General features: G+C 35.4%; 3 protein-coding genes across 3 annotated transcripts; all 3 read left to right on the forward strand.

Moving 5' to 3' along the window:
* The first annotated feature begins 13,378 nt into the window (after positions 1-13,378).
* Positions 13,379-13,921, forward strand: LOC145064483 (uncharacterized). Its single transcript, XM_079011926.1, has one exon. The coding sequence runs from the start codon at positions 13,379-13,381 to the stop codon at positions 13,919-13,921; it is 543 nt and encodes a 180-aa protein (XP_078868052.1).
* An 11,176-nt stretch (positions 13,922-25,097) lies between these two features.
* On the forward strand, positions 25,098-33,527 carry LOC145061527 (kinesin-like protein KIN-12D). The gene is made up of 25 exons (XM_079009035.1): positions 25,098-25,907; positions 25,980-26,135; positions 26,223-26,306; positions 26,399-26,518; positions 26,608-26,721; positions 26,810-26,902; positions 26,988-27,148; positions 27,248-27,322; positions 27,428-27,515; positions 27,729-27,787; positions 27,875-27,938; positions 28,051-28,116; positions 28,208-28,348; positions 28,438-28,542; positions 28,625-28,860; positions 28,946-29,060; positions 29,133-29,177; positions 29,261-29,374; positions 29,444-31,759; positions 31,845-31,951; positions 32,033-32,120; positions 32,204-32,254; positions 32,342-32,632; positions 32,703-32,798; positions 33,108-33,527. The coding sequence occupies exons 1-25, from the start codon at positions 25,293-25,295 to the stop codon at positions 33,237-33,239; spliced, it is 5,532 nt and encodes a 1,843-aa protein (XP_078865161.1). The 5' UTR covers positions 25,098-25,292; the 3' UTR covers positions 33,240-33,527.
* Positions 33,528-55,331: 21,804 nt separating this feature from the next.
* Positions 55,332-56,410, forward strand: MEE14 (maternal effect embryo arrest 14). Its single transcript, XM_079010801.1, has 3 exons — positions 55,332-55,568; positions 55,731-55,804; positions 55,908-56,410. The coding sequence occupies exons 1-3, from the start codon at positions 55,403-55,405 to the stop codon at positions 56,244-56,246; spliced, it is 579 nt and encodes a 192-aa protein (XP_078866927.1). The 5' UTR covers positions 55,332-55,402; the 3' UTR covers positions 56,247-56,410.
* Positions 56,411-72,089: the final 15,679 nt, after the last annotated feature.

The following is a 72,089-nucleotide window of genomic DNA, read 5'->3' on the forward strand; positions in this document are numbered from 1 at the left end:
GCGAGTAGCTTGAAGATTGCCTTGGACCGGCCAGTGAGTGGTCCATTCGAGTCATGGGTTGACTCAGTGAGTCAGGGCGAGTTAGAGAGGGTTGTCAAGTGGACCGAGTCGAGCTGGGACTCGCCGAGTCGTTCTTGAGACTCGGCGAGTTGAGTCGGGGTGGCCCCGCGATTCTGCCAGGTGAAACTCGTCGAGTCAGGGGGGAGTACTCGACGTGTAGAAAGGGAATCCTAGAGAGTTGGTGGAGAACGTCTAGACTCGCCGAGTTGCCTTGTGCACTCGCCGAGTCCGGTCAAAGTTGAGCGTTGACCGTTGACCTGTGTTGACTTCTTAGGGATAGTCAACCTTAGAGATATAAAGTGTTAATTAGAGTCATGTGATGTTATAAGAGGATTAGAGCTCGGAGGATCGAGCACGAGGGATTTCCAGGATTCGTGAGATACCGAGATACGCGAGGTGAGTCTTCTCACTATACTTTACCTTGAGTAGGTAATCAGATCTATGTGTTAGTGTATGTATGTTATGTGTATGCTATGTGTTGTGCTGCATTATTTCTATGTGATTTATGCTGTGCATGTTACAGAGTTGGAACCGGAAGGTTCCTAGAGTTAGAACCTGAAGGTTCACAGAGCTTGGGTGCACGGACCCATAGAGTTATAGCCTCGAGTGGCTAATATGTGTTTATGTGTGGTATTTTGGGGAACTCACTAAGCTTCGTGCTTACAGTGTTAGTGTTGTTGTTTCAGGTACTAGCGAGGACCGTGGGAAGGCGCCGGCTTGATCTGTACACACGCAGGGGACTTTTGATATTTTTGTGTGATCTTGGGATTTGTATGATGCAGATTGGAATTTTAAACTTAATATTTTTATGATAAAAATACATATATATAAGAACCTTCACAAAAAAACATATTATTTATACCATATGTGGGTAAAACCTAACTTAATATTTTTAATATTTTTTGTGATCTTGGTGATATGATGTTTTTAGAGGTGATCTGTACACACGCAAAGGGACTGTTGGTATTAGTTTTTACGTTGTTGACGGAATACATATGTTCAAAACATGTAAGACCACTAATATGTGATAAAAGTTTGTGAAGGTAGTATCGCTCCTCTTCAACGAGATTAGAATAAACCAAACGACCTTGCATTAATCATTGTTTTCAAGTATTCAAAATGACTTGAGCTCAGATTATACGTAGCTTTTTTTGGAAAATATGTGTATCTATATTGTCTCGCAGATATCTTCTTTATTTTTAAGGGAAAAAAAACAATCAAATTATTTATTTTTATAAAAAAAATTATGCAAAATAAGCATACTAATTATGTTGTTTGTTTTTCATCAATAAAATGCTTAAAATTTGGAAAGCCAATGGATGTAGATTTATAGTTATTGCAGTTAGCACCTTAATATGTTAAATATAATAATAATAATAATAATAATAATAATAATAATAATAATAATGTACGTTTTTAATCTCATACCTCAAATATAATTCCTAATAGTTTATACTTTATGCATTTGAGAAAACCATGATGTTTTATTTTTTTTTATATGTAGGTAGTGATAAATGGTGATTTACATCTCTACTTTTTTTTTAACTTAAAAAAACCCGTCTTTATTTAATTTCAACCAAAATGATTATAAAAAATTAAATATCGAATTTTCATATCCAGCCTAAGTAATTATAAAAAATTGTAAATTGGTTTTGTATTGCTGCTACTAAACATTAAAAAAAATTTATATCAATTTAACTTTTTATTAAATAATTCTAATCTTTTTTCTTCATTTAGAGACACAATGAATTTGTTCTAAAACAAATAAAAAACATTTTTTGACTTTGCTTATTACATCATCGTGTGTGTATGATTACACTTATATAATTTACTACTATTGCATTTTTGTTCCTAGTGTTGATATATATTCACTCTTATTATATATAGCTCTAATAACAAAAAAAAAATCGAAATCTTGGATTAGATTTGATATATCTAAGTTAAAAAGTTTTCAAATAAGATAGATACGTTGTCATATGAGAGTGTATAGTTTTTGTAGTATTAGAATCAATTATTATTCCTTTCATATATCATCAATGAGTCGTAGCTTATTCAGTATTCGAATGAATATTGTCCCAAAGAATAACCACTTATTACTCCACAGTTTGACTCAATTCCTTCCACATATTATGATGATCACTCCTAAAACGGGAACCACTTATCCATCCAAGGGTGTTATGGATGCAATTACTTGCATTGCAGTAAATTAGAGGTTGGTGTTGTGCTGGAATTTTGAAATATTCCTACCTTCTTCATTTTGCACTTGAAAGTTTGACAAATCTCCATCATCAACAAACCTTTATATCTATAACATCCCAAATTTCAAAAGTCGAGTTAAGGGCTAAAAGTGTAAATTGAAGAAGGGACTCGACGAGTAGGTATACTTACTCGTCGAGTCGGAGCGGGTTTGGGTCACGAATTAAGTGACCAACTCGCCGAGTCGGAAGCTGGACTCGACGAGTTGGTGCTGGAATGAGAAAAACCTTAATCTTCGGGGTTGCACCCTATTTAAAGGACTCAATGTCCTCCCCTCGGCTCCCTTAGCCCCCTTTGAGATCCAGTAAACCTTAGCTCATGTGTATAAGGCTATTGGAGGGAGATTGAAGCTTTGAGAGGTGTTCAAGTGGAAGAAACTTGAAGATCAAAAGAGTTTGCATCAAGAAAGTAGTGTAGATCTGGGATCTACTGCAGTTTTGGGCACATCGTGGAGGTAATGAGCCGTTACCTTTCCTTTGTTGCTTCTAGACCTATTCTTGAATGAGATTTGGGGCCATTTTGGTATGATTGAGATCCATTTCGGGTTTGGAGTTCAGATCTGAGGTTGCTACTCCAGATCTACACTTATGATGGCCTAGAATGTCATAAAGTATTAGTCTTTGGTGTGTTGGTGAAGCATGTTTGCCCCAAACCCTAGCCCTAGAGTGTTTTAAGCCTATAGCTCCTTGGTTTCACATAAAGTTTGCAACTTTACGTGAGGATTAGGCCTTAGAAGTGTGGATCTACAGTTTGGAGCCCTTGCATGGCTCGAAAAGTCACTGTATGGATTAAGAACTGAAGCTACTCGACGAGTTACATGGGTGGACTCAGCGAGTTGTATGAAGATAGGCAAGAACTCGACGAGTTGGAAGAACAACTTGGCGAGTCTGTTAGAGATTGCTTTGGACTCGGCGAGTCTGTTCTCGGACTCGACGAGTTGGATCGTAGAACCCCAATCCTTCTAGTTAAGACTTAGATTAGTGAGTTGAGCGTTGACTCAGTGAGATGGACAGGATGGGACTCAGAAATCATTGAACTCGATGAGTCGTCTGGGTGACTTGGCGATTTGAGGTGTGTTATGATAGTTTCAGAGTATAAGGACTCGACGAGTCAACGGGTTGACTCAACGAGTAGAGTCAGTCAGGAAGTTTGACTTTGACCAGGACTTTGACTTTGACAAGAGTGGACTTAGTTGACTTCTAGAGTTCAGTTTGGATCTAAGTGATATATATATATATATATATATATATATATATATATATATATATATATATATATATATTGGTAGCTCGGGGTGCTAGTGGAGCAGCAGTTCATAGAGTTTTCGGATAGCAGCCAGAGAGTTATCAGCATAGTTCAGCAGTGCAGGTGAGTTTCCTTCCAGTAGGAACGGTTCTACGGCCATAATGCCGACCCGTTTAGTTAGTAGTAGTTCTGGACTTCGGTCTGATGCAGTAGTAGTGTGCTTGATATCTTTGTGATTCAAGCATGTTTGTGTTATGTGTTCCGGACCCTGGTCCGATGCAATATGCAGTATATGTGTTCATGCTAGTTGATATGTTTATGCTATGTTATGTACAGTTAGTTCCGGACCTCAGTCCGATGAAGTTAGTTCCGGACTCGGTCCGATGCAGGGGACAAGATCCCAGTTAGTTCCGGATTTCAATCCGATGCAGTTTTCGGACTTCGGTCCGATGCAGAGGGCATGGCCTTGGTTAGTTCCGGACTTCGATCTGATGCAGTTTCCAAACTTCGGTCTAATGCAGAGGGTAAGGCCATGGTTAGTTTCCGGACTTCAGTTCGATGCAGTTTCCGGACTTCGGTCCGATGCAGTGGGCAAGACCCAATATGTGCTTTATATGTTATTGTATGGTATGTGGTAGATTGGGGGAGCTCACTAAGCTTCGTGCTTACAGTTTTCAGTTTTGGTTTCAGGTACTTAGTTTTCAAAAGAGGAGCTCGGGAAGATTGGAGTGCACACACCATAGTTAGCCAGCCTGGGATGTTTACTCTGATAACAAGAATATGTTTTGAATTAATACTCTGAACTTATGTTATGACTTATGATATGGTTTTTATAAACATGGTTTTAGCAATGTTTTAAAGGAAATTTTTGGACTGTATTTTGGGACGTTACAAGTTGGTATCAGAGCCTTGGTTTGAGGGATTCGGGCACACTTCGGGCGTGTCTGAACTCAAACTAAGGAAATGGTATGAGGTTTTCAAAAGAAAAACACGTTCGAAAGGAATTTTTAAAAAAGAAACTTAAAAATAAAGGAGTTTTAGCATAAGCGAAAAGAATGTTTAGAAAGAAATAACTTTGAAAAGGGAAAAGGGTGTGGTGCATGCAATCAACCGAGCTCGAGTAAGTACTCCCAAATTACCCATACAAGTTTATATTATGATTATCTGTTTCAGTTTCAGTAGAACAACATACTAGAATAGGACTAAGGATCTAGGAGGATGACTTATGTGGCTGCTATATGTGTTTCAGCTTTATGAGAATTGCATGCTAGTATTGGGTAGACAGCAGTAGGATAGCCTGCTTAGGTTATGCCTGATAGTATGAGCTTAGCATTGTATGCTAGTACAGTTTCTCGTTATAAGGATAGAATTGTTTGAGTAGTTTCCTGTGTCTGAATGCTGCTTGCTTTGTGCTTTGTGGGACTCCGAATGATGGGAGTTAGCCATTAGGTGAATACGACACATCACATGTGATCAGGGTTGAATAATCTCAGAGTGTTAAATTTGGCCCTATTGTGCAGCTCTCGTCTGAGTCTAACCGTTGTAGGGACGAGTCTTTTACTCGAAGGATTATCTGAGCCTCGTCACATGTGATGGTATTCAGGTGATGGCTAATGGACATTACAAGGAGGCCTTCAGTAGTTGATGATTAGTTGGGGTGGAATCAGAGATTTTCCCTAGGGCAAGCCTAGGATGAGAGTAGCAGAGATCAATAGCAGTAAAAGGGACTTGGTAGAGTCAAGGCAGTTCTCGAGGAAAGTACGGATAGTTGTGGAAGGTAGTATGAGCCTGTACTACTGAAAGCAGAGGATCTGTACTCGATTCAAGAGGAGCCAAGACAAAGCCAGGGAACTTGTAGTGTGTATGTGTAATCCCTCAGCAGTGAAGTGTATTTTGATAGTTATTGTGATGTGTTTTCAGCATGGTGACATTGCGTGAGAGACCAGTGGGCGGGTCAGGCGCCAGAGAGGGATCAGGCTCAGGTTTAGGGACCGAGCAGCTCGAGGAGCATATGAGAGAGTTTGTATCAGTAGAGATTACGCGCAACATACTAGACCAGACTTATGTGATCTTTGGCACAGTCTAGGAGGGTATACTGGAGATCTTGGATGAGAGGCTGGGAGCCTTCCGTATCGAGATGGTGGCTTTGATGGGAGTGCGTACGTTAACATTTCGAGATTTTAGAGCTTGTGGAGCACCAGATTATCATGGGGGTAGGGACCCCATTGCTAGCAACAGATGGTTGGCAGATGTTGCCAACGTTTTCCGCGCAAGCCAGTGTCCCGGGGGGGGGACAAGGTCAGACTCGCCTCTTGTCTTCTGAAGGGCAGAGCGCGGGATTGGTGGGAGGAGGTTGTTCATGCCTTGGGGGATGATGTCGTGTTGGACGCGATGCCATGGATTGATTTCTTGGCTAGGTTCATGATTGAGTTTGCACCAGCTATTGAGGTGCAGCAGTTGGCATGAGAGTTCCAGGATCTTCAGCAGACCACTAAGACGGTGGCGGAGATCACCACCAAGTTCAGGAAGAGGGCTCTTTTGATTTCGCAGTATGTGGTGGACGAGGAGATGAAGAAAGCTCGATATCATGAAATACTGAGATATGACATCAGGCAGTTTGTGAGCAGGTCCAACTGAAAAAACGTTGGAGGACATGATTGCTCGGGCCAGAGAGAAGGAGATTGATCTGGAGCAGATCAAGAAGATGAAGCAGGAAGAAACACTCTCTTATGGGGTTAGGTTTATAAGAACGACCCAAGGGATTGGAGGCTGAAATGATGAGATTAAATGATCCATAAAGATTTTTAAATACTCCTCAAACCCTAAAAATTAGGGTTTCACCTGGACATTTGTATGCCTAGCATACATATGTGTACGCCTGACGTACTAGGACGCGCCCTAGTATGGTTAGTGTACTCACATGTACGCCCAACGTACAACTCCTGCTCTAAAAATTACCATTTTGCCACTAGGGCTACAGCTCTATAATCCAAGGACCAAAATGACATACTTTAAAACCAAATGAGGGATTTGAAAATACCTGAAAACCCGGGATGTTACAAAATGAAGAAGAAAAATGGAACCTGGTGTTGGGTGCGACGGAGATGTGGTTATCGAATGCATTAGGTCGGTGTCTTTATAAGGGAGCAACGACGAGCAAGGGAGAGTCGACGTAAGGAGAGATAGCGAGAGGTGATGTTGTCAACAAAGGTATGTGTCTTTACGGTATAATATGGTGCATTGTATGATAGTATGCATTTCATGGTTACATAATGATAATTGAATGGATATACATGATATTAGGAAAAACATATAAAAAAATGTCTACATGTTACAATAGTATGCGTTTTATTAGGAAATGGTATCGGATAGTAATTGAATCAATCGATCAATACATTTAATGCATTAATTATAATTTTGTTATATAAATCGAAAAAACCAATTACATAAAAAACCAGAAAATTATATACGGTAAGAGTGACATGTGACAAAATTTATTTTTCTTTAGGATTGATTTTGGCAAAATTAAGAAATGGTCTATATAAGTTTCTAAAAGGTTACGTTTAAGAAATTTTACCTAATGATCCTTTTTTATTTTAAAATCTTGCATAGTTATTCCTTTTAATTATGTACCACTTTTAAAAATTAACCGTTAATTACATGTTAAAAAACATTCTACTCTTCCTCCTCTCATGCCCCGCGCGTCCACTTTTTTTTATCCACCTCTTGCACCTTTTTTTTTTGCTAAAAAGAAAGTCTTTTAGTCTAAAATTTCTTTTAACTTTGATTCTATCCAAATAAAATGACTAACTTTTCTTTTTAATATCCTTTTTACAATTTTCTTTTATTACGATTTAGTTTTAGCAAAATTAAAGAAATGGCTTATGGTTCCAGCAAAGTCATGTTTACGAAATTTTAAGATAATGGTATGTTAATTATGTGTTAAAAAACATTTCTACCCACCCCACCGCATGCACTTTTTTTTTCTTCTTATGTGACCCTTTTGCTAACACCATATTTTCTTCCTCCTAAGTCCTTTCCCACCTCCCACAACTCAGAAATGGTTTGATTTCTTTTTTGAATTAGCTCAATTCGTATATTTTCAATTTTTAAAATATAAACGTAAAACAATGTCTCTTCTTGTTTGCAAAGTTATATATGTATATATATAACCAGAAAAGTACAAAATAAAAAATAAAATAAACCGGTTCAATTCTGATAAAAACTTCAGTCAAATTCTCAAAAAAGCTACAAAATCATATATTTAGAAAAAAGTTCATCTATGCAACAATCTTGAACTGCAAAAATGGAATATGCTAAGAGTAATATACAATAGCATGAGGTTATAGACAGAAAGTCTCAACAAAAAGTCAAGGTAACGAAAGTTACAATACCGAAAGTCAAAACCAGAAGCCTCCACCCTCGACCGTTCTACCAAATTCTCGAAACCCTAAAGCTTCATTAGTGTAATAAGCCGCAAGACATGAGATTGAAGAATCGTCTCTAGGAGACACTAACAAAATCTAATAAAAGAATTACACAAATTTTGTTTAAAGAATAAGACTAATGTAAGGGGTTGAGGGGGTGAAAGAAATGCTTTTTGGGTTTGTTTGATGAATTGCAATCTTGAATGCTTCAAAGAACTCCATTATAAACTCAAACCCCACCTCCATTAGTTTCATCCATATTGCCATTTTCCCAGCCATCTCTTTGTTTTTGTTTGTATATATGTTGTATAAAACATGCATGTGTATATATAGTGTGTGTATAAATGAAGAAAGTGAAAGGAACGAAGTAGGTTTTATATGCCTATTGGAACCTTGAAGGGGCATACAAAATAAACTAATAACTCAATTATTGATATTGAATATGTGGTGCAGAATATGCATGGAATATGTACGGGAAAACAAAATTGACCCTAGCTAACACTTTATCAATATATTATGCATGCATTATCCTCTCATAATTTTATTAAAAACATATATTTCAAAACCACTAGACATTACACGTAGACGAATGCGTAAAAGTACCATTATTTATTGTTATGGGAAAGCAACAATGCATCCATAGGTATTAGTTTATTTCACACATTAATATAAAATGAAACGAGAATCAAACAAAATATAATCTGATATGAACGTTAATACATATAAAAACTTCACCCATGCATATATACGATCTGGTTTGGCTTAATCAAACGATTCTACCTTTTTAGACTAGCTAGGACCGAGTCACCGAGTCATATCCGCGATTTATACATAATCCATGAGGGGTCGATCAACCCTACCAATTCTGGTTATTATAAATAATAAAAGGTCACGTATAGGTAAGAAAAACATGTTTAACTGGAGTTGTAAGTACACATGTGGTAGTTAATTAAGTAGACATGTGGTAGTTAATTAAGATTAAAAAAAACGATTTTAAGCCACTAGGACAAATTTTGAAGAAAGATGTATAAAGGATCTTAGTATCCTGATTAGAAACATAAGATCATGCTATCTATCTCTTTAAATTAGTCTGTATCCTATAGTTAAGTCTCCAATATTTATAAATCTTTGGAAATTTGTTACTTTTGCTCAAAAATTACATGCAGTGATTCACCCATTTAACTCGATTAATCAGAATCAAAAACTGTTTGTCGCAGAAAACCTCCTAAAGATTTACGACTTCATTTATTCATCTCGAATTTAAAAGAATATATATCATAGACACAAGTTAGTACCTTCTGGTATTTGTGATTTTTGAATACTGGTGTGCTCAAATAATGGCATTTGTTTATTAAAATGGCAATGAGCCTACAATGGAATATTCTTTAGTAAAGTGGCTACTCTTGCACTTTCAACTTGCACTTTCAACTGTAGCGTACATTGTTTTATCATGTTTAAAGTAATTATTAGTGTTGATTGAAAATGACAAATAATTTATTTTAAGTTGTAAAAGTTATGCATAAAGCAAGTTGGTTGATGTTTATCTAGATTTGGAGATAAATATAAAGAAAAAATCTTTTAAGTTTGATCTAATGCCATTATATATATATATATATATATATATATATATATATATATATATATATATATATATATATATATATATATATATATATATAATTCTCAACCACTATTTATTATTTTCGCAAAAGTCTTTATCGTACCGGCGGAAATAAGAAAAAAATATGTGTTTTCCAACGAAACATGTTTTTTTAAATTATGTTAAACATTATCTTAATATATATTAATATATAAAAACATAGTTTTTTTTTCGTTTTTTAAATTTTTAAGGAACTATTTTTATCGAAAAATGATTTTAAATATATAAAAATTCATAATTTTTTATTCTCCATAAATAGACATCCATATTGATATAGTTTTAAGATAAACTAAAATTTTTATTTTTTTATAGTTTTAGCTATCGTTATTTATAAATAAATAAAAATGCATCAGATTTTTACTACAATACATTCGTTATTCACTTATGAATAAAAAGTATGATTAATTTTTTTTACAGTTTAAATATCATTCATATATGAATATAACATATAATAAATTCTTTATAGTTTACATCAACACTCGTCACATGTTATATTAACATATTAATAAGTAGTTCAAATTTTCAAAACACTACGTCTTTTATTAACATACTGCTTATTCATATATAAATAACAAATAAATTGTAACAAAAATCTTATAAATGTTTTATTTATATATAAATATAACATATGACGACTACTAATGCACGTTTTATTCATATATAAATATAATATGTGACGAAAGATGATGTAAAAATATATTTTACGTAAGAAAACTTTATTACGTGTTATATTCATATATGAACGATACTTAAATTGTAGAAAAATTAAACATACATTTTATTCATAAGTGAATAACGAATGTAGTGTAATAAAAATTTAATGTATTTTTATTCACTTATGAATAACGATAGTTGAAACTCTAAAAAAATTATTTTATTTTAAAACTATATCAATATAGATGTCTATTACAGAGAATAAAAAATTATAAATTTTGATATATATAAAATTATTTTTCGATAAAAATAGCTTTCGAAAAATAAAAAAAAATAAAAAAATATGTTTTTTTGTATATTAAAATAATGATCAACATAGTTTAAGGAAATATGTGTATTCGTTATCCATTTCCTACGGTATACCTAAGTGTTTTGCGGCAAAATAAATGTATGGCTAAGAATGATTCTCTCATTCTCAACTTACATATATATATATATATATATATATATATATATATATATATATATATATATATATATATATATATATATATAGGGAAAAGTGAATATACCCTTAAGGGTATATAAGCTTAGGTACCCAAACTCATAATAATACGTCGTTTTGTTTGATATATTCATTATAATATTGTTAAACTTCAATCCTTAACTTGATTTATATTCAATATTTTTAAATTTTCACTACTATCTTCCTCTTACACCACATCTTTTTGTCGAACACTTAATAGGCTATATATATTATTGTTGAAAATGACAATTATGTAAGAGGAAGATAAATATGAAATTTATAAAAATCTTTGAAGTAATTCAAGTTAGAAGTTGAATTATAGGAACATTAGACAATTACAATGTCTATATATGATACAAAACGATGTAGTATAGTGAGTTTGGGTACCTAAGCTTATATACCCTTAAGGGTATATTCACTTTTCCCATATATATATATATATATATATATATATATATATATATATATATATATATATATATATATATATAGGTTCAGGTTCATTTGAAACCATTCTAATTTTGTGAGACCGTGAGACCAAATCTAAAAATAATTTTAAAATGCAAAATAAATGGAACGATCCAAAAATTCTTTTTTTAAATATTATTTTCGGAACTTGAATTAACTAAAAAAAATAAAATAAAAATTCCATTATTTTTTGAAAAATACGTGAAATATTCTAATAGAATATTACACTGACATATTTTAAAAAATAATTTTAAAATGCAAAATAAATGGAAAAATCTAAAAATTCTTTTTGTAAATATTATTTTCGGAACTTGAATTAACTAAAAAAAATAAAAAAAAAATTCCATTTTTTATGAAAAATACGTGAAATATTCTAATAGAATATTACACTGTACATATTCTAAAAAATAATTTTAAAATGCAAAATAAATGGAAAAATCCAAAAATTCTTTTTTTAAATATTATTTTCGGAACTTGAATTAACTAAAAAATATAAAAAAATAAAAAAAATAAAAAAATGCGTCTCACAGTCTCACAAAATAAGGTCGTCTCACATGAACCTAACCCTATATATATATATATATATATATATATATATATATATATATATATAATTTTTACTATGTCTCTTAAAATGATTGTAAGTTTTTAAAGACAAAAAAGTTAGATACAAAATTTATCTTTTTGCTTAACTTTTATTTAGTTATCAATTTTTAAAAAGCTATAAAATGAATATTAATTTAAATTTTTTTTGATAAATTTTATCATTTCAATAGCCCACATCAATCCGTCTCAAGACACACATAGAATATCTGCACAACACTAAAATCACTAAGACTCCCAAGGGGCGGAATGAGTATTAACTTTAAGAAAGCTAATGTTTTGGTTTAAATACAGATATGAGATGTTGAAAATGTTATTTGTCTTTATTACAATCTCATATTTATTTTAAGAAAGTTGTGAAGGGTGTATTGTGTAAGTATGTATTCTATAAGGGTTAAGTGTATGCAGATTGTTGAAATCTCGCGGGTTGAATCTGGATCAAGTCTGGGTCGGATTATATTCGTGGGTTTTATCCAAGATATAAATAGAAGAAGAGAATGTTCTGGACTTCATTAGTTGATAAGGAAAAAGATCAGATCAAGGGTTTCTCTCATTTCGTATCTTGTTCTTATCTCTCAAGAGTTCTGAGTGATTAGCTGGTGTAATCAGTTCTCTTTTATTTTTGTTGATTAGAAGTAGATTAGATTGAGTGACGATCGGAGTGATTTTGTAGTGAGTTTTGATTTGTAAGTAAATTGAAAACCACCTGTTTCTTGATCCTAAAATGATATGAGAAATGGTGATGTTGGGAAATTTGTCTTGTGAGTTTTTTAACATGGTATCAGAGCTTAAGGCTCGTCTTCGTTGATCCTGACGGTCGCTTCTTGTTCGACTTTTCGTGCTTCTACTTTTGACGATCTGTGACGATTCGCTTCTTGTTCGTCTTCTCGTGCTTCTACTTTTGACAATCTGTGAAAGGTATACTTCCTTTCTTGTTTTTTTGTGATTGAACGAGTTCAATTTAGGGTTTTCTCTTTATTTCTTTCTTAAATCTAGAATCTATTTGTTGAGATCTTGGCACTGCGAGATTTTTTGGTTTAATCTTTCAGGGATGTTGTGATTCAAGATCTCACTGAGTGTTGCTGTAAAGAAGTTTAAAACTCTCCAACGTAATCGATCAATCTCTATTAATCTGAAATAATCCTCGAGGGGTCAGATTTCATCACTGATAAACCCTTGTAGGAAACGGATTTAGGGAGTCGATACAGTCAATCTTATTTGCCTATTGCACTGTGAGAGTTTCTCGTTCCCTTCTTTCTTTTTCCTAGCTGTAGATCTGGAGTTTTTGATGTTTTAAATACATCTGTTATTTGTTGGTTGCTTCTTGAAGCTATTTTTGTTTTTTTTCACACTGTGTTGATTGTCTTGGGCCCCGACATACTGTGGTGACCATCTGGACTTTAAGTCAACATTAGTGGTGTTTTTTGTTCTTGGTCTTTTTTTGTTATTTGAATCTTTGATTGTTTTTTGTGATTTACTATGGCTGGTGAAACTTCTGATGGGAGTGGTGTTCCTAAGGAAACTCCTGTAGATTTTGATGATCCATTATATGTCCATCCTTCTGATAATACTCTAACATCCATTATAACTGTTAAACTGACTGGTAATGAGAATTATCGATTGTGGCGTAGTGCTATGTCTAGAGGTCTTAAAGCTAGAAATAAATTGGGCTTTGTGGATGGTACTATTACTCTTGAAAGTACTGAGAAATCTAAAGCCTCTAAATGGGAACGTGTAAATGTTGTTGTCTGTAACTGGATTCTAGGGTTAATTTCTGAGACTATATATGCTAGTCATGTGTATTCAGATAATGCTAAAGATATTTGGGATGAATTGTTTGAAACGTATAATAAATCTGATGGATCTGTAATTTTTAACATCCATCAGCAGATTAACACATTAAAACAAAATGGTTCTTCTCTTTCTGATTATTTTAATAAACTAGATTCTTTGTGGAAGGAGTTTGATGGGTTGACTAGTTTAACTGAATGTGTACAAAACTTAATGATCATTCAAAATTGATGAAGCTAATGCAATTTCTTAGTGGACTTGATGATGTTTATAATCAAGTCAAGAGTCACATTCTTTTGATGGAACCTTTACCCAATGTTAAATCTGCCTTATCTATTCTTTCTAGAGAGGAGTCTCTTCAAAAGAATGGGTCTCTTGGGTCTACTGTTTCTTCTTCAAAACCACAAGTTTCTATGTTTAATAGCAAAATAAATGATTTTAAACGAGGGCAAAATCAAGTTAGGTTTAAAAACCAAGGATTACAATGCAAACATTGCAATCTTAAAGGTCACACGATAGAAAGATGTTATAAACTAATTGGTTATCCAAAGGATTTTAAATTTAAAAATGAAAATAATAATCAAAACAAATTTGTTTCTGTGAATTCTTCTTCTGCTAGTGCTAATAATAGCAAGTCTGTTTCTTCTGAGTCCGGTCTTGGGAGTGATGCTCATTTTCTCACTGGTGAGCAATATTCTAAGTTTTTGCGTCTTATTAGTGAGAATTCTGCTTGTGATGATGTGTCTGCTACTGCAAATATGGCAGGTATGTCTGTGTTTCAATGTTGTAATTCTTTTGTTAGTTCAAATGATTCTCAAAGCTGGATTGTTGATTCAGGAGCTAATCAACATATGATAGCTTCTGAGTCTCAACTTAAAGATGCTATAGATGTGTCTAAACTTAATCTGTCTGTTAAACATTCTAATGGTTCATCAGCTTCTATAAATAAAATAGGGAATCTTCAATTGTCCTCACATCTTACTTTATTTGATGTCTTTGCTGTTCCCGATTTCAATGTTAATCTTTTGTCTGTTCATAAACTTTGTAAAGATAGTGGCTGTGAGATTGTTTTTTCTTAACATACTTGTAAAATCCAGGATTCACTATCAAAGAAGATGGTGAAGAATGGTAGAGAGTCTGGGGGATTATACTATCTTGATTGTTTTCCCTCAGGTATTTCAATAAATAATGTGTCTAAATGTTATGTTTCTAAACTAACATGGCATAGTAGACTTGGTCATCCAGCAGACCAAGCTTTAATATCTTTAAAAGGTGTTCTAAAACTTGGAAATGAATCTCTTCCTCCTTGTGATGTTTGTCATAAATCAAAACAAACTAGAGAATCTTTTCCACATAGTCAACATACATCAACCAAGTTAGGTGAACTGGTTCACATAGATGTCTGGGGTCCTTATAGGCTTGCTTCTGTTGAGGGGTTTAAGTATTTCCTGACTATTGTGGATGTTTTTACTAGGGCCACTTGGGTATTTCTTTTAAAATCTAAAATTGAGGTTTTTGATTGTTTTAAATCCTTTGTTAATATTCTTTTAAATCAGTTTAATGTTAGTGTTAAAATAGTACGTTCAGACAATGGTACTGAGTTTGTTAACAATCAAATGAAGTATTTTTGCTTTGAAAAGGGTATAATACATCAAACTTCTTGTGCTTATACTCCACAACAAAATGGAGTTGTGGAGAGAAAGCATAGGCATATCCTTAATGTTGCTCGATCTCTTTTATTTCAATCAGGAGTCCCTATTAAGTATTGGGGAGATGCTATTTTGACTTCTGTTTTTTTAATAAATAGAATGCCTACTTCTGTTTTGAATGGTCAGTCACCTTATGAGCTTGTTTTTCAAAGAACTCCTAGTTTTGATTTTTTAAGGGTGTTTGGTTGTTTATGTTTTGCTGCTAAGCCAAATGTTTCTGATAAATTGTCTGAACTTGCTGAAAAATGTATTCTTTTAGGATATTGTTCTGATAAAAAGGCTTATAAACTTCTTAGTTTGGATACTAATTCTTCTTTTGTATCCAGGGATGTGAAGTTTTATGAATCTGTTTTTCCATACAAGTTGAAATCAACCTCTGTTGATAAAGTTTCAAATAATTTTGGCCCTAGTGATCTCTTTTCCTATGATGAATTTGATAATAATAAATATATAAATGATTATATTAATCTTGATGAGCTGAGAGTAGAGTCTCAGTTGGATGGTGCTGATGCAGCCATTGGTTTGGATGATGTTGATTCTAGTAGTCTTGTCAACCCTGGTGGCGGGGCAATTGTGCCTCCTACTGATACATCTGTTCCCTCTTCTTCAAGTGTATCTGAGGAAAGTAGTCAGTCAGTCTTAACCCCTTCTTTGGATCAGTATATAGGTGTCTCTAGGTCTAGGCGTGAGTCTCATATGCCTGTTAGGTTTTCTGATTATATTGTTGAAGGTAAGTATAAATATGGTGTTGAAAGGTCTGTTAACTATTCTTTTCTTGATTCTGAAACTAAGTGTTTTATTTCTAATCTTGATAAAACTGTTGAACCTAAAAGTCATAATGAAGCTTTTTCTGATCCAAATTGGATTAAAGCAATGAATGATGAAATGGAAGCACTTCATCGTAATAATACATGGGAGATAACTGATTTGCCTAAAAATAGAAAGCCAATTGGATGTAAATGGGTTTATAAGATTAAATATAAGTCAAATGGTGAAATAGATAGATATAAAGCACGTTTAGTTGCTAAAGGTTATAATCAAAGAGAGGGGATTGATTTTGAAGAAACTTTTTCTCCTGTTGCAAAAATTGTAACAGTTCGTATTGTTATTTCTCTTTCTGTTCATTATTCTTGGTCTTTATATCAATTGGATATTAATAATGCTTTTTTATATGGAGATCTTACTGAAGATGTTTATATGTCACTTCCACCTGGTTATTACTCTAGTAATGATACTAGAGTATGTAAGCTTACTAAGTCTTTGTATGGACTGAAGCAGGCTCCTAGGAAATGGAATGAAAAGCTTTGTGCTTCTTTTTTTATATTTGGTTTTAAACAGAGTATAAGTGATTATTCATTGTTCATTAGAAAAGTTGAAGATTCAATAACTGTATTACTAGTGTATGTTGATGATATTATTTTAACTGGAAATAGTGAAGTTGAATTAAAAAGGGTAAAATCTTTCATGAGTAGTCAATTTTTAATCAAAGATCTTGGAACACTTAAGTATTTTTTAGGGATTGAAGTAGTTAAATTTGACAATGGGTTATGTTTAAACCAAAGAAAATATTGTCTTGAATTGTTGCATGAATATGGTATGCTTGGGTGTAAGCCTGTAACCACACCTTTGGAAACAAATTTTGTTATAAATTCTGATAATTATGATGGGAAAAATGAGTTGTTGAAAAATAAAACTGAATTTCAGAAACTAATAGGTAAACTCATCTATCTTACTGTTACTAGACCTGATATTTCATATGCAGTCCAGGTTCTTAGTCAATATATGCATAGTCCCAGAAAGTTACATTTAAATATTGTTTTTAGATTGTTAAGGTATTTGAAAAATAGCCCCGGGAAGGGAATTGCTTTAATCAGATCAAGTGGGTTGGAATTAAAAGGTTTTGTGGATGCAGATTGGGCTACATGTTTAGCCACAAGAAGGTCTGTATCTGGTTATATGGTATATCTTAATAATTGTCTTATGTCTTGGAAAAGTAAGAAGCAGTCTACTGTGTCCAGATCCTCTACTGAATCTGAATACAGGGCTCTTGGCTCTATCACATGTGAGATAATTTGGATTTTAAAAATTTTGTTTGAACTTGAGGTTAAAAATCTTATTCCTGCTTCTGTTTTTTGTGATAATAGTTCTACAATTAAATTGGCTCTTAATCCTGTGTTTCATGAAAGGACAAAACACTTTGAAATAGATCTGCATTTTGTTAGAGAAAAAATTTCTAGTGGTGTTTTAAAACTTGTAAAAATTGGTTCTGATAAACAAAATGCTGATATACTGACAAAATCTTTAAGTGTAAAACAACATGAGTTTTTATCTAATAAAATGGGTCTTATAGATATTTTCAAAAAATAAATATTTCGATTGAGGGGGGATGTTGAAAATGTTATTTGTCTTTATTACAATCTCATATTTATTTTAAGAAAGTTGTGAAGGGTGTATTGTGTAAGTATGTATTCTATAAGGGTTAAGTGTATGCAGATTGTTGAAATCTCGCGGGTTGAATCTGGATCAAGTCTGGGTCGGATTATATTCGTGGGTTTTATCCAAGATATAAATAGAAGAAGAGAATGTTCTGGACTTCATTAGTTGATAAGGAAAAAGACCAGATCAAGGGTTTCTCTCATTTCGTATCTTGTTCTTATCTCTCGAGAGTTCTGAGTGATTAGCTGGTGTAATCAGTTCTCTTTTATTTTTGTTGATTAGAAGTAGATTAGATTGAGTGACGATCGGAGTGATTTTGTAGTGAGTTTTGATTTGTAAGTAAATTGAAAATCACCTGTTTCTTGATCCTAAAATGATATGAGAAATGGTGATGTTGGGAAATTTGTCTTGTGAGTTTTTTAACATGAGACCTACATGTATTTGATGCTATCCATCGGGTTAAAAGAACCTCTAGCTATATATAAACTATTGTTTTGGTTTTGTTGGCCTTTACAGTTATAAGTTGCAAACTGTTTAAAAAAATACGACGTATATAATTTTTATATTTGTAGCAATCAGTATAGTATATTTATATAATAATTGTATTTTTACTATTTGGTATGAAATGATACAATTGTTTGCCATTTGTACTGTAAAGAGTTGAACTAAATCCGGCATACACGATAAAACATAAAACATCAATTGTTCAAAATGATTTGAGTAGAAGATATGAATTATATCTATTTGTAGAAGAAAACCACCAATTTATTTTTAAGTCAATGTGGAACAAAAATGAAGAAAGGCGAATGAATAAAAGTTCAGCCCACATGTGCTGTGATATCAAACATTCCTAGAAGGATAAATGTCTTATAGGTTATAGCCCATAGCTTACACGGCTTTATAAATTGGTTCACCAAGATTTCACTATGTGCCTTATAAATTATAGTGTATATCAGTTTAATCTTGTGCAAGATTGCATCCATTCTATATAGTCTAATCATATATAAGATATATTGTCAATGGGACATCGGCCCTCCTTTTCCAAAGGTTGACTATTTGGTTATATTTTAAGTGGCTAGTGGACATATTTGAACATCTTTAAAACCACCCTCTTGTTCCATGTCATCAATTTGAGGTACGTACCATGTGTGAACTTTGATCCAAAGTGCGTTGTAAATGCCATGGATCATGTATAACTCACTACTACAAATTGAGTCTAATGCAAAATTTTAGATACGGCATTTTCCTAATATTTACAGAAAAGTTATACTTTAGTCCCAAGATTTTTTTTGAACAAAAAAGTCCTAAAAACCGACAAAAAAATGCAGTTTGACCCTTTTTGACTAGTTGAAACTGGTACCAAATTAATTTGTGACTATTTCGTAAACTAAATATTGAGACTTTTCTGTAAACAAAAAGTATTAAGACTTTTCTGTAAACAAAAATATTAGAATTTTTTTACAAACAAAACCCTTATTATTATTATTATTATTATTATTATTATTATTATTATTATTATTATTATAATAATAATAATAATAATAATAATAAGGGTTTTGTTTGTAGAAAAGTCATAATATTTTTTGTTTATAGAAAAGTCCAAATATTTTGGGTTAGTTTACGAAATAGTCCCAAATTAATTTGGTACCAGTTTCAACCGGTCAAAAAGGGTCAAACTGCAAATTTTTGCCGGTTTTCAGGACTTTTTCGTTCAAAAAAAATCTTAGAACTAAAGTGTAACTTTTCCGTAAATATTGAGATTTTTCTGAATTTGTTTTTAAAAAGTTGCAAATTTTGTTGAAAATTACAATTTTTTTAAAAATGGTTACCAATTTTATTAAAAATTGCAACATCTTTGTCTACTTTGGAAAATCTTTCTCTTAGAGATTGAGTCATCTTCACCAATAGAGAGAGCTGAGAGAGCACATTATTTTGAAAGTTTGAACTGGACTCCCCCTCATAAGTAGAAGTTGTCTAAAGAGGTGTTAGCATTGGAGGAACAGTTGCAGCTTAAGGAGAAGGAGACACTGATCTTGGAGAACTCGCATCTTGAATGAATGGATCAGTGGATTCCATTTGAGATAGAGTTGATCCTCATTGTACCAAATCTTCTGCAGAAGGAGTTTTGGATGATGTTGAGGATGAGAAGAAGCGAATATGATGGTTCAATCTTGGCGGAGAATTAGTCATTCCTTGAATTGAGGCTTCTCCTTTATTAGCAGCAAATTCATCTTCTTCATCATCAACGCCTTCTTCATCGTCTTCATTATTAGTGTCTTTATCTTCCTCATAATCTTCTTCATCATTATCCTCATCATTGTCTTCTTCAAAGTCAGAGGTGTCAACAACATAGGGATATGCAACCCAATGTTCCATATTCTGAGTAAGATGCATATCTCCATCGGATGAACCAACATTGATGATCTTTGAAGACAGGGCTGGAATTGGAATGACGAATCCATGATTGAAATTATAACCCTCTTCATTACGAGCCAAAATAAGTCCAAGACAACATGGATAAGGAACATATGTTGAATTCTTGTTTCCAGTGACACATTTAATTATTTGATCGAAGAAGAGTTGAGCAAAATCTAATCTTTTGTTGCAAGTCATGACATACAAGTTTTTTTTTTGCTCAAATAGGTTTAACTGATCCAAGCTTCCAGTCTTATATCCAAGACATTTTCCCATCACCCTTGATAAGTACTTCTATCATGCACAATAGCATTGACGAATGGTGTATTTGTTTGGGTCACGAGAGGTGCCCTGAAGAGGGATATATCCCAATTTTGAACAAATAAACTTGCATTTTTCTTCAAAAGGGGTTTCATAATATTTATCTAATTTGGGAAGACGAAGAGTAGTTCGAAAAGATTTTGCATTGATACTAACCGTAGATTGACCATCTCCAATGGTTCCGATAATGGTTTGAACATTATAATCAACATAACAGGAATAATAGAACTCGCATACTTGCTTAGGGTAGAATGGCTTTGGGAAGTTGTAGAAAGCATATCGAAGAGGGCAGCTTGAGGCACACATCTTAAATTAGTGTCATGATGTGGCACTACGTTGGCCATGATGTGGCAACCATTTTATGCAAAACCCTAATTCTCGAGCCTTAAACCCTATTTAAAGGAAGTGATGGATAAGGTTTCCTCCACCCTCAGCCTCCATCACCTCTAAATGAACCTTTGGCCAACCTCTTGTTCTTTTGAAGCTTTTATGCTCATTTTTCAAGCTTTTAGTGGTTTTAAAGGAAGAAGAAGCAGAGTTGGTGCCTTGGTTCAACAAGCAAACCTTTTCCTTCACTTGTGTGCATCTTCTAGACTCTTTGTAAGTCCTCAAGCTTCCATCTTTTGATGTCTTCCTCTTTAGATTTAGGCTTTATGTCATGTTCTGGTCCCTTTGATGTTGTTTTTATTATTTAAAGAGATAAAGTTTGCAACTTTATCTCTCCGAGTCCCTTGAGCATCATATCTTGTAGATCTAGAAATTGGTGGTGGTTAGAAGAGTTTGCATGAATTTTAGATCATATTTCATCTTATGACCTAGATTTAGGAAAGGAAATGCATGGTGCATGCATATCCATAAAGTTTGCATTTTTAGGGATCATTAGGATCCCTAAAACCCTTCTGGAAGTTTTGGACCGGAGACTTTAAGGATTAAGTGCTTAATAGGCGACTTCATGCCTTAAAGTGGCCATTAAGGACCTAGGTTTTGAAATCTTGGCTTATTGGGATGTATTAAATGGATAAAGTTGGAAACTTTATCCATCAATACCTTGAGAATACTCATATATAAGCTTTGGAGCTCTTAAGGATGAAGGAAAATGACTTAATTCAGTAAGTTGTTCCGACCCAGTTCCTACGACATGGCCTTGCACCCGCTACAACATAACGACTAGGGATTAGCCGATTGTTTTTTCATTTTGCGACCACGACATGGCCAAAGGGAGGCCACGACGTGGAGGCTTGTTGATGATGATTTTTGACCTTTGACTTTGACTGTTGACTTTTGACATAGTTTAACTTTTGGTTAAATTACTAGTTCTAGAGTATAGACTAAGTTTGGACCTTGTTTAACTTGATAGGTGTGTGGTAGGACCATCTACGTGGCATTGAGTAAAGTTTTAGCTGACTTTGTGAGACAAGTGAGTCTTCTCACTATATTGAGTAGGATGCTAGTTGTCTTTGTGACTTGCATTTGTATGCTGGGCTGGGCCTATTTGTATGTTGGGTTGGGCCCATTTGAATGTTGGGATGGGCTCGTTGATATGATGGGGTAGGCCCAATGATATGTTGGGATAGGCTTACTGCTATGCTGGACTGGGCCCGTTGTATGATGGGTTAGACCCGTTGTATATTGGGCTAGGCCCGTTGTATGGTATGTGGTAGGGATGCGCATATGGACCGGGGAACCGGCCGGAACCGGTACCGGCACCGGAACCGGAACCCGATAGAACCAGTCGGGCCGGGATCGGGACGTTATTTTTGTGGATTTTTAGAACCGGGAATCGGTAGGAACCGGAACCGATATAACCGGAACTGGTAGAACCGGCAAAAACCGGAACCGTATGATGCTATTTTTCAAGGACCGGTTCCAACATTTGAAGACACAACAAGAACTGGTAGGAACCGGGAACCGGTGGAACCGGAATCGGTAGAACCGCCGGGCCGGTTCGGTTCTTGATTTTGGCCGAAGCCGGTTCCCGGTTCCGGTCGGTTCGGTCCTTTTGCTCATCCCTAGTATGTGGTGTTCTGGGGGAAATCACTAAGCTTTATGCTTTAAACATTTTTAGGTATTTTCAGTTCCAAAGGGAAGAGCCCGACTTGACTGCACAACATCCTCTTATGATTTTCCGTATCGATAATTGTTATCTTACACTGATGATTGTGATACATTTTTACTATGATTGGTTTTGAGACACTTGATGTATGGTTTTGTTGGCTTTTCAATGAAAAAAATTTATCAGTATTTTTGGGATGTTACAGTTTTCTTAAATATGATGTTTTGCAATACTATTTTGATTTCTTTTTGTTTTCTAGCCATGATTATGGGCTAATACCCTTTACTTCTACATAGATATAGATGAACCCCTAAATTTATGGTTTGATTTTTAGTTTGGATTTATTAAGTTGATTATGTATTATGTTTGTTTGATCGTAAATCCTTATGTGTTAAAGTTCTGATTTTTGTCACCTATGATTGAGTTTTATATAGTCTAGATGACCAATCTAATTATATTAACTTGAATCATAACTGCTTGGCCATTAAATTGTTATGACTAATGATAGACCAAATCCTAGGATTATGTAATATAATTATGAAGTATAATGTGTAAGATTGCATTAGATGACCATTATATGCATAAATTAATTATGACGACCATTGAGAAAATCTTTCATAATACGAACTTAAAAAAGATTATTTACATCAATTATATTTTTCACGATCAGGTACACTGTTTAGTGTGTAACAATCCAGTTGTTATAAACCATTTTATAAATTTAAAACTTGTTGATAAATCACACACCAAGTTTTTAGCAACATTGTCGGGAATTGATTAATTTTGTTTTATTTATTTAGTAATTAGTTATTTGATCCTTATTGTGAGTTTTCTTGTAGAAAGTTAATTTTTTTGTTTACTCGATGAACATGTCGCACATACACCTTTGCTACGTGAAGTATTTGTTGGGCAATCAGGTTGTTTTTAATTTGTTTATTTGTCCATTTTTACTATTTTATATCTTTATTTTACAGTTACTTGATGACCCGAGGATCTATTTTTTGGATTTTAACGATCTTTATATCCACACGTTCGTATTTGAGTCACTACAACTTTCGTTAAGACTACTCCCGTTAAAAAGTAATATATTTTAACTTATGATTTTATAAAAAAAACTTTTATACATATATTCATAAAGAACACATGTATATAAAAATCGTAAGTAAAAATATATTACTTTTTACAAAAAATGTTTTATATATATATATATATATATATATATATATATATATATATATATATATATATATATATATATATATGCACTTCTCCAAACTAATATGATTTTTCACTTCTCCAAACTAATATGATTTTTCATTGATTCCTTTATCTTCATCTATCAATTTATGGTTAAAATGATTCTTTATTATTTACCTTATTATTTTGGTTTCCCTATTTTCACTTAATAATATAGGATTCATTGTTACCCTTTATATGAATCTATCAATTTATGGTTAAAAACGATTCTTTATGATTTACCTTATTATTTTCGTTTCCCTATTTTCACTTAATAATATAGGATTCATTGTTACCCTTTATATGAATGGAAGCTTATTAGATGTAAAAGGGGGATAAAAAGATAATGGGTGAGACCCCAATATCTTGTTAAACATATTTAATAACTATGAAATAAATGAAAAGTATAAAAAAATAGTAAGAGCACGTTAGTCTTTTTGTGTGATGTAGGGACCGCCGACGCAAAAAAATATATAATAGGGATCGTTCAAGTTAAAAAAAAAAATATTAAGGACACAAAGCATAAATTATCCAAAATCATAGGGACTATTCATGTAATTTACCCTAAAATAAAGAGTAAATTACACGAATGGTCCCTATGGTTTGGGGTAATTTGTGTGTTTAGTCCCTAACTAATTTTTTTTAACTCGGAAAGTCCCTTCTGATTGTTTTTGTTACGCGCTTGGACACCATTGTTTGTTTTTGTTACTCGATTGGTCTCTGTCTTACATATAAATACTATTATTTAAACAGAAAAAAATTATGGGATATGTAAGGTAAGGTGAGGGGAGTTGGGGTTTGGGTGTGTTTATTTAAATATTTTAAAAAATCAAGAGCAAAAAAGTTTTTTTAGGTAAGACAGGGACCAAGCATGTACAATAACAAATAATAAGGACTTTCTGAGTTAAAAAAATAAGTTAGGGACCAAACGTGTAAATTACCCTAAACCATAAGGACCATTCGTGTAATTTACTCTAAAATAAAACAAGTTTAGGTTTTGGATAAATATAGCCGTTAGTAAGCCATAGTATTGCATATCTTAGTTTATCCATTCCCCCTTGATTTATTGTATATTGCTAAATAAGACCCCTCTCCAACTTGAAATCCAACAAAGCGCGATATACGTTACTACCTGCGCCCCCAAATTTCAAAAATCAGCAACACATCTCAGCCGTCAATCCTAAACCAGATCTCGGAAGGCTTTCAATTCAAAAAAACAGTCATTTGAATTCAATTACATTCCCTTAAAACACATGAAAACAACCAAACAAACTACAGTTCATTTAGGGCTTTTGTACTAGATTTGAAATGATCTTCTTCTCACCTCCATTTTCAGCTCGATATTCTACTAGATTATCTTGATCTTGCGTCTAGTATACTGTTTGGTTCTCATTCTCGTTTCAGATTATTGGTTTTCGTTTCTTGATTCATAATGATGAGAGATTCGAAGCTCTCGCGACGAAATTCCGGTAAAAATCTTAATTTCGAAGAAACTGAAAATGTGCCGGTGAATGTTAACATTCGTGAGTCATCGATTCGTCGGATGAGCATCGACTCTTGTTCCAGGCCTCCATTGAACTCAATTCAAGAACCCCTTCAAAACCCTAGTAAACCATCTCAGGAACCAGGGTTTAGAAGCTCAAAAACACATAGAACACCGACTAAAGCTAAAAGTAGGCATCAGGAATCTGCTATGACAATGAGAACTCCAGAAAAGCAAGGGGTTGTAGCTAGAGATCGATTTGGGTGGGGCAATGATTCAACTGTGAATACTCCTAGGTCATGTAGGACATTGGGAAGAGCTTCTTTGGGGTTTCCGGAGCTTAATTCTGCACATTCTACACCTACAAAAACTGTAACCAAGCCTCCAAATCCAGGGTTAATTTATGGAGGTAACACTAGGCCTCCTGTTCGTACTGGAAACTTTGCTGCTTTATCTAAAGGAATTCCTGTAACATCCAACACTTGTACAACTGTAAATACCATCGAGGTCCCTCATTTTGATCTTAGAGAAGATCCATCATTCTGGATGGATCACAATGTTCAAGTAAGCTTCTTCTGATACAATTTAATCTCAAAAGATTTTGATTTTTTTTACTTATGCGCATAATTTCTTCAGGTTTTGATTCGTATCCGACCTCTCAATGGCATGGAAATCACTTCACAAGGCTACAACAGGTGTCTAAAACAGGAAAGTGCACAATGTTTGACATGGGTTGGAAATCCAGAAACTAGGTTTACATTTGACCATGTAGCATGTGAAACAATTGACCAGGTATACAAGTAAAAACACAGATAAATTAAGTTTATTCTTCTTGAATTTTTCTATTACAATTCTTAAAAAAAACAAGAAACTTTTCAGGAAACCCTTTTCAAGATGGTTGGTGAGCCAATGGTGGAGAATTGCTTATCTGGATACAATAGTTGTATGTTTGCATATGGACAGGTAAATTAAGTTTATTAGAATAAGTGAATAACATTTGTCAATCAATTAATCATAATTTTTAGTTTCTTACTTCATATTATATGTAATTACAGACTGGAAGTGGGAAAACACACACAATGCTTGGTGAAATAAATAATCTTGAAGTAAAACCTAGCCAATATCGTGGAATGACACCTAGAATATTCGAGTTCCTATTTTCAAGAATCATAGCGGTAGTAGTTATGACTTATGACATATTCATAATTCCAAATCTACCCTTCAAAAGCATTTCCAATCTTAAAAATTCATTTTTCATATACAGGAAGAAGGAAGTCGAAAGAATGAAAGACTTACATACAATTGCAAGTGTTCTTTCTTGGAAATCTACAACGAACAAATCACAGATCTTCTTGATCCTTCATCTACAAATCTACAAGTATGTAAATCTTTGAGTTTGACCCTTTTTTGACCTAATAAACGTCATCATTATGTTTAAAAAAAGGTCTCTTTTTTCTCACTTTTAGCTTCGGGAAGATGTTAAAAAGGGTGTATATGTTGAGAATTTAACCGAATTAGAAGTTCATACAGTGGGTGATATTCTTAGGCTTTTAAGTCAGGTAAAAAATATGATCTTTTAATCTTTTTTTTTATGTTCTTGAATTTTACCTTTCCTTTTTACTAATGTTGTCAAATGTATCATAGGGTTCTGCAAACAGAAGAGTTGCTTCTACAAATATGAATAGAGAAAGTAGTCGTTCACATAGTGTTTTCACATGTGTAATTGAAAGTAGATGGGAAAAAGATTCAACATCTAACCTAAGATTTGCAAGATTAAACCTTGTTGATTTAGCTGGATCAGAAAGGTACATGATTCAGTATTTCAGTTATATATTATTAATTCTTTTTTATTTTTTTGTTTTGGTGTTTCATAAAACTAAAATTATACTGTTATGTTTAAACAGGCAAAAGAGTTCTGGTGCTGAAGGTGAGAGGTTAAAAGAAGCTGCAAATATTAACAAATCATTATCGACACTTGGGTATGAAAAGATTTTACTAAAATAATACTAAGTGATTTTATAAATTTATTTTTTTTGTTTTTGTATTTGTTTTCTTGTTAATGTAAATTTTGTCTTTTTTTACAGTCATGTGATAATGGTTCTAGTAGATGGTGCTAATGCAAGGACAAAACATGTTCCCTATAGAGATTCTAGACTCACATTCCTTCTTCAGGTATTTGTTTGAGTAAATGACCATTTTACCCTTCTGTTTAGAAATGACCTTAATAGGGAAAAAATGAAAATTTTCTTGACTTTTTATGTTTCTTTTTTCATCCCCATTAAGTCCTGTATGGATAAAGCGGTTAAATGGATAATAATATTTGTTTGAGTAAATGACCATTTTACCCTTCTGTTTAAAATTGACCTTACTACAAATATAATACAGGACTCATTAGGTGGAAACTCGAAAACAATGATAATTGCTAACGTGAGCCCTTCAATAAGGTATGTTTATATATCTTTTCTTGTATTGTTATCACATGAAATTAAATTATTTAACTATTTAATAATTTCTTTTTAATTTTTTGATAGTTCTGCTACCGAGACTTTGAACACTTTAAAGTTTGCACAACGTGCAAAACTTATTCAAAACAATGTAAGATAGTTCTTCATAGATTCAATTCATGTTAAATTTTGGTGGCCTTTTTACCTTTATACCCTTACATTCTTCAAGATTTACAATTTTCCATCTTATTGTCATTATCAAGGCTGTGATTAATGAAGATGCATCAGGAGATGTTGAAGCACTTCAACATCAAATTCGACTTCTAAAGGTAAAACCTTTATTCTCTTTTATCATAAATATAAACTTATAAACATAAACTTATATAAATATAATAAAATAAAATCTACATTCTTTTATAGGAGGAGCTTGTGACTCTTAAACGCCTCAACATATCAAGATCACTAACAAATAATTCAAAAAATGAGAATTGTAGCAATGAAAGTTCACATGATAATTATGAAGATGATGATGAAAAAATTCTAAGAGTTTCTTGTAAACAGGTAATAATAACAAAAACACAGTTTTTTTTGACTTTTTGACTTTCTGACTTTTTGAAAGTAATACTTTAGTTACTTTTTTGTTATATTAGTTAAAATCATTAGAGACTTCATTGAATGGAGCTTTAAGAAGAGAGCAATCTACTGAAAATTCTATAAAACAACTTGAAGCAGAAATAGAACAACTGAATAGCCTGGTATGTTTTCTACTTTTGTAGTTTTCTTTGGTGTGTTTTTATATATATATAAATTAAAAAGTTATATAAAATTTGATATTAGGTGCATCAAAGGGAGGAGGAAAACAGGTGTACAAAAATGATGTTGAAGTTTAGAGAAGATAAAATACAAAGAATGGAGTGTCTTTTATCTGGATCATTGAGTGTTGATTCTTATTTGTTAGAAGAAAACAAAATGGTGAATGAAGAAATCAAGATTCTTCGTGGAAAAGTTGAGAGGAATCCTGAAGTGACACGTTTTGCTGTGGAAAATATTCGGCTTCTTGAACAACTTAGAAGGTAGATTTTAAATAAAATGGAAATTTATATTTAACAGTGAATGGATTTCAAGAATCAAGATTTTGTGTTTTTGGATTTTGTTTAGATTTCAAGATTTTTATGAAGAAGGGGAGAGGGAAATGTTGTTGACTGAAGTTTCTGAATTGAGGGATCAGTTGACTTTGTCTCTTGATCAGAATTTGAATCAAAGTATCGAAAAGGTAATTTTTGAATTTTCTTTTTTTACATTTATCATCTTTTTTTTTTTATTAACCCTTTGAAAATGGCAATAGGAAAGTACACAAGACAAAAAACAAGATGATTTTCTTCAACTTGAGGTAATCAATCTTCTTTTATGTTTGCTCTTTTATCAATTTAAACTTGTGTTTTAACTTTTTCTTTTTAATTTTTTAAATTTCAGTTAGAAAATAGCAAGAAAGAGTTAGAGAAATTCATGGAGAAAAATGCAAAACTCTGCAGGGAAATTGCCGATTTAAATGATTTACTAGAAATGCAAAAATCTGAGGTCATAAAGGTAATTTCCACCTTTTCAGGTATTTGTTACTTATGTTTGAATATAACAAGAATTTCAATGGTATTTCAGGATGAAATTCTTGCAAATAACACCAATGAAATACTGGATTTACAATTGGAGGTTGAAATTTTGAAAATTATTCTCAAGGAGGAGAGATTGATTCATGTTGAAACAGATGAAAAGTTTTTGTTAATAACAAAACAATGTGAAAACTTAAAAGAAGAGCTTCAAGAAGCAAAATCAATCATTGAAGCTCTTGAGATACAAAATCTTGTGTCAATCAATGAGCTTGAAGATCTCAAGAACATTAATAATAATCAGTATTCTGAAATCACTTCTTTGAAAGACAAAATCTTAAGTCAAGAATCAAAAGAGCAAACTTCATTAACCAAAGTGCAAGATTCTCTTGAAAAAGCCAAGAAATTGAATACTTTTTACCAAAATGATCGAGTTTTTCATGAGTCTAATGAAGAACAAATGGATGAAGTAAGAAAGCAAGTTGAGGCTGAAACTAGTGAGGTTATAGTTTGCTTACAAGAAGAGCTTTGCAATATTCAGAAAAAAATGCAAGAAAATAGTTTAAAGGAGAGAGAAACAGAACAAGAACTGATCATTTTGCAAGAGAAACTCGATGTTATGAGTGAATGCAATAGAACATTAAGAGAAAAGTTTGAAGAGAAAGATAGAGTTTTATTCGGTTTATGTGAAGAGATTGAAGAGGTTCTTAGTGTTGGTGATATGGCTCTTGATGATGTTTTAAATCGGTTTGTAAATGGAAAACAAGAATGGGTTTCAGAGAAATTAAAGATTATTGCAAGAAATGTATATGAAAAGGAGTTAAGGATTGAGGAATTGAATTCATGTTTAGAGGATGCAAAAAGAAAGAGTAATGAAATGGAGTCGATGTTGAGGTCATTAAGAGGGGCAATTTTGGTAATGTCAGAAGCACACCAACAAGATTGCAACAAAAAAGATGAAGAAATTGTTGAAAAGGAATGTGAGATTGATAAGTTAAAAGAATGTCTTGTAGAAAAAGATTTTGCAATTGAAGTGGAGTCTTGTTGTTACTTTGATAAGTTTTTAGAAACCGATTTTATGATTGAAGAAATGAAGATTGAGATCTCAGAGATGAAGAAAAAAGAAGTTTTTTTAATAAACGAGAGAGAAAGTTATTCGATTCTTGAAGAACAAATTGAAGAAGATACAATTTCAATGAAGAAAGAAGTGGAAGAGATTGAACATATGATTCTTGAAATCCAAGCTAAAAATCAAGATCTCATGTCATTTGATTTTGACAACATCAAGTCTTGTGTTCATGAAATGCTGACGTGGCATGAGGAAATATGGTGTGAGATAATTGCTAAAGATTGGGTTGTGTCTGTGTTGCATGTGTGTCACATGGGAATATTAATGGAAACACTGAGTGGTTTGAATGTAGAAAAGAGTCTACTTCACCATGGATTATGTGAATCGAATGCTTTAGTATCCGAGTTAAAAGGGCAAAATGGTAAATCAAGAAAAGAACTTGAAGCTTGTAGCATGCTTAGAGGGAAGTTATTGGTTGACATCAAGAATGGTTTTGATCGAATTTCAAGAAAAGAAGAAGAAACCGGAAATCTCTCGATAAAAATTACAAATTTTGAAAAAAAGATTCTTGATTTACAAGTTATGGAGGAAGCAATGTTGGAAAGATTTAATCATATGGGAGATGAGCTTTTTACAATAATGAAAGAAATAGATGTTATTGAAGTGATTCATGATGAAGATGAAGAGAAAGTAGTGATTGATTCATTTGCAAAAGAGATTGAGTTGTTATTGAAGCTCGAAAAAATGGTTTCTATAAATAATGATCTTGAGAAAGAGAAATTTAGTAGTTTTATGGAACTTGAGAAGTTTAAGGAAGACATGATTATTTCATTTGTGGATATGAAATTAAAAGATAGCTTTGATCTTGAAATGTCATCATGCAAACTTCAACATGAATTGGAAATGAATGTTGAAGAGTTGAGATTACAAAAAGAGGAAAACAAGAGACTTTCAATCATGTTAAAAGATCATAAACATGTGATTGAAGAAGCATTTGAAGAGTTAAGATTACAAAAAGAGGAAAACAAGAGACTTTCAATCATGTTAAAAGATCAGAAACATGAGATTGAAGAAGCATTTGAAGCTTTACAATGTGAAGTCTATGAAAGTGTTGTGAAAAGCCATGTACTTGATGAAAAAAACATTTTGATAGAATCATTGAAGGAAGATCTGAAAACAATTAGTTGTGAAAAAGATGAAATCAATGGAAAGCTTCTTGAAGAAAAGGAAGAGGAATTGAAGGTTTATGAGAAGTCAGTGGAAGAGCTAGAATGCACTGTGAATGTACTAGAAAACCAGGTAATATTAAAAAAAAAAGAAACTAAAACTCTTCTTTTTATATTTTTCTTTTATTTATATTAACAAAGTTTATTGAATTTTCAAGATTAAGATGGTGAAAGGAGATGCAGAAAGACAACGGTTGCAAAGGGAGGAGTTAGAAGTAGAGCTTCATGCATTGAAACAAAGCAATGATTCTGTTATTATGCAAAGGTTTGTTAAAAAACTTAAAATCCAAAATTCATACATTGTTAAAAAAAATGTAAATTTATCATATGATTTGTTTATTTATAGAGATTTAGATGAAAAAGAGAAAGAGCTTCAAGATCTTCTTAGACGCAACATCATTCTTCAAAAAGAAATCATCTCCAAAGATGCAGAGGTTTTACTTTTAATTTTACTTTTCACTTCTTACTTATCATTTTCTTTATTCAAAATTTTCTCATGACTTGTTTATTTCAATAGATCATTGAGTTGAATCTCCAAAAGGTTCAATCTAGGGAATATAATGAGAAAGTAAGCAAATCCATAAACTATGTAATATATATAATATATAATATGTTCATGTGTTTTTGTATTAACAAAAGAAATGCATAATACTAGATTAAGGCAATGGGGGAAACAACGCCGGATGTGAATAACATAAATTCACCATTAAAAAGAGTTGAGAGAAGTGGATCAAGGTCAAAGGGTCAAAATGGTTCTTCTCCTTTTAAGAGCATAAGATTAGGGTTTGTACAACAAGTGAATTGTGAGAAGGAGAAGGATGAAGAGCTAATTTCTGCAAGAATTCGTATTCAAGAGCTTGAAGCATTGGTTGCAAGTTGGCAAAAGGAGAATAATGAGGGTGTTAAGCAACAACAATTGCTTACAATGGAAAATGAAATGTTAAAGGTTTGAATTTGTAAAAGCCTATGAATATAAAAATATCACATATTTGATATCTTGCTTTTGATGGATGTAGAATGAGATCGATAATCTCAAGAAGAATGTGATGGAACTTGAAGTTGAAGGACAACAAAATCTCCAACAACAAATCGATCATCATGCCAAAATAAAGGTTCAAATTTTTTACCTTTCGTTGTTAAAAAAAAAGCTAGGAAATTATCTTAGGAGCTATTTGATAGTTGCTGATTGAGTCAGATCTGACTGAGTCATACCAGACTTAGTAAGAAGCTTTTAATTGTGATATCAAACGGTCTGGATATGACTGAGTCAGACACAACCTCTTACCAGACTCAGTGAGTCAGTAAGCATATCAAACAGTCTCTTACTTTGTAATACAAATGACAAATTCCCAATAAAATAAAATCGATTAGGTGTAAATTATTGTTAAAAGTTGTAAAGGCTAATAATGTCAATGTAACAGGAGGAGAACAATGTGTTAAAGGCTCAGAATGATGAAATTAGTCATAAGTTGAAAAGGGCAGAAGTAATTATTAGACGAGTGAAAGAAGAGCTTGCAAACTTACGTGCAACTAGTGAAAGAAGGCCTTGTTGATGTGGAATACCTAAAATTTCATGAGTAGTAAACAATTGAAAGAACAAAACAAACATTTTTTATTGCAATTTGCTTGAAACAAAGGTAGGCGGAACAAGGGAAGTGTATCACAAATTCAAGATTTCTTGAAAATGTAGAGTTAGTTTTACGCTAGCTTAGCTACTTACTATTTAGTTATATCCTTCATGTTGTTGTAGAACATGTATATGAAGTGTTTTCATAGTTCTTTTAGGTATGTAAATTCTAAGGTTATATAGCAAAAAAGTCATTGCATTATTGTTTAAAACATATTTTGGATGTATTAATTCAGATTCACCTAGCATTTCGAGACGAATCAAGTAAATTTATTTTGAAAAATATAGTATGATCCTTTTTTGAGAATATCCCATTATATATAAATAAACAAATTACATTTAAACCCATTATAAAAAAACCATTATCTTAAATATTTTTGCGAAAAAGACATTATGCGTATTTATTGAAATTTTTTTTATGAAATTCCGCACCTTGATTGTGGCCCTCGTAACGGTGATAATAGCAGTTAAGTATGGAATTAACCATATCTAACTTCCTAAAGAATTGAAAATTACCATAAGACTGCAGGGTGTAGTTGAAGAGTTTCCCTCAATTTTTTTTTTGCCACGTTATCATTTCTCTCATTTTCTTTTCACTCATCTAAACATAAAGAATGGGTGAGAAGCTTCCTTCACTATTTGTTTTTTTTTTTAAATAAAATTAATTCATTTTTATGATTTATAATTTTTAAATTAATAATAAACATAAAATTTAATTAAAAAGAAAATGCATTTCATTAATTAAAACAAAAATTATAATACACCTAAGATTTAAAAAAGTTGAATATTAAAAAAAACACAAACAAAAAATCAAACAAACCAACAACCTATGGAAAATATTTTTTCATAATTTTTTTTCCTTTCTTCATCACGAGCTCGAGAGCTGGTCCCGAGAGATGGTCGGTGTTTTTCATCAAGAACTTCATATCTTCAATTTCTTGTCTCTCCGCGCGCTCCTTTGCTTCTTTTTCTTTGTCGAACGCTAAAGGTTCAGCGAAATTAAGATTATATCGATCAAACGACACTGTTATTTTCCGCATTTCGTCAAAGTCCATGCTGAAATCCAATGCAACCGAAGAAGTCCCTTTTTCCTTCCTGTTTGCTTTGTCCCTACCCATTGGTCGGACAATGTCTTCTATCTCGAGTTCGTCCTCCTTATTTAAATCTAGACCGACCTGAGCATCGGAGGAAGTTGTGTAACCACTAGGGCCCATTTTTGTTCGTTTTGATTGTTGTACTCCAAAAATAAATTCTTGCTCGTATTTTTCCACCTAGGACTTTAAACTAGTATTTTCCAACAATCGTGCCACTTGAATGGTTTTCCGACTTCCTCAAGGTAAAATTACAAAGCTTATTGAAGTATTTCTTCGTCGCCTTGGCTGCTTATTCGTTAGGTTTTTAGGTAGTTGTACAACCCGTTTATTTATGAAACCCCCTTGCTATTTCTCGAAACTTCAAATTCATTTGGTGTTTCGTACAATAGTCGCCACCTTTTCCTAGCTCCTCCCGAAACCGGTCTAAAATGTGAAGCTAAAAATGACCCGGTTGTGCATTTCTCGTCTTCGAATCCTCAGAAATGTCAACCCAAGCTTTTACCAAACTAGCTCTTCTTGTACAAGCCATGGTATTGGCCTTTGTCTTCCTGGTTGTGCGACACCCTCGCACGCTTGTTGTTTTCCTCTGCGTCGTTGTAGGGGTGGTGTCAGTTGAGTTTCGCGAACAATCTCTTCTTCCGAGTCATCCAACTCATCGACAAGTTGGAATTGTTGTTGGGTTTTGTGACATCCCCAAAATCTCGGCCAAAAAAGACCGATTTCATTTATGCTTTTTAAACATTTTCAGAGTAAATCCTTTTAATTTTAAAAGAGATGCGGAATTTGTTCCCAAAAACAAAACATGATAAAATAGATATTTATCAAAACATTTCACAAATGAATATGATTTGATTTCATAATCAAAAGTCAGGATGTCATATTCTGATACAGATCATAAAGCATAAACGATAACATTACAAGTCATTCAAGAATATATACATATACAGACTTATAAACAAAACAACTTGATGATTCGTCCATCTTAAGCTCTTGCGCCACTTCCTGTAATACAAATAAACTGAGTGGGTCAGGCTTGGGAGCCTGGTGAACATATAAGGTTTTCAACCCACAATAAATATTTATATTTAATTCAACAATCATTAATAACCCGATTACCCATTCCCGTTATCCTCACTTTACGTCCCTAAAACAACATCTATTATAAGGGACCTAATCTAGGATTTTTCATCGGGATGGACATTACTGCAAAAGGGCTTCCTTAGCAATAAATATCCTAAAGGCAACCATGAGGAGGATAGAGTACACCGGTGAACACATCGTTCACAACACCTACAGGTTATGAGCCTGCTAGTGTTCCATAGGACAGTCTAGAATAGTCCATGGTCGTCATCCATACTCTGCTGAATGACTAGAATAACACCAACAACACCGAGGCCTCTCATCTATTTATTACACACCAACTATCTACCCATGTTCTACCCAACATATTAGTAGATAAAAATATACATTTTTATACATAGTTTAAAAACCTATATAGCATGCTTTAATCAATATATATTCCACATAACAGATGAGGCACACATATATAACACGTATTTCATAGAGAATAAATCGGATCTATGAGATAGAAGAAAGTGAATATACATTCACACATATAACAACAAAATATATACACGTAGCAAGTATTTTATATAAAATACTTCATAATATTGTGTTGGAAGAAAATGACTACACACTCACTTGATCAGAAGATGATCGGGCAGCACTACAGCTTGCAGAAGTAGTGTTTCTCCGTAGATCTGGAAGTTCTTCACAAAAACCGGGCTCCTCGCGGGCAGAGCTTCGGCTCGGGAATAACGCTCTTCGGGATCCTCGGGGCTTTGGATCTTGCTTCGGGGCTCGGAAATATTACCGGGGCTTCGGGCTATAAGCGACACGCAAAACGAGGAAAAACTAGAGAGAAAAGGATGGAAATTGTAAAAGAAAAGAAGTTGGCTTCGCATCCCCTTTTATAGGGCTGAACCTCGGGGTTACGCTGGGCGTAACTTCGGGGTACGCGGGGCGTACTGCCTCGGAATCCGTCATCACCTGCGTCATCGACTCCTTTACGTCATTGCTTACGAACTCGGAGCATTCGAGTGGTACGCTGGGCGTACTTCGGATGAGTCCGGTGACTCCTCTTCGGATAATACCAAGATTTACATTTTAATTTAAATATTAAATATTCAATAAACTTTGAAAAATCATATCTCCCTCATACAAACTCCGTTTTCGACGTTCTTTATATCCACGCGTAGGTGAGACTACGCCCTACAACTTTCGTTTAGACTCCGTCGGCAAATTTTGAGTTTATTTTTATTATTTATTTTTAGTAGGCCGGGACAGAAAAACTTTGTTATAAATTCATAACTTCTTTGTCTGACGTCCGTTCTCGCCTAACTTTTCATCGCTTCGCTACTAACAACGAGATCTTCGATTCTCGTTTAGATTGTTTCGGCTAAAAACCGCTCGATCTCAAATCGAGTATTCGGGCTGCATACTGCCAAGTCGAAACTTCAGAAAATCATAATTTCCTCATACGAAGTCAGATTTGGGCGTTCTATATATATTCGGAAACCTCATTTCGACTACTACAACATTATCTAAAGATATCAAGTTTATTTTACACTTCAATTTTGACGCTCATTTTATTCTTAATTAATCATATCACATAATTAAGAAATTAAGCACGAAACACATAATACTCAAATAATACATTTTTATTATTTCAAAATTGGGTTACAAAGGTTAACCTAGACTATTACATTGCTAAAAATGGCAAGCCCAGAAACACGGGCGTTACAATTCTCTCCACCTTAGAATGATTCCGTCCCCGGAATCACACATCAGCAAACAAATGCGGGTAGCGACTCATCATGTCACTCTCCATTTCCCAGGTGAGATTCGGCCCATTCGTGTGTTTCCATCGGACAAGCACTAACTCAACCATCTTACGTCGCAATTTCTTAGTCTTTCGGTCAACAATTGTCTCTGGTTCTTCAATCAACCTTTTGTTCTCATCGATTCTTAACTCCGAAAGTGGAATTATGTCGGGAACATCTCCCATGAACTTCCTCAAATAACACACATGAAAAGTGTTATGAATTCCATTCAGTTCTTCTGGTAGTTCGAGCTTGTAAGCTTGGTTCCCAATTCTCTGAAGAAGTTTAAACGGTCCAATAAACCTTGGACTTAATTTTCCCCTTTTTCCAAATCTTATTAGTCCCTTCCACGACGAGACTTTAAGAAAAACTGAATCTCCAACTTCAAAAGTCATCGGTCTTCGCTTTTTGTCAGCATAACTCTTTTGACGATCCTGAGCGGCTAACATTCTCTCCCTAATTATTTTCAACTTTTCAGCAGTTTGATGAACCAACTCGGGTCCCATAAACTGCTTTTCTCCAGCCTCAAGCCAACAAGACGGTGTACGACACTTCTGTCCGTACAAAGCTTGATAAGGTGCCATCTTTATGCTCGAGTGGAAACTATTATTATAGGAAAATTCTACCAAAGGTAAATGTTCATCCCAATTACCTAGGAATTCCAGGGTACATGCTCTCAGCATATCTTCAAGTGTTTGTATCGTTCTTTCGCTCTGATCATCAGTCTGTGGATGGTAAGCTGTACTCAAACACAACTTGGTACCCATCTCTTCTTGTAGACTTTTCCAAAACCTCGAGGTGAAACGGCTATCACGATCCGAAACAATCGTTAGCGGAACACCGTGAAGCCTCACAATTTCCTTCACGTAAGAATTTGCAAGCTTTTCCATAGACCATTTCTCCTTGGCTGCTATGACATGCGCACTCTTAGTGAATCGATCAACGACCACCCAAATCATGTGGTGACCACTTTTCGTTCTGGGCAGTTTAGTGACAAAATCCATAGCAATGTCTTCCCATTTACCCATAGGTACAGACAAAGGTTCTAAACTCCCGTATGGCTTCTGATGTTGTGTCTTGACTCTAGCACAAGTCACACACTCGGCCACATACTTTGCAACATCGAACTTCATCGTCGGCCACCAGTAGTATGGTTTCAGGTCCCTATACATTTTAATGCTACCAGGATGAATCGAGTACATGGTCTTGTGAACTTCTTCCATCAGAAGATCTCTGACTCCTCCTGTCTTAGGTATCCAAATCCGATCTTGGAACACCTTCAGTCCACGACTGTATATACCAAACACCAACGTTTTGCCCAAACGTTCCTCCTTTCGGTCATTCTTCACAGAAGCTTCCTCTTGAGCTTTCTTTATACTTTCCACAATTGTCGAGACAACTTCAATTCTCAACGCTCTTGGCCTTTTCCTTTCAAGATCGACTTTCCGACTGAGAGCATCAGCAACAACATTAGCTTTACCCGGGTGGTAAAGTATCTCACAGTCGTAGTCCTTGAGTAATTCTAGCCAGCGTCGTTGCCTCATATTCAATTCTTTCTGATTAAAGAGATATTGAAGACTCTTATGATCAGTGAAAAGTTTGCACTTCGTGCCATAAAGGTAATGCCTCCATATCTTCAGAGTGAAAACTACCGCTGCCAACTCCAAATCATGAGTCGGGTAGTTCTTTTCATGCTCTTTCAATTGTCGAGACGCATATGCGATCACCTTATCTCTTTGGGTCAGTACACAACCTAATCCAACCCCAGACACATCGCTATAAACAGCAAAGTCTTCAACTCCATCGGGTAGAAAAAGTATCGGTGCCTCGCATAGTTTCTTCTTTAGCTTCTCGAATGCTTCTTTATGCTTATCACTCCAAGCATAAGTAGCTCCTTTATGGGTCAAAGCTATTAACGTACTAGCGATCGAATAAAAGCCTTGGATAAGCCTTCGGTAATATCCGACAACGATTTACAACATCATTCTTTTTAGCATGTCATAATTGCTTACAGGTTACGGTCTTGGTCATTTGAGACTGCATTTCACATTTAGGAAAATATAAGATTTTCCTGGTTCAAATAAATACAATATATACAACAATCTTTCAAACTCATTTCATACACCTAATAGAAAATAAGGGATTTTCTGGAAAACACACACGCACTTTCCAATGACATACATTTTCTCAAAACACTACTTATGAACTCACAAACTTAAATGTTGACACTTTTTCTTTGAAATAACTTGTATTCTCAGGAAACCGCTAAACCAGGTAGCAACTACTTTTGAAAACTAACGCGCTGGCGTTAGTAACATATTTTGGATCACCATATTCTATTTGATTTATTTTGCAAACATGTAACACATACAATCATGTAAACTTTTCAAATATATTTATATTACGGTGGTGTGTACTTTCTTTACTATTCATTTGTTATGATACTTGACATGACGTCCTCCGCCCCCGAACGTTTTCGCCGTTCTGGTTTGGGGGTGTGACAGATTGGTATCAGAGCATTGTTTATAGTGAACTAAGTATATCAAAACCATTTTTGATATACAACTATAAACACAACTGGGCAAAAACACTCTGAGTAAGAGTTATACTTTTAAAAAATGAAATTTTTATAAAGTATACATGCATACATTATATAACGGGGTCAATATCATAATGAAAACAATATAGAAGTATTATAGATGAGTTGTACAGTACATGTATGCCTTGAGATATGTAATCGGGACTGGGATGAATATAGCCTGATCAACTATATTTGTCCGAGAGCCGACCAGCATTTGCCAGGGGATAGCTAAAATGGACAACAAATCTAAAACTTACCAAACTTATCAACCTTAGAATCAAACATGACATTTAGAATACTATAGGAGTATTTTATGCGTACAATAAGCTTAACTTTGATGTTCAACCTTATGTGCCTTAGTTCTAGACAATCCTTATCTCCCTATTCTCGTACATACACAATGGTGGATTCCACCTACCAGGAGACCCCTACTACCCGAACCATTCGATCATTAAACAAAACCTTCATGGTAGTAATAATAGAGCTAGACTAAAAGCACTGAAAACACATATGTAGAATGCACTATCCCACTAACGAACACTTTTACTAATCGACTTCTCTATTAATACGACAAGAAGTTCCCAAATAGCTACTAGAAATGGATTGGCTTGGTCTTCACCATGCCAATTGCATGTGCTATGAAAAGACTCTTCACTTTCGCCGTTAACTAACAAAAACCTTTCGATATATAACGACTAACCCAACACAATTTCTAAAATCATAGTTAGGTTTCAAAAACCCGAGGCACTCATGTGAGGAGTACTATATCTTTACAACCTTCCCGTAGTATCCCCCAACAGATCATTTAGAAATACCACGCGCACAATGAGTCAACTCCAAGCTCAGAAACTAGGAGCGAATTCAACCATGAACTTCAAAACGAAGCTGCCCTAAAGCATCGGGTGAATATGCTAACATTTAGAAGAACATAAGTAAATAAACCCAAAACCACACGATCCCGATCGGTCGAAGTGATAGGCGGAGTAATGAAGGCCCGCTGAAACACCCACATTAGGGTCTAGATTCATAAAGGAACAAGAGGAACAAATGGACAAGAAGCACTCACACCTGCCTGCAACAATTGGAGTCCCAGTCAAAATGCAAATTTCTGGACGAAATTCCCTCTAACTGGGGGATAATGTAACACCAGCGAAATTAGGGTCAAAATTTAACTTTTACAAAACAACAATTAGGATATACCAAGTGGTATATATCGTAACGAGGTTTCCAAAAATATAAAGAACACTAAAATCCGAGTTATAACGAAGAAGTTATGACCATTCTAAAGATTCCCGACAAAATCGGCAACACCGATTAAACGAAAAACGCGAAGTTTCAATACAATAGTTTTTAGCTTTAAGTATCTAAATGAAAGTTGTAGATAACATTAAACCGTGAGTGTACATAAAAAGAATGTCTAAATCTGACTTCGTATGAGGAAGTTATGATTTTTCCAAGATCCGGATATAACAGTAGATAGCTAAAAACTCGAAATAGAGCTCGAGAGACTTTTGACCGAAACAACCTAAATAAGAATCGAAGGACTCAACAATAGTAGCGCAACGGCGAAATGTCTGACGAAAATGGACATCGGATGAAGAAGTTATGAATTTTTAACGGACTTTTCGTGTCCCGTCCCGTTAAAAATAAATAATTAAAAATAAAATCAAAATTAGCCGATGAAGTCTAAACTAGAGTTGTATAGTAGATTCTCACCTACGCATGCATATAAAGAACGTCGAAAACGGAGCTCGTATGCGAAAGTTACGGATTTTACAAGTTCGAGGCTCGAAATCCGAGGCTGTCAGGCTTGCCACGACGTGGCACAGTTTGCCGCGACCCGGCAAGTAACTGAGGGCGTCCAATCAACGGAAGAGGATAAGACTTGCTCCCCACGACGTGGCCAGCCTTATCCACGACGTGGCACACCAGAAATGCCCCTATAAATAGATCTCAAGGGCTCCGGGTTTCATTGCTCAGTTCTCTTCTTTCTCATGTCGAAACTCTGTGTTTAAGCCCCCGAGACCCTCCCAAAGCCCCGGTTTTCACATTCAAGTTCCGAAGGAAGGTTTTGCATTCCCGAGATTCCCGAGATTTCCGAAAATCCAGAGAAAATCAACTTTTCCAAGTCGAAGTTCTACTCGATTTTCATCTCGCTTTCTTCAATCAATCAAGTGAGTTCATACCCCTACAACCACACTTTAAATGCTTTTGAAACACTTTTAAGGGGGGGGGGGGGGAATACAAGTAAACACACGACTAAAATCGTGTGAAACATCGATCTTTTGCTATACTTTTCATACTGTTGTTTTAACTATCTTATGAAGTTATTATCATGCAAAACACCTCACAACACAACTTTATCCTCTGGGGATACAATATGTTTTATAAATAGAAATATGTTTTATTTATACGTTTGCATACTGCATCATATCAAAGGTAACCATTTCAACTATAACATGATGCTTTTACAAGAAAACTCAACTCATCGTCACGTCTTTGTAACACGGTAGAAAAGGAAATCATTTCATACAAACGATTTTTCATCATATTACTCGTGAACTCGTTGTTAGCAATCATGTGATGTCATATGGCTTTGTTTGTACCAAACGAAAGTCCCCACCTATAACCAGAGTCTCTTGGAGGGAGAGCGTGACAAGTGTGTATAGATCTATACGGGGCTGACAACTCCGCACCCTGACTGTTAGCTACAGTCCGTCATTTGGGGTGACAAATGTCAACATTTCGGTACTGCGTCTAGTATGGTTATGAGGAACTCACAACACGCGGAAACAATGACTCATGCACGTAGTAATACTTAACTCAATCATGCTCGGGGGGTAATAACTATATTCTAAGGTATTATCGGCATGATCAAAACTCAGGATAAACACTTCCACAACTAGTTTTACTTAACAATAAAACTATACATCTTCATTTCTAAGCATGGCATATTTGCTTACAAGTTATAGTCTTGGTCATTTAAGACTGCATTTCACTTTTAGGAAAATATGGGATTTTCCTGGTCCAAATACATACATTTTGTACAACAACGATTTACAACATCATTCTTTTTAGCATGTCATAATTGCTTACAGGTTACGGTCTTGGTCATTTGAGACTGCATTTCACATTTAGGAAAATATAAGATTTTCCTGGTTCAAATAAATACAATATATACAACAATCTTTCAAACTCATTTCATACACCTAATAGAAAATAAGGGATTTTCTGGAAAACACACACGCACTTTCGAATGGCATACATTTTCTCAAAACACTACTTATGAACTCACAAACTTAAATGTTGACACTTTTTCTTTGAAATAACTTGTATTCTCAGGAAACCGCTAAACCAGGTAGCAACTACTTTTGAAAACTAACGCGCTGGCGTTAGTAACATATTTTGGATCACCATATTCTATTTGATTTATTTTGCAAACATGTAACACATACAATCATGTAAACTTTTCAAATATATTTATATTACGGTGGTGTGTACTTTCTTTACTATTCATTTGTTATGATACTTGACATGACGTCCTCCGCCCCCGAACGTTTTCGCCGTTCTGGTTTGGGGGTGTGACAGATTGGTATCAGAGCATTGTTTATAGTGAACTAAGTATATCAAAACCATTTTTGATATACAACTATAAACACAACTGGGCAAAAACACTCTGAGTAAGAGTTATACTTTTAAAAAATGAAATTTTTATAAAGTATACATGCATACATTATATAACGGGGTCAATATCATAATGAAAACAATATAGAAGTATTATAGATGAGTTGTACAGTACATGTATGCCTTGAGATATGTAATCGGGACTGGGATGAATATAGCCTGATCAACTATATTTGTCCGAGAGCCGACCAGCATTTGCCAGGGGATAGCTAAAATGGACAACAAATCTAAAACTTACCAAACTTATCAACCTTAGAATCAAACATGACATTTAGAATACTATAGGAGTATTTTATGCGTACAATAAGCTTAACTTTGATGTTCAACCTTATGTGCCTTAGTTCTAGACAATCCTTATCTCCCTATTCTCGTACATACACAATGGTGGATTCCACCTACCAGGAGACCCCTACTACCCGAACCATTCGATCATTAAACAAAACCTTCATGGTAGTAATAATAGAGCTAGACTAAAAGCACTGAAAACACATATGTAGAATGCACTATCCCACTAACGAACACTTTTACTAATCGACTTCTCTATTAATACGACAAGAAGTTCCCAAATAGCTACTAGAAATGGATTGGCTTGGTCTTCACCATGCCAATTGCATGTGCTATGAAAAGACTCTTCACTTTCGCCGTTAACTAACAAAAACCTTTCGATATATAACGACTAACCCAACACAATTTCTAAAATCATAGTTAGGTTTCAAAAACCCGAGGCACTCATGTGAGGAGTACTATATCTTTACAACCTTCCCGTAGTATCCCCCAACAGATCATTTAGAAATACCACGCGCACAATGAGTCAACTCCAAGCTCAGAAACTAGGAGCGAATTCAACCATGAACTTCAAAACGAAGCTGCCCTAAAGCATCGGGTGAATATGCTAACATTTAGAAGAACATAAGTAAATAAACCCAAAACCACACGATCCCGATCGGTCGAAGTGATAGGCGGAGTAATGAAGGCCCGCTGAAACACCCACATTAGGGTCTAAATTCATAAAGGAACAAGAGGAACAAATGGACAAGAAGCACTCACACCTGCCTGCAACAATTGGAGTCCCAGTCAAAATGCAAATTTCTGGACGAAATTCCCTCTAACTGGGGGATAATGTAACACCAGCGAAATTAGGGTCAAAATTTAACTTTTACAAAACAACAATTAGGATATACCAAGTGGTATATATCGTAACGAGGTTTCCAAAAATATAAAGAACACTAAAATCCGAGTTATAACGAAGAAGTTATGACCATTCTAAAGATTCCCGACAAAATCGGCAACACCGATTAAACGAAAAACGCGAAGTTTCAATACAATAGTTTTTAGCTTTAAGTATCTAAATGAAAGTTGTAGATAACATTAAACCGTGAGTGTACATAAAAAGAATGTCTAAATCTGACTTCGTATGAGGAAGTTATGATTTTTCCAAGATCCGGATATAACAGTAGATAGCTAAAAACTCGAAATAGAGCTCGAGAGACTTTTGACCGAAACAACCTAAATAAGAATCGAAGGACTCAACAATAGTAGCGCAACGGCGAAATGTCTGACGAAAATGGACATCGGATGAAGAAGTTATGAATTTTTAACGGACTTTTCGTGTCCCGTCCCGTTAAAAATAAATAATTAAAAATAAAATCAAAATTAGCCGATGAAGTCTAAACTAGAGTTGTATAGTAGATTCTCACCTACGCATGCATATAAAGAACGTCGAAAACGGAGCTCGTATGCGAAAGTTACGGATTTTACAAGTTCGAGGCTCGAAATCCGAGGCTGTCAGGCTTGCCACGACGTGGCACAGTTTGCCGCGACCCGGCAAGTAACTGAGGGCGTCCAATCAACGGAAGAGGATAAGACTTGCTCCCCACGACGTGGCCAGCCTTATCCACGACGTGGCACACCAGAAATGCCCCTATAAATAGATCTCAAGGGCTCCGGGTTTCATTGCTCAGTTCTCTTCTTTCTCATGTCGAAACTCTGTGTTTAAGCCCCCGAGACCCTCCCAAAGCCCCGGTTTTCACATTCAAGTTCCGAAGGAAGGTTTTGCATTCCCGAGATTTCCGAAAATCCAGAGAAAATCAACTTTTCCAAGTCGAAGTTCTACTCGATTTTCATCTCGCTTTCTTCAATCAATCAAGTGAGTTCATACCCCTACAACCACACTTTAAATGCTTTTGAAACACTTTTAAGGGGGGGGGGGGAATACAAGTAAACACACGACTAAAATCGTGTGAAACATCGATCTTTTGCTATACTTTTCATACTGTTGTTTTAACTATCTTATGAAGTTATTATCATGCAAAACACCTCACAACACAACTTTATCCTCTGGGGATACAATATGTTTTATAAATAGAAATATGTTTTATTTATACGTTTGCATACTGCATCATATCAAAGGTAACCATTTCAACTATAACATGATGCTTTTACAAGAAAACTCAACTCATCGTCACGTCTTTGTAACACGGTAGAAAAGGAAATCATTTCATACAAACGATTTTTCATCATATTACTCGTGAACTCGTTGTTAGCAATCATGTGATGTCATATGGCTTTGTTTGTACCAAACGAAAGTCCCCACCTATAACCAGAGTCTCTTGGAGGGAGAGCGTGACAAGTGTGTATAGATCTATACGGGGCTGACAACTCCGCACCCTGACTGTTAGCTACAGTCCGTCATTTGGGGTGACAAATGTCAACATTTCGGTACTGCGTCTAGTATGGTTATGAGGAACTCACAACACGCGGAAACAATGACTCATGCACGTAGTAATACTTAACTCAATCATGCTCGGGGGGTAATAACTATATTCTAAGGTATTATCAGCATGATCAAAACTCAGGATAAACACTTCCACAACTAGTTTTACTTAACAATAAAACTATACATCTTCATTTCTAAGCATGACATATTTGCTTACAAGTTATAGTCTTGGTCATTTAAGACTGCATTTCACTTTTAGGAAAATATGGGATTTTCCTGGTCCAAATACATACATTTTGTACAACAACGATTTACAACATCATTCTTTTTAGCATGTCATAATTGCTTACAGGTTACGGTCTTGGTCATTTGAGACTGCATTTCACATTTAGGAAAATATAAGATTTTCCTGGTTCAAATAAATACAATATATACAACAATCTTTCAAACTCATTTCATACACCTAATAGAAAATAAGGGATTTTCTGGAAAACACACACGCACTTTCCAATGACATACATTTTCTCAAAACACTACTTATGAACTCACAAACTTAAATGTTGACACTTTTTCTTTGAAATAACTTGTATTCTCAGGAAACCGCTAAACCAGGTAGCAACTACTTTTGAAAACTAACGCGCTGGCGTTAGTAACATATTTTGGATCACCATATTCTATTTGATTTATTTTGCAAACATGTAACACATACAATCATGTAAACTTTTCAAATATATTTATATTACGGTGGTGTGTACTTTCTTTACTATTCATTTGTTATGATACTTGACATGACGTCCTCCGCCCCCGAACGTTTTCGCCGTTCTGGTTTGGGGGTGTGACAGATTGGTATCAGAGCATTGTTTATAGTGAACTAAGTATATCAAAACCATTTTTGATATACAACTATAAACACAACTGGGCAAAAACACTCTGAGTAAGAGTTATACTTTTAAAAAATGAAATTTTTATAAAGTATACATGCATACATTATATAACGGGGTCAATATCATAATGAAAACAATATAGAAGTATTATAGATGAGTTGTACAGTACATGTATGCCTTGAGATATGTAATCGGGACTGGGATGAATATAGCCTGATCAACTATATTTGTCCGAGAGCCGACCAGCATTTGCCAGGGGATAGCTAAAATGGACAAAAAATCTAAAACTTACCAAACTTATCAACCTTAGAATCAAACATGACATTTAGAATACTATAGGAGTATTTTATGCGTACAATAAGCTTAACTTTGATGTTCAACCTTATGTGCCTTAGTTCTAGACAATCCTTATCTCCCTATTCTCGTACATACACAATGGTGGATTCCACCTACCAGGAGACCCCTACTACCCGAACCATTCGATCATTAAACAAAACCTTCATGGTAGTAATAATAGAGCTAGACTAAAAGCACTGAAAACACATATGTAGAATGCACTATCCCACTAACGAACACTTTTACTAATCGACTTCTCTATTAATACGACAAGAAGTTCCCAAATAGCTACTAGAAATGGATTGGCTTGGTCTTCACCATGCCAATTGCATGTGCTATGAAAAGACTCTTCACTTTCGCCGTTAACTAACAAAAACCTTTCGATATATAACGACTAACCCAACACAATTTCTAAAATCATAGTTAGGTTTCAAAAACCCGAGGCACTCATGTGAGGAGTACTATATCTTTACAACCTTCCCGTAGTATCCCCCAACAGATCATTTAGAAATACCACGCGCACAATGAGTCAACTCCAAGCTCAGAAACTAGGAGCGAATTCAACCATGAACTTCAAAACGAAGCTGCCCTAAAGCATCGGGTGAATATGCTAACATTTAGAAGAACATAAGTAAATAAACCCAAAACCACACGATCCCGATCGGTCGAAGTGATAGGCGGAGTAATGAAGGCCCGCTGAAACACCCACATTAGGGTCTAGATTCATAAAGGAACAAGAGGAACAAATGGACAAGAAGCACTCACACCTGCCTGCAACAATTGGAGTCCCAGTCAAAATGCAAATTTCTGGACGAAATTCCCTCTAACTGGGGGATAATGTAACACCAGCGAAATTAGGGTCAAAATTTAACTTTTACAAAACAACAATTAGGATATACCAAGTGGTATATATCGTAACGAGGTTTCCAAAAATATAAAGAACACTAAAATCCGAGTTATAACGAAGAAGTTATGACCATTCTAAAGATTCCCGACAAAATCGGCAACACCGATTAAACGAAAAACGCGAAGTTTCAATACAATAGTTTTTAGCTTTAAGTATCTAAATGAAAGTTGTAGATAACATTAAACCGTGAGTGTACATAAAAAGAATGTCTAAATCTGACTTCGTATGAGGAAGTTATGATTTTTCCAAGATCCGGATATAACAGTAGATAGCTAAAAACTCGAAATAGAGCTCGAGAGACTTTTGACCGAAACAACCTAAATAAGAATCGAAGGACTCAACAATAGTAGCGCAACGGCGAAATGTCTGACGAAAATGGACATCGGATGAAGAAGTTATGAATTTTTAACGGACTTTTCGTGTCCCGTCCCGTTAAAAATAAATAATTAAAAATAAAATCAAAATTAGCCGATGAAGTCTAAACTAGAGTTGTATAGTAGATTCTCACCTACGCATGCATATAAAGAACGTCGAAAACGGAGCTCGTATGCGAAAGTTACGGATTTTACAAGTTCGAGGCTCGAAATCCGAGGCTGTCAGGCTTGCCACGACGTGGCACAGTTTGCCGCGACCCGGCAAGTAACTGAGGGCGTCCAATCAACGGAAGAGGATAAGACTTGCTCCCCACGACGTGGCCAGCCTTATCCACGACGTGGCACACCAGAAATGCCCCTATAAATAGATCTCAAGGGCTCCGGGTTTCATTGCTCAGTTCTCTTCTTTCTCATGTCGAAACTCTGTGTTTAAGCCCCCGAGACCCTCCCAAAGCCCCGGTTTTCACATTCAAGTTCCGAAGGAAGGTTTTGCATTCCCGAGATTCCCGAGATTTCCGAAAATCCCGAGAAAATCAACTTTTCCAAGTCGAAGTTCTACTCGATTTTCATCTCGCTTTCTTCAATCAATCAAGTGAGTTCATACCCCTACAACCACACTTTAAATGCTTTTTAAATGCTTTTGAAACACTTTTAAGGGGGGGGGGGGGAATACAAGTAAACACACGACTAAAATCGTGTGAAACATCGATCTTTTGCTATACTTTTCATACTGTTGTTTTAATTATCTTATGAAGTTATTATCATGCAAAACACCTCACAACACAACTTTATCCTCTGGGGATACAATATGTTTTATAAATAGAAATATGTTTTATTTATACGTTTGCATACTGCATCATATCAAAGGTAACCATTTCAACTATAACATGATGCTTTTACAAGAAAACTCAACTCATCGTCACGTCTTTGTAACACGGTAGAAAAGGAAATCATTTCATACAAACGATTTTTCATCATATTACTCGTGAACTCGTTGTTAGCAATCATGTGATGTCATATGGCTTTGTTTGTACCAAACGAAAGTCCCCACCTATAACCAGAGTCTCTTGGAGGGAGAGCGTGACAAGTGTGTATAGATCTATACGGGGCTGACAACTCCGCACCCTGACTGTTAGCTACAGTCCGTCATTTGGGGTGACAAATGTCAACATTTCGGTACTGCGTCTAGTATGGTTATGAGGAACTCACAACACGCGGAAACAATGACTCATGCACGTAGTAATACTTAACTCAATCATGCTCGGGGGGTAATAACTATATTCTAAGGTATTATCGGCATGATCAAAACTCAGGATAAACACTTCCACAACTAGTTTTACTTAACAATAAAACTATACATCTTCATTTCTAAGCATGGCATATTTGCTTACAAGTTATAGTCTTGGTCATTTAAGACTGCATTTCACTTTTAGGAAAATATGGGATTTTCCTGGTCCAAATACATACATTTTGTACAACAACGATTTACAACATCATTCTTTTTAGCATGTCATAATTGCTTACAGGTTACGGTCTTGGTCATTTGAGACTGCATTTCACATTTAGGAAAATATAAGATTTTCCTGGTTCAAATAAATACAATATATACAACAATCTTTCAAACTCATTTCATACACCTAATAGAAAATAAGGGATTTTCTGGAAAACACACACGCACTTTCGAATGGCATACATTTTCTCAAAACACTACTTATGAACTCACAAACTTAAATGTTGACACTTTTTCTTTGAAATAACTTGTATTCTCAGGAAACCGCTAAACCAGGTAGCAACTACTTTTGAAAACTAACGCGCTGGCGTTAGTAACATATTTTGGATCACCATATTCTATTTGATTTATTTTGCAAACATGTAACACATACAATCATGTAAACTTTTCAAATATATTTATATTACGGTGGTGTGTACTTTCTTTACTATTCATTTGTTATGATACTTGACATGACGTCCTCCGCCCCCAAACGTTTTCGCCGTTCTGGTTTGGGGGTGTGACAGATTGGTATCAGAGCATTGTTTATAGTGAACTAAGTATATCAAAACCATTTTTGATATACAACTATAAACACAACTGGGCAAAAACACTCTGAGTAAGAGTTATACTTTTAAAAAATGAAATTTTTATAAAGTATACATGCATACATTATATAACGGGGTCAATATCATAATGAAAACAATATAGAAGTATTATAGATGAGTTGTACAGTACATGTATGCCTTGAGATATGTAATCGGGACTGGGATGAATATAGCCTGATCAACTATATTTGTCCGAGAGCCGACCAGCATTTGCCAGGGGATAGCTAAAATGGACAACAAATCTAAAACTTACCAAACTTATCAACCTTAGAATCAAACATGACATTTAGAATACTATAGGAGTATTTTATGCGTACAATAAGCTTAACTTTGATGTTCAACCTTATGTGCCTTAGTTCTAGACAATCCTTATCTCCCTATTCTCGTACATACACAATGGTGGATTCCACCTACCAGGAGACCCCTACTACCCGAACCATTCGATCATTAAACAAAACCTTCATGGTAGTAATAATAGAGCTAGACTAAAAGCACTGAAAACACATATGTAGAATGCACTATCCCACTAACGAACACTTTTACTAATCGACTTCTCTATTAATACGACAAGAAGTTCCCAAATAGCTACTAGAAATGGATTGGCTTGGTCTTCACCATGCCAATTGCATGTGCTATGAAAAGACTCTTCACTTTCGCCGTTAACTAACAAAAACCTTTCGATATATAACGACTAACCCAACACAATTTCTAAAATCATAGTTAGGTTTCAAAAACCCGAGGCACTCATGTGAGGAGTACTATATCTTTACAACCTTCCCGTAGTATCCCCCAACAGATCATTTAGAAATACCACGCGCACAATGAGTCAACTCCAAGCTCAGAAACTAGGAGCGAATTCAACCATGAACTTCAAAACGAAGCTGCCCTAAAGCATCGGGTGAATATGCTAACATTTAGAAGAACATAAGTAAATAAACCCAAAACCACACGATCCCGATCGGTCGAAGTGATAGGCGGAGTAATGAAGGCCCGCTGAAACACCCACATTAGGGTCTAGATTCATAAAGGAACAAGAGGAACAAATGGACAAGAAGCACTCACACCTGCCTGCAACAATTGGAGTCCCAGTCAAAATGCAAATTTCTGGACGAAATTCCCTCTAACTGGGGGATAATGTAACACCAGCGAAATTAGGGTCAAAATTTAACTTTTACAAAACAACAATTAGGATATACCAAGTGGTATATATCGTAACGAGGTTTCCAAAAATATAAAGAACACTAAAATCCGAGTTATAACGAAGAAGTTATGACCATTCTAAAGATTCCCGACAAAATCGGCAACACCGATTAAACGAAAAACGCGAAGTTTCAATACAATAGTTTTTAGCTTTAAGTATCTAAATGAAAGTTGTAGATAACATTAAACCGTGAGTGTACATAAAAAGAATGTCTAAATCTGACTTCGTATGAGGAAGTTATGATTTTTCCAAGATCCGGATATAACAGTAGATAGCTAAAAACTCGAAATAGAGCTCGAGAGACTTTTGACCGAAACAACCTAAATAAGAATCGAAGGACTCAACAATAGTAGCGCAACGGCGAAATGTCTGACGAAAATGGACATCGGATGAAGAAGTTATGAATTTTTAACGGACTTTTCGTGTCCCGTCCCGTTAAAAATAAATAATTAAAAATAAAATCAAAATTAGCCGATGAAGTCTAAACTAGAGTTGTATAGTAGATTCTCACCTACGCATGCATATAAAGAACGTCGAAAACGGAGCTCGTATGCGAAAGTTACGGATTTTACAAGTTCGAGGCTCGAAATCCGAGGCTGTCAGGCTTGCCACGACGTGGCACAGTTTGCCGCGACCCGGCAAGTAACTGAGGGCGTCCAATCAACGGAAGAGGATAAGACTTGCTCCCCACGACGTGGCCAGCCTTATCCACGACGTGGCACACCAGAAATGCCCCTATAAATAGATCTCAAGGGCTCCGGGTTTCATTGCTCAGTTCTCTTCTTTCTCATGTCGAAACTCTGTGTTTAAGCCCCCGAGACCCTCCCAAAGCCCCGGTTTTCACATTCAAGTTCCGAAGGAAGGTTTTGCATTCCCGAGATTTCCGAAAATCCAGAGAAAATCAACTTTTCCAAGTCGAAGTTCTACTCGATTTTCATCTCGCTTTCTTCAATCAATCAAGTGAGTTCATACCCCTACAACCACACTTTAAATGCTTTTGAAACACTTTTAAGGGGGGGGGGGGGAATACAAGTAAACACACGACTAAAATCGTGTGAAACATCGATCTTTTGCTATACTTTTCATACTGTTGTTTTAACTATCTTATGAAGTTATTATCATGCAAAACACCTCACAACACAACTTTATCCTCTGGGGATACAATATGTTTTATAAATAGAAATATGTTTTATTTATACGTTTGCATACTGCATCATATCAAAGGTAACCATTTCAACTATAACATGATGCTTTTACAAGAAAACTCAACTCATCGTCACGTCTTTGTAACACGGTAGAAAAGGAAATCATTTCATACAAACGATTTTTCATCATATTACTCGTGAACTCGTTGTTAGCAATCATGTGATGTCATATGGCTTTGTTTGTACCAAACGAAAGTCCCCACCTATAACCAGAGTCTCTTGGAGGGAGAGCGTGACAAGTGTGTATAGATCTATACGGGGCTGACAACTCCGCACCCTGACTGTTAGCTACAGTCCGTCATTTGGGGTGACAAATGTCAACATTTCGGTACTGCGTCTAGTATGGTTATGAGGAACTCACAACACGCGGAAACAATGACTCATGCACGTAGTAATACTTAACTCAATCATGCTCGGGGGGTAATAACTATATTCTAAGGTATTATCGGCATGATCAAAACTCAGGATAAACACTTCCACAACTAGTTTTACTTAACAATAAAACTATACATCTTCATTTCTAAGCATGGCATATTTGCTTACAAGTTATAGTCTTGGTCATTTAAGACTGCATTTCACTTTTAGGAAAATATGGGATTTTCCTGGTCCAAATACATACATTTTGTACAACAACGATTTACAACATCATTCTTTTTAGCATGTCATAATTGCTTACAGGTTACGGTTTTGGTCATTTGAGACTGCATTTCACATTTAGGAAAATATAAGATTTTCCTGGTTCAAATAAATACAATATATACAACAATCTTTCAAACTCATTTCATACACCTAATAGAAAATAAGGGATTTTCTGGAAAACACACACGCACTTTCGAATGGCATACATTTTCTCAAAACACTACTTATGAACTCACAAACTTAAATGTTGACACTTTTTCTTTGAAATAACTTGTATTCTCAGGAAACCGCTAAACCAGGTAGCAACTACTTTTGAAGACTAACGCGCTGGCATTAGTAACATATTTTGGATCACCATATTGTATTTGATTTATTTTGCAAACATGTAACACATACAATCATGTAAACTTTTCAAATATATTTATATTACGGTGGTGTGTACTTTCTTTACTATTCATTTGTTATGATACTTGACATGACGTCCTCCGCCCCCGAACGTTTCCGCCGTTCTGGTTTGGAGGTGTGACATCACAACATATGATATACTCGCTATATGGATATGATATAGTTTTATCTTTTATGTTGTCGTTGATACTTCATATGATATCAACCATGAAATTTTAGTTGCAAACAAAACCAATTAGACTAAAGGTTATGATGATGTTTTTGCAGATAGTAAAAAGATGTCATAAAGGCATCAAATAAGCTTTTATAATTTTTTGCCACACTTTGCTATGAATGGGATGCGGTGGTTTATTTCTAATGGTATATTTAAAAAAAAAAATTACAACGACTAATCAGGAATTAAAAAAAAGCATTACCACTAAAATTTTACTATTCGTGTTGGAAATTCACCTATAAGATTTTCTATCGAAAAAAAATGATTTATGATGTTCGCCACCGGTAAAAATGACACATAAACATTTACCAATGACAAAACCCATATAGAGTCTTAAACCTCGGATTGTTAGAAGTGTTACTAATGCATAGCATATTGATCCAAGATCCACAATGCATCATCGAAAACTATTTTCAAATCGAATAACCCGAAAACCAAGGCAAATACATGAATCAAGATGCTTTAAAATAGATAAGATGTACATGTATGAAAAAAATATATAAATAAATACTTGTATAAATCCGAAAAGCGAAAAAGCCATTGGTCCACATTCCACAAGTACACAATAAAATATCCTAAAGTTGTTTTCCCATGTATCGCACCATACAGTAGCAAGTATCAAACCCCCTTTCCAACGTCCTCTACACCCACAGGATTCTAGAAACCGCCAATCGTCATCATCCAACGGCCAAGATCACAGCATAATCAAAACTACGAAAAAAGAACTAAAACAGGAAACTCATTAAAATATCTCATCCTTATCCAAACACCATCGATGTCTATTAATATCATATGAATAAGAAATTAAGAAATATCATCACTCACAAAAAACTACTCAAAATCCACACACGTAATTTTACTCCGGCGACGATGATGATAAGATCAGTGCCATTAGCTCCGTCGATGACGACGACGATCTGTTGTTCTTCCAGAAACAATGCGTATATACCCAAACTTGAACCGTTTAGTCGGAGCAAGTTTGACAGAATCGTTAAGGATCCTCCGTTGATCCAGAAATCCGAAAACGATCTAGCAGGTACTCTTTTTTAATTATACTAATTGATTTTGAATCACGATGAAGCAAAACGAATTACATTTCTCGCTGATTAACCCTAAAAACCACCTGATTTTGATAGATCAGATTTAGTTTCTGTTTTTTCGTTCTAATAATCGAAGTTTATATGTCCTTGGTGATCAGATTACTGTTCAACGCTTGAAGGAGACCCGTCATACAGTTGTTGGAGAGCTTATTTCGAGCTTAAAGATCTGGAAGTAAGAACACGATTACCTTTAACTAATACATAAACGCAATTTGTCAACTTGATTTTCGTTAATTGAAGTTTGATTTGTGGTAATCTTTTTCATTTGTGAACAGAAAGAACAGCCAAAGGAGGTGGTGGAGAGGGTGATTCTGGAATCAGGAGGTGTGAAATCGCTAGTTAGATGCTTACACGGGATTTCCGAAATTCACAAATCGAAAAAGCAATTAGAACATCAGAATGAATCAAACATGGGTAATTCAAACTCGGAGATTACAGCAGCCGCCGGAGGTGGAAGAACATGTCCGGTACCGGACGGACTGCCGAAGAGTAGGGCGGAGATGGAGGAAGAAGAAAAGGGGAAAATGCCGGACTCGCCGTTCACCAGATTGCTTCGGTCAAAAGGAAGATTTCCTGCTTGGTATTCCCCTGCTCCTGATCATGAAACAGATTAGTGTCGATGTCGAATGCTTAGTTTTTGGTGATCTGTTTATGGTGGTTTTGACTGTGTATATATAAATATCTTCTTTTGTTGAATAGTTTGTTGTAGTTTTCTTGAACAAGTTTTGGTTTTAGCGTCTTAGATTAGATGTAATATATACAAGATATTTGGTCGTTATACATGAGCCATTTAACTCCTCCTTCGAATTTCTTGAATTTCTGCTGTAATTTTAAAGATTTGTGGGATTTGGGCGACGATATAGGTTATATTCGGCTTTTTATAGCTTTTTGAAATAATAGAAATTAAAGAAAAAGCTTTAGAGCTTGGTAGATTTAAAGCTTGGTAGAGGTGTTTGGCGGAACTTTTCAAACCAGCAGTCTTTTTTTTTTTTGGAAAAGTTCAAAATTCTATATTTTTCAAAAAAGTTCATTTTTCTTATATAAAAACCTTAAAATGACTTTTAAAATTAATTTTTCAAACATTTTTTGTTTTTGTTTTTTTTTTTCTAAAAAGGATATGTGACTGTGAAAAACTAAGCCAAACACCACCGTAATGTTTGACAGTTAAGATCATTGTTTTACATGCATACATAGACTATTTTAGTAGGAGACTATTTTAGTAGGGGTGTTTTTCATACTTCAAGCGGATATACTTAATAGAAAAAATTAAAAAAAAGAAATTTACACTACGAGCCGGAAATTGTGCAATGACTCGGGACCCTCAATTCTCTATATAGGTACGTCACTACATGCATAAAAATTCTGAAGGTAAAGAAAAAGAGAAAGAAGAGGGAGGGAACTCGTGTCTAGGCCTGACAATTCTCTATCCGTGACATACATAATACGAAATAAATAGATTTGAGTTGAGTTTTTCAACTTATCATCCCCCAATCTGTCAACTGATTTATCAAACATGGTATATATGAGTTTCTCAAAAAAAATATACGGGTTGATCCGTCAAACTATTTATAATTTTAATAAAAAATTATATAATTTTTAAATGTATTTTGTATTATATACATTATACAGTTCATATTTTATATACAGTTTATATTTTATATTAGGATATCCGATACAATTGATTATTTGACCCGTGGGTAACCATTTGTTGATTTGCATTGCAACACGTTTGACGTTTATCAGTATCTTACAAACAAAATCGAATAATGAACGACATAATGAACTTACGAAGAACGGTGACATGAATGATCAAATCATTATTGAACGGCGTCGAAGCATACCGTTGAATTTATCTATTTTTGTATTAATGTTTTAGTTTGAACATGTTTTCATGAATGCTTTTAATTTTCATTTGGATGTTTAAGACTTAAGTTTCTAAAATTCGGATATGTTTGATCAAAAATTATTTATGTTTAATTATTAATTTTATTTATGAAATCTGACCCACGAACACACAAACCTAAATCTGACATACGAACCAAAATCCGACCCACGAACCTGCCAATCTGTGAACCCGTATAAATAAGTGGGTTGACGAGTCATATATGAGTTTATGTTTCAAACCCGCCAACCCGTGACCTGTATAGTTAAATGAGTCATGTTCGGGTTGGTATATTTTTGACCCGTCAACCTGTGACCTGTAAACCCGAACACGTCACGATTTCCAGACCTACTCGTGTGGTTGGCCACGTGCCACGAGCCAAGTTCCTGTATCCTCTAAAGAGCACTAGAATGATCAATAATGTCTCTGGATAGATCGAGAACACCCTATGAGACTCTGGAAGATGATAGAATATTCAACGGCCCGAAATAGTAAAAAAGACGCTAGAAGAAGCTAAAATAACTTGGAAGACTTTGAAACGATTTAGAGCATATTATACATTGCAATAATGACTTGGATAATGTTAGAACGTCCTCAAAATCTCTAAGATATTATAAAGTAGTAAAGAATAATATAGAAGTCTTTGTAAATTAGTAGGATAAATCTAGAATAATTAAAGATAACACAAGTTCCACAAGCCTTGATGGAGGGCTTATTTGTAGAATCCATTAAGAATTGCCTTTTAATATTTTAAGAGTTTGAAGTAATATACATATTTGTTTTCTTTGTCAAAGTCTTTAGCCTTAGTTTCTTGCTTGCTAGTTCATTAATACATCATAATGAATGAAGTTAGCCTCACTTAGATGAAATCATGCTAAATGGCACACGTTATTGACTAGTCGAAAGAGTCATCCGGTGACACACGACTGAGACATGCCCCTCCACACCAAAGTAGGTGGTGTGCATGTTGTGATCCTTTGTCCACATCATCACCATGCCCTTTGCGTTGGGTATATACCCCATAGTCTAACCGTAAAACAAAGGTCACATAAGAACTAGAACACATAGTAATTTCTTTTCATCGGTATCTCCTCCCCTAAACCTACTTCGTATAGATTTTATTAACTTAGTAATTTAATCCTATGTAGAAAATCCTAAACTTCATAACATGATCTTCATTAAAATAGAATGACCATTAAAAGAGAGAGCTTTAACCTTCCAATTAGAAAGTCTTTTCTCCAAAATATTTCCATAATAAGATTCCGCCATTCAATTCAACCCGCCAAGGTCCCTATTATGCAATAGGGTTAAAGTTAGGGGGTTCACACCATGGTCACATAAAACATATTCATACTGATATGAATCCCTGAATAAATAAATGGAAGTTTCGTCGGACAAAACCCATTAATCATGTCTTGATATCCTCAATTTCCATCTTATCATATATGAATTTGACTTTTGCAAATTCATATTCAGCCCAGAAGCAAAGAACAAGAGTTCAAGATACAAATAACTCTACAACAAATAACATTTCATCCGCATCAAAATAAGAGACAATTAGCATGTTCTACGATATTTTTAATAGCACCATGAAGATCTACCATAGCTAGTATGAAAAAGAAAAAGAAATAATGAACACCTTGTCTTAACCCTCTACAAATTTGAAATTCAGAAAAAAGATCCCATTAATAAGAACTCACATATGCAAAGAAGATAAACATGCCTTCACCCATAAGCACCACTTCTGACCAAATCATCATACATCATAATTTATTCCAAATATGGCCCACTTAAAGCGTCATAAACTTTCTCAAACCCACCCTGAACACCATAAGTTTTGTTTAGTGTCCGTTTTGCATTCACTAAATGAATTAAAAAGTTTATTTTTACCCCCAATTTTAATATTTTTATATGGATTTTGAGATTACAAAGACAATTTTTTTGTTAAATTTTGTGATGAATTTTGAACGTCCTGGTTGGTGATTCTTGTTCCTATTCAACTGGGGTAGACCTGCTTTGGTGGGTTCCTTATCGCTTATTCAATAGGTTGATGGGAGTTGGGTTTCCTTTTACGAAGTCCAAAGTTCTTAAACAAATTGATGACCTATTAACTTGTTTTTACAAGTTTGTCTAAATTTCTTAGGTCCCCACCACCTATTTGACGGGTATTGATGGAATTTGGTTTTCATCTAATGAAATCCACTTATAGCTTTTTCCAAGCTACTTTTTATGAATTGACAACTTGCATCACCATTTATCATCACAAGTGCAACTAGAGTATCACGGGTTCCCATCCGCCTATTCAATGGGTTGGTGGGAGTTGATTTTTTTTATTATGAAAATTAAACTACAACACTTTGTGCTTTGAAAACATATTGACGGATTTATTTTACTTGTTATTGCAAGTGCAATCCTACTTTGGTGGGTTTTTCATCACCTATTCTACGGGTTTTAATTAGAGTTGAACTTCTTTTTATGAAGTTTAAAGTTTCTAAGGAATTGACGGTTTGATGGTCTTCATTTTATGACTTCCAGTTTATTTTTCATAAGGAATTTAAGGAATTGACGGTTATGGCTCATACCCACTCATAATTTTATCGATGATGTTTGGGTTTGGTGGAAGATACGATTTAAAGACAAATTATTTAGCAACCAATTTCATCAACACATACAAGAAGACCAATTGAGGCTCAAGTTGCAATTTTAGAAGCCCATAATGTAACTAATTTTAAGCCCAATTTGTGAGCCATTTCAATTCAAGTCCATGTAATTTTCTCCTTCATTGTTTCCCGGAGATACAATTTTAGACAAATCATGGAAGTGATGGTTCATGAGGCAAAATGTATGAAACACACAAATCAATAAAAAAGAAAACTACATGTATCTAAATTGATAATACATTGATTTCAAGACCAAAAAATCACTTGTTGACTTGCACTCTTTGATGATTTATGGGAAATAAACGTAGTTGAACCCTTCTCCATCCAACATCACCAAACGCCACCCTTTTCCATATCCATTCCTACCTCCGTTAACCACATTCTACTACCACTAACCACTACTTACCATCTGAGCCTTAACCTTTCTCAGCCACCCTTCTCCACCCTTATATCCACCATATCAGCCATCATAACTCTCCAAAAAAATATCACGAATACCGCCATCATCAGTCACTTGTTTCAGCCGAGAACCATACCTTTACTAGCCTCTATGCCAAACCATCACCATTCCACCTTATACCAACCAATACCACCTGTAAGCCTCCATACAACAATCGTTTCTCCACCATACAAAACTTATACCATCATATATCCGTCACCCTTCATCACAATCAAACACCCCTTGAATATTGAACCATTTTCTGTTACCCGACACCACCCACATAAACACTAGCCTCTTTAACCACCCTTATCTCCACCGTAGCCATCCCTATCACCCCTATTGCCGAGCACCCACCAATTATTGATCCTCAAACCCAAACCTTCATATCCGAATTTGTAGACCTTATACATCGTCTTATCTGCCAATTAAACCTGCAAAAAACACAAAAAAGAAGAGTGAGAAGAACCTGTGATTGAATCAAGAAGAATGAAAACGGAGGGAATACTTGTAATCGAAAGTAGGGGTGAGAAGAGAAGGTCTTGGTGATTGATTGGAGAATTGCTTCGTTCTTGTCAGTCGATTTTGGAGAGGGAGTTGCGATTTCTTTGCTGCCTATGAATCAATTAAGAATGAGACATAGACGAGGGGTTGACTCTTGTTGCTGGGATACACACGAACTCAAGGCCTGACTATTTACTTTTTGGGCTAGTCTACTTTTGTGTGTTGGACTACCATCACATTGTTAGGCTACACATGAATCACAGGAAACAAAAGTCAAAGTGTAACAATTGGTAAAAATCGGTCAGAGTTTGGCGGTCAAACCACCGCGAACCGCTATGTATTATTGACTAATCGTGTGTAATTTTATGTTTATAATGAATATTAAAATATATTATATTTAGAATTTCTTTTAGAACGTCTGAAACTGCTCAAACCGTCTATCGTTGAAGATTGAATCAAAAATCAACACAAAATTAGTTTATTTGTGGCGTTAAAAATAAAATTTTGCATCAGATATATCTGAGAGTTATGGATAAGATATATGAATAAATTATGTTCTCGTGACTTCATGCATATAAATAACGTTCAAAATGGATGTCGTATGAGAAAGTTATGCTTCTTTAAAATTACAAAAATCAATATTTATCTGATTTCCAGAAACAAGCCATACACTGCTTCGTTTGGAATAGCTACGAACCTCAAAAATCACTTTTGAGCATGTTTTTAAATTTAGGCTATGGTCTATTATTTTATTATACTTTTATAATTTTTTTAACTTCGATTAAAATCAGATTCGTAAAATTTGTCGAACCTGACCCCATTAATGACAAAACTTTAAATATAAATTCACGAAGGCTGGCAGGATGTTTTTAACCGGAGAAGACGACGGGAGGAAGACCATCAACTCAATAGCAGGAATGCAATCACCTACTTTTTCCAGAACTTCCGAGAAGATTGGGACGAGAAAGCTCTATGGCATACTTTCCAGCAATATGAATCAGGGATCCTTCAGTTTTCGCCTGGAAGCTTAACGAAATATGGATTGGTAGCTTCAAAATAAGGGCAAATATTGCACGGTTTCAAAGAAACCCCCACTTCTTCCATACTCCCATACCTCTGAACCACCCACATCTCAACCAGAATTCCCAAAAAAGATCATCAGCTCGCAAACAACCGCACCAAAATTCCTTCCAATACCCACCACCTAGAACGACCTATCAAGAAAGTAATCCCCATATGAATAGAAACTTTTATCAAGTAAACAAAAGCTTTGCAGAGATAGTCTCAGGTAGAAAGGCACACCCCCAATTGTGTGACCAACAACCTCCCCCAACACCTTCATCCCCCAAGATAAAAATGACCTCCACTTTTGAAACTCAGGAGTTCATGCAAAGACCGCTCGTTGGGGTAACGGAGAATTTTCAAGCGCTAATGAATGTAAAAGCCTTCTGTGAAGTAGAAGAATGCCCTACAATAATGATGAGGTACTTAGGGGGACTAAAGATGCTTGTGGAATTCGAAAGTAAGCAGGAGAAGGAGAAATTCTTAGTTGAAGGAGAGAAAATTTGGAAACCATGGTTCAAGGAAATGTATCCCTGGGATCCAAAAGAAAACTTCACAGAGAGGATTGCGTCTATTTTAATTTATGGAGTGCCTCAACATGCATGGTGTGAAGAGGCATTTTCGGCTATAGCGAAGACTTGGGGAAGGGTGATAATTCCAGACGAATGCTCATTGGATAACACGAATATGGCATTTGGCAGAGTGGGTATTATAACCTCTCAACCAGGATTCATCAACCAAACTATCACTATTAAGGTTGACAATGATGTTTTCAACATAATCATTATGGAAGATATACTAGAATCGAATAGACTCAGCCCAGTAATAGCAAGTAATGATTTTATCACTTCTCCTGTTTGGAAAGATTGGGGACGTAACTGTGATTACAGTGAAGAAGAAGAAGACGAAGATGATGAGGAAGAAATTCGTGAATGGGAGCACAATGGAAACAATCGATCGCCGGAGCAAGCTCCGAACAAATCCCGGTGGACGGAAAATTTCAAAGCTGGAATCGAAGAGTCGCTGCCTCATAATGATTGGGGATGGGAAGATGCACATTCCAAAGCCTCGAAACCTGAAACACCGAACAAATCTCTAGATGATGCGTCGCCCACCTCTGATGCACATTCCAACCGTTGGTCAAAAATGACCAACTCACATAACCCTGACCATACAACCCAAAATACAAACAGCCCAATCCAAGAATCAGCAAACCAGGTGGCCCAAAATTCAAGCCCAGTCCCTGAAACCCAAATTAATTCGGAGAAACGGTCTTCCCCTAGCCCAAGAACCAACAATCCTCATGATGCTGGAAATAAGATCTCCAAAACCCAATGTCAGATCGCCAATACAAACCACCCTAAGCCCCAAAAGCTCATTGATCTCAACTCAATACCGGATACCTCAGGGAAAGCCTCCCAACATGATCAAAATGCGCAAACTTCACAGATTTCTTCAAACAGGTCACTTAACAAGGATGAGGCCATCACAAACACAGACGAGGAAGTCTCACATACAATTGCTATTGGGGAGGAAATTGGGTTCCGGATTAATGGCTTCGAAGACCAACTCAGGAATGTAATAAAGAAAAGGAGTGTTAAAATACAAGATCAATGAATATAATGTCATTAAACTGTCGTGGGATTAGGTGCGAGGTGAAAAGGGATTGGATTAAAAGCCTTAAAATAAAAAACCAATTATTTTTGCTAGGTTTACAGGAAACAAAAGTTGTCGGTTTCAAAGGCTGTCTGCATAAAACCGTTTGGGGATGCAACATGTTTCAATGCGAAGTTAGAGAACCAACGGGTCTCTCCGGTGGTATAGCAACCATATGGAACCCAGACCAATTCAAGCTCTTGCAATCGATCAGTGACCATGGATTTCTCATAATTAAAGGAGAATGGAGTGCCTCAAAAGCATCATACGGATTTGCTAACGTGTACGCCCCCAACGATCCAGGGAGAAGGAAGGAACTATGGAAAAAACTGGAAAGGATAATTAATGAAGATAATGACACGAGATGGATTGTATTTGGGGACTTCAATGAGGTCAGATTCCCATCGGAGAGAATGGGTTCACAATTCTGCCAATCGACGGCTACATTCCTCAATAATTTCATCTCAAAAGCAGGATTAATTAACATTCAGTTATGTGGTCGGCGTTTCACATACATGAGCTCGGACGGATCAAAACACAGCAAATCAGATCGATTCATGGTAACTCACAATACTATCACAGATTGGCCCCACCTAAAAGCAAACACGTTGCCCAGACTTTACTCCGACCATTCCCCTATCCTTTTAACAACTTGTATGGCCGAATATGGCCCATTCCCATTCCGATTTTTTAACTCATGGCTCAACGATGAATCCTTGGAAGTAGTCGTAAAAGAGGGCTGGGCCGCTGATATGTGCAATAGTTTCTTCACCTCATTGTCTCCCCTATCTGTGGTTGCTGGGAAGTTGAAAAACACAAAAGATAAAATTAAAACATGGAGGAAAATTAAGAGTGAGGATGAAAGAAGGAGAAAGGAAGAAATTATATCCAAAGTAAACGAGATTGACTTGAAAGCAGAGGAAGAAAACCCCCCTATAGATGTTATGATGGAAAGAAAAGATCTATTAAAGGAACTAACAGAAGTTGAAGCAAAAAGGTTGTTGGATTTGAAGCAAAAATTTAGATGCAAATGGGCACTTGAAGGTGATGAAAATTCGGGATACTTTCATGGCATAATCAATAGGAACCTCCGTAAGCAAAGAATCTCAAACGGCATTTGGACTGATGATCCCGATAAGATTAAAACTGAAGTCTTCAATCATTTCTCGTCTAAATTCAAGGAAAGAAACCCAAACAGACCGCAATTCATTAGTAGCAAGTTCAAAAAATTATCAAATCAAGACCAATCTTCCCTTGAAGCGGAAATATCCTTTGAAGAAGTAAAGTCAGCAGTCTGGAAATGCGGCGCAGACAAAGCCCCGGGTCCTGATGGATTCACTTTTGAATTTATCAAAAAACAATGGGATACGATTGGAAGTGATATTTATTTGGCCTTAAAACACTTTGAGAGAACTGGAAAGATCGATAGAGGCTGCAACTCCTCTTTCATAGTTATGGTTCCAAAAATTCTGATCCAAACAATCTAAATGATTACAGGCCTATAAGTTTAATTGGATGCATTTATAAAATAATTTTGAAGGTGCTGGCTGAAAGACTCAAGCAGGTTATCGGGTCCGTTATTAGCTCAAATCAGAAAGCCTTTATAAAGAATAGAAACATCCTAGACGGACCCCTGATCCTTAACGAATTCATATCCTGGGCGAAAAAGGCTAAAGTCAAAGCCTTCCTCTTCAAAGTCGACTTTGAAAAGGCTTTTGACTGTGTGAACTGGAAATATTTGGATGCTATAATGTCTCAGATGAATTTTGGGGAAAAGTGGCGGAATTGGATTTGGGGTTGTCTATCCTCAGCGAGAGTGTCAATATTAGTAAACGGATTCGCAACAAAAGAATTTGCATTAGAACGGGGCATTCGTCAAGGGGACCCGCTCTCACCCTTTCTATTCATCCTGGCGGCCGAAGGACTGAACGTTGCATTAGAAGAAGCCACGAGCAAGGATATTTCCAAAGGAATCTCTCTCCCAAATTGTGGTCCAACCCTGACCCACCTCCAATATGCAGACGACGTAATCTTTATTGGTGAGTGGTCAAGTCAAAATGCCAAAAATCTCATTAGAATCCTTAGATGTTATGAGATTGCATCAGGGCTTAAGGTCAATATATCAAAGAGCAATCTCTTTGGACTGGGAGTAAACAAGCTAGAGCTTGAGATGTTAGCCAGAAACGTTCAATGTTCCCTGGCCCAGCTACCATTTGTCTACTTAGGAATACCGGTTGGAGCTATGATCTCTCGAGCCTCTTACTGGAGCTGCCTTATATCTAAATTCCAATCCAAACTATCTAAATGGAAAGCTTTAACACTCTCATTTGGTGGAAGGCTAAACCTCTGCAAATCGGTCTTAGGGAGTCTTGGGACCTTTTTGTTCTCAATCTACAAGGCTCCAGTCAAAGTAATCAACACACTAGAGAAGTTGAGGAGGAGGTTCTTCTGGGGCGGCTCGACAGAAAAATCAAAAATCTCATGGATAGCTTGGGAAAAAGTGCTGTCAAAACAATCATATGGCGGACTGAACATTGGAAGTCTTAAAGCGCACAACCTTGCCTTACTTGGAAGGTGGTGGTGGCGATTTAAAGAAAACAGGGAGGAGCTATGGAGGAACGTAATTATTGCAATATACGGAAGAGACGGGGGATTAAATGCTCCTTCGAGGGCAAAAGGGAAAAGTTGGTGCTGGGGAAACATTGCAAATCTTCCAACAATCCTCTCAAAGGAAAACATAGATTTCAAGAGTCTATTTATAGAGTCTAGATCATCCCAACATATCAAATGGTCTTGGAATTTAGATTCTTCAGGGATATTCTCGGTTTCTTCCCTAAGAAATCTCATTGACAGCTCCATCTTACCTAGAACTGCTATCGAGTGGGATTGGAACAATCTCGTCCCTAAAAAGGTAAACATCTTAGCTTGGAGGGTGGCTCATGGTAGAACCCCAACAAGAGTGAATCTAGTTAAAAGGGGGATTGGTAACAATCAACTATGCGTTTTGTGTAATCAGGAACCAGAAACAGAAGAGCATCTTTTCATGAGTTGTAAAATATCGACTGAAGTCTGGAAAAATCTCAAAGTTTGGTGGCATCTACTCCCAGACCAACTGATTTCATTATCCGACCTACTATTCTGGAAGAATGGAATGGGGTCGAGTAACCAAATTCAATTCCAATCAGCCATCATACTTGTGTACATTTGGGTAATTTGGAGCCACAGGAATCTAAAAGCTCATTCGAACGATCAAGCCACGCACAAAGGTTTGTTAAATAACATACAAACTCTCTCTCACCTCTGGATTAATTCCAGACTAAGAAAAAAGTCGATTGGATGGAGGAATTGGTGTTGCGATCCTGTTAACACAAGTTGTCTTGTCTAAGCCTGGGGAAGAGGGGGGTTTGGGTATAAAACATGAGTCCCTTGGTGTCTTGGTGTGTGTCAGCTGCAGCCTAGTGTGTGTTTGGTGGGTGTTTCTTTTTCATGTGGGTAGAAACTTAATAGGTTGAATAGGCTGCTAGCTGTAACACTCCTTTCGGGTTCTTTGTCGAGTGTGTGTTGTGTTCGAGTATCCTAGTATATTCTGGGGGGGGGGGGGGGGTGCGTTTTTTTTCTTTGGTGTGTGTGATGTTTTTTCTTCATGTTCCCTTTTCTCCTATCTAATACACATATGCAGGTCTTTTGGGAATACTTGCAGCTGCACAACATCATTGGTTAAATGTTTAGTTTGAAGGTTGGTTTGTTAACTCATTTGAAGTCATTTCAATAAAACGGGCTCGGACAATTTACCCCTGCAACCCATGCTAGTAGCTTCACAGAAGTTGTGGTGAGATAAACTGCCTTGTTTTGAAGGGTGATTATTGCTTTAGTTTTGGAGATAGTTCCATGAAATCGGCTTGGACCACTTTACCCCTGCATTACATGCTTATTGAATGTCGAGTCAATTTTACCCCGACATTACAGGAGGCGGGAATTCGCTGCAAATATAGGCTTTGGGTTACCTTCAAAATTTAGTAATAGCTTTAGTGTATGAGGGGTGCAACTGGGCTTCAAAAAATATTCTTGCATAAGTATAGAAAAGTTGATAGCTGTAGCCCAAACTCCATTTTCCTTATGTTCTTTGTTTATTAATTATGTTTGTTTGAAATTCTGTACAGCTTTGCGCTGTCTTATTAATACAATCCTGCATTTTCAAAAAAAAAAAAAAAAAAAAAGAAACAACATAAAAATATCTAACTCTTGATTTTACTCCAAATATCCTTAGAAATCTAATTGTGTACAACCACAATCAATCTATTAAAACTTTTACAAAATAAGATTTTCACATTTTTTTTCTTTGATTCATTTTTGTTTGGCACATCTCTAAAAATGATACAGCTCTTTAGTTTCTCTTCCTCAACATTCTTATCTCTCTTCTCTCTTCTGTTTTAGAACTCCCGATGAGGACAAGAAACTGCCGGCGACTTCTTGGCCGGCTGAGACAGCCACCTTCGTTTCCTTCTTCGTCTAGCACCACCCAAAATACACCCCGGTGATGATTACCGAGCAACAACAGCCAAATAGCCCCCTCTTTCTTCCTCCCTCGTTTTCTTTCCCGTTGATCAAACAACCCAAACATCTAGTCCATTCATCGATTTCTATCAAAATAATCAAACCAAAACACCCACCATTAAGCTCCATTGATTTACAGTCAAAATAAAAGGAAAAGAAAAGAGAACTGTTACCGATCGATGAACTGCCCTTGATGTACCCACGAAGATGACCTGAGGAGCGTTGCTGCTTCCGAATCCTCACTTTCTCCGGTCCAGCCAAACACCGGAGATGCCTCACCCTTTTTGTGGTTGTGTGACCACTGAACACCCCATCCACTCGATCCATGACTGTCGGTGACGGAGGTTCGACCAACAGAGGAGCGTCGGACTCGACGGACCCCTCACCTTTCTTCGCGATACACTACCGGAGCAAACCTCCATTCACGAACCCGTAATCGCCAGAAATCGACCTCCACTTATCCAAACTCCTCTTCGGCCTTATCGACCCTCAGGGACGTTCCTTTGTCGCTATCGATAAAAAAAATAAAACGAAAATTGTTTCAATTTCTCTTCCTGATTTGAACCTTGTTTCCGTCACTGCTGTTGCTCGCGACTTCCTTTTGTCTCGCCAATCAGCCTTGCCCCTTGATTGATCCTTCCCATTTCGGCCTGGTTGCTTCGGCATCGGACCTCCTTGCTGCAGACGACGGGCAGAAACTCCTAAGGGAGTCGCCGAAGAGTGGAGTTCCTCCTCTTCACGATGGGCTGATCACCCACCAGTCGCTGCTTTGTGTGTCTTTTCCCATCTTTATTCCTTCTTACTATGTTTTTCCTTTTAAATAAACTTTTTTTACTTTTAACTTTATCAAAAAAAAAAAAAAAATTTAGAAAAATCCAAAAATTATTTGGCAAATGGAAAATGACTTTTAAAACCAACTTTTCCCGAAGCATAAAAACCAGCATTTGCAAAAGTCAAACATCCGTGACTTTTTGTATCTTTTTGAATTTTTAAGGCTGGAAAAGTAAAAGAAATCTCAAACACTTTTTAAACAACATCTTCTGGAAAAAGATATTTTACAAAAAGATATTTTACAAAAAGTCATTTTACAAAAAGGACTTTTCCCCTTGAAAAAGAATCCCAAACACCCCTAAATCTAAAACACGGGATACTAGGGATGAGATTTAGAACCGGAAAACTGGACCGGAACCGGAACCGAACCGGAACCGGACCCGTTAGAACCGGAATATATAGAACCGGGTCCGATTCCGGGTTTAAAAATTGGCTTTATCCGGGTTCCGGGTAATCCGGGTTTGGGTCCATTGGGTCCGGGTAAACCGGGTCTAAAATCCGGAACCGGTTTTTGGAACCGGAACCACTTTTAGGGCCGGAACCACTTTTTGTGAAACGTTTACAAGATGCATATCTTATTCGTTTCAACTCCAATTGACATACGGTTTTTTCCAACATGTAGTTTAGAGTTTGTATATGATTCTAGACTATAAATTTGTCATTTTTAGTTTTATATTCATTGATTTACAGTCCTCAAAAGTTGAGATACCAAAGCTGAAAGTTTTTAGTTTTTTTTGTATTCGGTGAAAGTTTTAAAACATGCATATCTAATTCGTTTGAAGTCGGATTGACATGTGGTTTTTTCCAACTTCTAGTTTACAGTTTGTACATAAGTTTAGACTATAATTTTGTCATTTTTGGTTTAACATTCAATGATTTACAGTCCTCCGAAGTCGGGATATCAAAACTGAAAATTTTCAACTTTTCAGCTATTTGTTTTTGTACTTTGTATTATGTGAAAATATTAACACAAGTATATCTCATTCGTTTAAATTCGGATTGACATGCGGGTTTTTCCAGAGTGTATTTTAGAGTTTGTACATGATTTTAGACTCTAATTTTGTTAATTGTGATTTCGTATTCAATAAGTTACAGCCCCCCAAAGTCGGGATATCAATATGAAAATTTTCAAAGTTCAACCCACTAAGTAGTAAGTAATTACCAAAAAATTCCGGTTTTTTCGGGTTTTTCGGGTCTAAACCCACTTTATCCGGTTCCAACCTACCCACTTTGATGTTTCCGGGTTTTCCGGTTCTAGACCCACTTTACCCGGAACCATACCAGGAACCGAACCGGAACCGGTTCCTATATACCGGTCCGGTTTTCGGTTCTATAAAATCCCATTAACCGGTTCCGGGTTTTCCGGTTCCGGGTCCATCCAGTCCGGGTTTGGACCCACTTTCATTCCTACGGGATACCATTTAAGCATTAAGTCATCTTATTAATAAAATGACCAAACTACCCTCCTTGTTAAACTCTTTAATCAAAATAGGTCCCAATCCCCAAAAAGTGATTCCATTTATCCACAAACAACCCTCACTTGGTATTTTTTTTACCAAAATAGTCCTAACCATTTAATTAAATTACCAAAAATCCCATATACTTTAGTGAAGTTACAAATTAGACCCCGATAGTTCAAATTCATTCCGAAATGGTCCTGAAAGTATTTCATAGTTCAAAAATTGTGGATTTACGGTTTCTTACGTCAAGCTTCTCAAAGAAAGCGAATTCGAACGATTGGAACTCACGCTTTAAGGGTGAGCTTCTATGGCCCCTTTTTACTGCTTTAATATTTGGGGGAGAATACATGCGTGTCTATTAAAGTTTTGATGATTGTCATGTTTTATACACATAATAGCATCATACTTATTATTGGTTAAAAACTTATTAAATAACAATCTAAAATGTGATACATCATTAATAAACTATAAAAGTTAAAGTAGATTGCTAAAAGATAATATGCTCATCATGTAATCAAAAATATTATTCTACATATTTATATCGTAAAAGTAAAATACATTGACATAGGTGGTGGAAAAACTAAGCTTATGAAAATACATACTTATTGGTTAAAATTATCAAATTTAACTTTTATTGTAAAAGATTGTGTAAAAATGAATGTAAAATTTATTAATATATTTTATATTAATTATAAAAAATATAACTAGTTTTTACTAAAGTATGAATGTTCGTCGCATAAAATTACATGATCAACTTCAAGATTTAAGAATTGTAAATTATGAAATATCACATCGTATCAATAATGTGACTTATTAATGCTATGGAAATTGTTGGTTTCACATTGGTTGAAACCTAGAAAATATTATCAAAACAACTGTTATGCTGTACAAATTCCATCACGACAGATAATAAAATTTGGAAATTTGATAAGTCTTATGAATCTCAAATACCATAAGACTTCAATCAATAATTAATCCTAAACATCAAAGAATTATAGGTGTTTGATAAACTTATAATGGAGAGTTTAGAACTAGGATGCCTAGATAGATTGTTAGGATCCATCATATCGACGGGGCATTCTATATTAGTTACGCTTGTTCTAAAAGCTTTAAGAGTTAGGATCATTTCCTAAGCTGCATGTGTTATGTTTTTTTTTTATCACACTAAGACCGTACATCTTAGCAGAAGGACCTTATAGATTGTTAGGATCCATCGTATGTTTTGTTATCACACTAAGCACTTATAAGGATTTTAAGACCTGCGAGGGTACGCCCCGCGTAAGGAGATGTACGCCTTGCGTACTGAGTCAACCAACTCGATGGTGGTTAATGTGAGGCGGAGTACGCCCCGCGTAAGCCTTCTGTTTGGGTTTCGGACTTTGGGCTTCAGGTATTGGGCCATTTGTTGG

This window comes from Lactuca serriola, chromosome 7 (assembly GCF_051521515.1).
Source record: "Lactuca serriola cultivar US96UC23 chromosome 7, Lser_US96UC23_V15, whole genome shotgun sequence".
Lineage (NCBI taxonomy): Eukaryota > Viridiplantae > Streptophyta > Magnoliopsida > Asterales > Asteraceae > Lactuca > Lactuca serriola.

Excerpts from the sequence above, each read along its gene's own strand:
- LOC145064483 (XM_079011926.1), top strand. The coding sequence starts at position 13,379 with ATGGCTGGTGAAACTTCTGATGGGAGTGGTGTTCCTAAGGAAACTCCT.
- LOC145061527 (XM_079009035.1), top strand. The coding sequence starts at position 25,293 with ATGATGAGAGATTCGAAGCTCTCGCGACGAAATTCCGGTAAAAATCTT. Across the intron at positions 26,136-26,222 it reads CATGTGAAACAATTGACCAG|GAAACCCTTTTCAAGATGGT; the intron begins GTATACAAGTAA and ends GAAACTTTTCAG. Across the intron at positions 29,375-29,443 it reads AAAAATCTGAGGTCATAAAG|GATGAAATTCTTGCAAATAA; the intron begins GTAATTTCCACC and ends ATGGTATTTCAG.
- MEE14 (XM_079010801.1), top strand. The coding sequence starts at position 55,403 with ATGATGATAAGATCAGTGCCATTAGCTCCGTCGATGACGACGACGATC. Across the intron at positions 55,569-55,730 it reads ATCCGAAAACGATCTAGCAG|ATTACTGTTCAACGCTTGAA; the intron begins GTACTCTTTTTT and ends CTTGGTGATCAG. Across the intron at positions 55,805-55,907 it reads TCGAGCTTAAAGATCTGGAA|AAAGAACAGCCAAAGGAGGT; the intron begins GTAAGAACACGA and ends ATTTGTGAACAG.